The sequence below is a fragment of the Dama dama genome, chromosome 1, assembly GCF_033118175.1.
Source record: "Dama dama isolate Ldn47 chromosome 1, ASM3311817v1, whole genome shotgun sequence".
Classification (NCBI taxonomy): domain Eukaryota; kingdom Metazoa; phylum Chordata; class Mammalia; order Artiodactyla; family Cervidae; genus Dama; species Dama dama.
The window spans coordinates 3,338,810-3,410,299 of record NC_083681.1 but is presented as its reverse complement, the minus strand read 5'-3'; the positions used below and the strand labels follow the sequence as shown (position 1 = coordinate 3,410,299).

The following is a 71,490-nucleotide window of genomic DNA, read 5'->3' as shown; positions in this document are numbered from 1 at the left end:
CCTGGGTGAGCAAGTCGGAGCCCACCGAGGCTCAAAGGCGAAGGGCAGCTGCTGTCCTCCTGGGCCCCGTCTGCCGATGGCCCTGGGGGGTCAGTGACTCGTCTCTCACCCCCACGCCCCCCACTGGGCACCCGGCACCTCTGTCCTGTCCACCTCTCTGGCACAGGCGGTCTCCCCGTCACACTTGCTCACTTTGCACACCTCCTCCAGGAAGCCTCCACGGATCCTCCTGAAGTCTGGGTTGGGATCCCCGGGACTGTTGTCGCTCTGAGCGATCTGCTCCGCCATGTGCTGTCTGCTCCTGGCAAGGCTGAGTGCTGTGTGTCCGTGTGCGTGGGGCCAAGGCAAATGCTCTGAGGTCTCCCGCGTTGGACTGGAACCTCAGGTCCAGGTCGGCTCTGCCCTCAACGCTGACCCCTGCCCCGTCCCTGGGGGGATTGCAGGCAGGTTCCTCACTGCGGCTGATGCCGCCCATGGGTCCAGGCCTGCTCTACTGATGTGTCGAGATCCTGAAGCGAGTGCTCAGTGCAGCCAGACGTGCTCCCTGGCGGCTTGGCGATGTCTGCTGTGGGTGAGCCCCCCCGGACACCACCTGAAGGCTACGTCCTGGGGGCAAGGTCGGGAGGGGCTCTCACGTCTGTAAGTGTGGCACGGGGCCTGGAGCCGGGAGCTCGCCTGGTGGCTGACGGAGGCTGGAGGGGCAGGCTGGGCAGGGCAGAGGGAGGAGGGAGCCGGCTGAGGAGGGGCCGCAGGGGCTGGCCCCAAGGGTGAGGAGGGCGGGCAGCTGGCCCTGCTCCTCCCTGCGCTGGTTTTACCTGGCTCCCCACTCCTCCTCCAGCCGACGTGCTGGGATGTGGGCGGCCCCGAGTGGGCCCTGCAACGCTCGGCTCTCCTGGCAACGGTGCCCCAGCCCCAGCCATTCTGGAGCCAGAGAGCCAGCAGGTAGGATGAGAGCGCAAAACCTCCTGCCTGGGTGCCCAGCAGAGCCTGCCAGGCATGGCTCAGCTCCCAGACCCCGAGGGCCACTCAGGAGGCCTGACAGCCCTCTCAGTCTTGGGGTACCCAGTGTGGACAGTCAGCTCAGGACCAAGTGACCTCGGGCCCCAGGCGGTCGTGTCCCTTCTTAAATGCCTCGCAGCCTGACGATGACGGCCCAGCTTCTCCGCCTCCATCCTCCCTCCTCTCGCCTCCCCCCCGCCGGGTCCAGGTGCTGCTGGAGCAGCCAACTCCTTCCTCACCTCCTGCCTCCCGCACGGAGCCCTGGCCTCAGAGAGACTCAGGCTCACACCCATCCATGCCCCTTACTAGCTGCGCTGTCTGGACGAGGGTCTCCTGGCCGCCGAGCCTCTGTGAGACGAGGGTGGTGCAGCACCAAGAGAGGCGGGGAGTCTGAGATTGCTGACTGGGACCCCAGGGATGAGTTCCCTGGAGCTGGGTGGCAGAACCGGTCCTGCCTCCATCCCTGCTGGGAATCTCCAGGTCTCCAGGCGTGTGGGGCCACCTCCGCAATGCTTTGGAGTCTCAGTGAAGGACCAGATGGTGTTTTGAGCATTTTAATAAGAGCTATTTGCAGTGTTGTCGCCATAAAAAAAAATTCCTGCTAAATGAGCAAATGCATGTCGGTAGCGAGTTAAAGGCTCTTGGATGTTTTAAATATTATGTACATCGTGTTCGTGTTAACAAACCTGATTTTTATTTACACCTTCTCTGCTGCCTGGCTGGGCTGAGGGTAAGGGAAGGGAGAAAAAAAAAATCAGGCAAAACAAGCGTGGTTTGCCGTGAGAAGCGACAGCCAGACTCTGCGGATCCCCCCTTTGCAGACACGGCTGTGACGGCTGACAGATGCCAGAGCTCGGCAGGGATTTGGTACTGGGCCACCCTCACTGACCTTCACTTCCAAGCCCTGACCTGGGCAGAGAATGAGCGCTGATCCCTGGCTGAACACTGAGCTGAATCCTGGCCACACACTGAACCCTGCTCCCCGACCACAGGCTTAGCCCTGATCCTAGCCACACATTGAACACCCACTGTGATCTCAGGCTGAGTCCACATCCTGGGCACTAACTGAGCTTTGACCTTGATCATGATCTGAGCCCTGATCCCAGACATGAGTGGAACGCAGAGCGTGTTCACAGACTGAGCCCTTAGACACCAACGACCTCACTCCCTTTGCTGGTGTCTCCAGTGGAAGGCTTAAGGCTTCAGGAAGTCCCCTCCTTCTCTTTCTCCCTCCCTCAATATGTCCTCAGCGCTGCCAGGCAGGGGGCCTTGTTCCCACCTCAAAGACCTCCTCCTCTTGGGTCCGTGAATCCCACACTGAGCTCGTCACCTGCTCACCTCTGCCTTCTCCAAGCCTGCTCTCCTACCGGCCCTGCTGGTTAACGGGATGGGAATCCAGGGTGCACTGCTTGCTTCAGTCTGTCCTCATCGGTCCCTGAACCCCTGAAGAAGGGACAGTGGCTGTTGTCCATTTGTAGTTCTGGCTCCGGGCTCTGAGTCTGGAAGGCAGGAGACTTTTATCACAAGTTTTCTGAATGTATGAGCAAGCTGGTCCAGAGTCTCAAGGCTGGGTCCCTGCTCAGGTCAGCCAGGCCCATGAAGAACTAAACCCAGGAGCATTGGGGAGGCCAGCCGGGGGTCATACTGAGGGTCCTGTCCAGGCAGGCCAGAGTCTAATCTGGTGCAGGGTGGTGGGCTTGGGCCTTCCGTGGGCATTCACTGAGACCTGCTGTGAGCCGATGGGTTCTGGGTCCTGGCGACACACCGTGGACGAGAGGCTGACCCGCCTTCCAGTAGCCCAGGTCCCTGGGGGACACACGGGCAGATGCTCCTGGGTGGTGATGGGGGCTGCCAGGGTGAGGGGGCAGCTCCGACTCTTTGAAGACACAGTGATGCCACGTTGCTGCCGAGCCTGAGGGCAGGAGAGGCACTGGGGAAGCGGCCCTTGGGCATAGGGCCTCACGGGGCGAGTGCCTGAGGGAGCCCGGAGACCTGGCCCAGGCTGGTGAGCAACGGGGCCCTGTGCCACCATCTCCGGGCTTCGAGTGTGCAGTGGGCTGATAATTCACTCCACGAGCCCAGCCTGTGAGCCGGGCGCTGTTCCAGGAGGACAAACAGACAGTCTGCCTGCCCTCCTGTGGAGCTTCCACCTTAGCTCCCCAGTTCTGAAAGTGGGGGTCAGTGGAACCCTGAGAGGGGTCCCCAAGATGCTGTCAGGGGAGCCACAGGTCAAAGCCGCGTTCACGGTAACACTCAGATGCTGTTGTTTGCCTCTTCTGTGTTGGTGTTTGCACAGATGGTGTAAAAGCAGTGACAGGCAAAGTGGCTGACGCCTGGGCACGGATCGGAGCGGCAGCGCCACGTCCTGCCACTGTGACAGGCGTCTCCGGGGCCGCACACCTGAGCCCCGCCCCGCCGCAGGCAGCCAAAGCCGGCTTCCCTGAGGCTCGGGGCTCTCCTTCCAGTGCAAGCACCAGTTGTGCAAGCGCTCTGTGAGCAGCGGGAGGCACCACCGTGGTGGTCTCGGGAAGAGCCCCGGGCCTCTGTTTTGAGTTACAAGCTCGGCCAGCTGCCTTTCCCCAGGAGAACTCAGCCCCGATGGCCGTCCCCAAGTGTGGCCTCAGCAACCCGGTGTCAGCCCCAGCTCTGTGACTCTCCGAGGGCCCTCCCGGGCCTGGGTCCTGGTGACAGCAGAGGACAGACCCGCCGGGAATAGGAACAGCCCGGGGCAAGGCTGTGGCATCAGGGGCTGCGGACACAGACCCTACTCCACCCATGAAGCCCAGTGGCCCTGGGGGTCGTGACCTCCCGGGATGTGCCCTCTCATTGGGAACACTGGGTAGTTACATCCTCCGCGAGGTCTTCTCCCAAGTCCAAGTGTTTGTAAAGGGCCGGCATAGGTAGAAGTTCTAAAAATGGCCCAGTCATCACTGGGAAGAAGAATCTTCCAGCAAACGTTAGGAGATGGGCCCCAGTAGTCTATTTTCAAGAGGAGGAATCTGAGGCTCAGAGCAGGAGCTGACCTATCCGGGGGTGCCCAGGCTGGCCACCCCACTCCTTGGGGCCACACGGGCCTCTTTCCTGCCTGCTCTCTCAGACCCCCAGGGCCCTCCCAGGCCTGCACCCAACCCTGGTTTGTAGTTCAGGCCCTGCAGGACCCACTTCTCAGAGCAGCTTCCCGTCCGGAGCTGGCTTCCTGGGCTCTGTGCTGGGCACTGCCCTCTCATCCCCACATCCTGCTGACGGGGGGCCAGGTTGGATGCACGGAGGGAAAGGGGCGCTGAATGAGCGGGGGTGAGGGGTGGCAGGGGCGAGAAGAGACAGCTTCCGGGTGGCTGAGAACCTCTGTCCCATGGATGGGTGTGTGTCTTCTCTGTGCCAGGCAGGAGTAGGGGGCCAGAGGGACTGCAGGGAAACTGGGGAACCGGCAGGCCCCGGGGATCACAGTGGGGCTTAGGGGCTCTTGTGCTGCTGTTTGATTTCGGCCGGGGAGCCAGGCGTGCCAGTGCTCCTGGCAGTTCCTCACCCCTGCTCTCTGCACGCAGCGCAGCACCAGGCAAACTGGACGCAAACATGAGAGCAGGGTGATGACCAAGGGGCCGCCTGCCGGCAGCTGCCCGAGTGGCCTGGGCCCAGGCAGGGTTTCAGTTAAGGCCGAGTGGGGGCTGGAGGCTTGGACATGAGCCCAGGGGGCACAGAGAGTGCCCTTCCCTGCATGGCCGGGAAGCCTGGGAGTGCTGGGGTGGAAGCTGTGTGTCAGAGGCGGTCTCAGGAAGGTGCAGGAGTAGCCTTCCGTCAGGGAGTGGCCTGTGCAAAGGTCCTGGGGTGGGAACGATCTGGTGTGTTCTGGGAGAGGAGGCGTCTTAGGGCCGGACTGAGGAGTGGGGGTTTGGGGGAAGATCAAGGGAGGTCTTGGCCATGCTGGGGACCTAGGTTTTCCCATGAGCAGGATGGGGGCCCCAGTAACTTCGGGTGGATATTCTTAGAGGATTTTTCTGGCTTCTCGTGGGCCACAGAGCAGGGCAAAGGGAGGCGTGGAGGCAAAGAGGCCCAGGCCTGCGACAGGACGCTCCTGAGAGGGAATGACCGGGCCCCTGGAGGGCGTGGGGGAGGCAGATGCCCTAGCCAGGGTCCCTCAGGGCAGGTGCGGCACAGGCGTCGGACAGAGTCCCAGCCTCGAGCTGGGGGCCCGCCAGGTGCTTTTTTCATGGAGGCTGCAGCCCTCTCCCAGCAGCCCTGCTGGTGACTTGGCCCCGGTGGGACCCACTGGGATGGACAGACGGATGCGGCAGGATCCGTGGGCAGGCAGACGGTTGAGAGGGGGCTCACTGGGAGGCGAGGGCAGGCCTTGGGGGGGCACCGCAGGGGGCTGGGGGGGCAGCAGGGTGGAAACGCACCCACAGTCCTAGGGGAGCCCTGGATCCCAGGTTCCTCACATGCTGTCCCGTGAGAGGTCCCTCTCTCCCACTCCCAACCCCTGGGGAACCTGTGAGCCCCAGGCACCTTTGCCCTCATCAGGGGTCTGGGCCGCTCTCAGAGCTTGGTGAGCCCACCTGACCCCAGACTTGTTGGAGGGTGGGGGTCCTCCTCCTTGCCGCCCCAGGCCCAGCACGCCCAGGTTCTGCGTGGCTGTGGAGTGAGGCCGCCTGGCCGGGACATGGGCTCGAGGGCAGACTGCATGGCGTGAATTCACTGGGTTCCCAGACTGGCCTTGTCCTTGACTTTTGAGGGACCTTGAACCCTCACTGCCTTCTCTGAGTGGCCACTTGCTAGTGAAGGGCCAGAGGATTCCCTCAGCCCCTCCAGCCTCTGTCTCCTGGGATTCCAAGACCCTCCCCCCTGGCAGTGATGGGCAGGGCTGGCTTGTCCCCGGGCGTCAGAGCTGCTGGAACGTTCACTCTTGGAAAGAACACGCTGCACAGAAATAGCAGCCTGGTGCCGACGAACATATGCTGCTTCCCGGGGGGTGGCAGGGAGGGGCGAGGGCCCCTGACAGGCTCAGGCTGGAGGTTTCGCCACTCCCCAGGAGGGAGTCTGCGTCGCCAGCACCGACTGGGGATGGCAGACGGGCTTATAAGGCACCTACTGTGTGCCAGTTACTGCTGTCTGTGGTCTGCGGCTTCCCGAGGGCCTGCGGGCAGGTGGTGCTGCTGTCCTTCTTCCAGGTGAGGAGACCGAAGGGAGAGTGGCCGAGTGATGGCGAGGTCACACAGGGGAAGGGCAGAGCCGAGCTGTCGGCCTGACCTCGAGGGAGGGGGTGCTGCTGTTGGTGCGAGTGGAACAGACTCCCCACCCATACACCCACCCACCCACTTCCTCATTCATCCACACATCCGTCCACCCACCCACCCAGCCACCCACTTAACCCATCCATCCATTCACCCGTCCATCCTTCTCTCTTCCTTTCTCTTTCTTTTTTTTCAAGTCTTGTTGATTTACAGTGTTGTATTAGTTTCTGGTGTACAGAAAAGTGGTTCAGGTACATATATATATACACACACACATATTCTTTTTCATATTCTTTTCCATTATGGTTTAGTACAGGATGTTAAATATAGTTCACTGTACTATACGGTAGGACATTGTTGTTTATCTATTTTATATACAGTAATTTGTACCTGCCAATCCCCAATCCCTAATTTATCCCTCCCCCACTCCCTTTTCTCTTGGGTAATCATTGTTTCCTGTGTCTGTGAGTCTGTTTTGTAAACAAGTTCATTGTGTCATATTTTAGATTCCACATGTATGCGATATCATATGATATCTCTCTTTCTGACTTACTTCATTTACTATGATAATCTCTAGGTGCATCCATATTGTTGCATATGGCATCATTTTATTCTTTTCTAATGGCTGAGTAGTATTTCATTGCCTATATGTACCACGTCTTCTTTATCCACTCCTCTGTCCATCCATCCATCTTCCCATCCATCAGTCACTAGACTGAAGTGAAAGTGAAAGTCGCTCAGTTGTATACGACTCTTTGCAACCCCATGGACTACATAGTTCATGGAATTCTCTAGGTTTGAGTATTGGAGTGGGTAGCCTTTCCCTTCTCCAGGGGATCTTCCCAACCCAGGGATGAAACCCAGGTCTCCCGCATTGCAGGCAGATTCTTTACCAGCTGAGCCACAAGGGAAGACCAAGAATCTTGGAGTGGGTAGCCTATCCCATCTCCAGGGAATCTTCGCAACCCAGGGATCAAACCCAGGTCTCCCCCATTGCAGGCGTATTCTTTACCAACTGAGTCATCAGGGAAGCCTCAAATTGTCCTCACTCACTTGTACCCTAGGCCGTAGCAGGGAGCCCTCTGGGCCTCAGTTCCCCCTATGGTACAGAGGGGGCCCACTTGAGGCCCCCAACTCTCAGGCTGAGAGTGAAAGTCACCTCCCCAGCTCTGCCCACTGCCGGGCCCACTCAGCTCCCTAGTGTGCATCCAGACTCTCAGTCCAAGCAGCCTGCTCGTCCCCTCCTCCGGTCCTCCGGAGTCTGCCTCCATCACTCCCCATTCGGGCTCCTCCTTGGTTCTCCCAGGCCCCTCCTGTGTGATGTGGGCCCTGATCGGATGGAATGCCATGTGAGGCCGAGGCCACAGGGCTCCATAGTCAGGGATGTGACTATATCTCTGAGGTCCGAACAGGGCTGGACACCGCACCGGGCTGGGGGCACTCCTGGAATCGTCACCCTGGGGTTCCAGAGTCCTTCCTCGTGTGTGTCCCGGCTTCCACCTGCTGCAGCTCCGGTCAGCTTCCTCTTTGGAGCCTCAGGGTGGCAGTCAGGAGGGTCAGGGGAGCGTAGGGAAGGGCTCCTGGCCCAGCTGAGGGGGCTGCACGCACTCCTACAAAGCTTCTTCGCGTTGTTTCGGGCGGCTGAGCTGTTGATGGAGAAGCTGGAAGCAGCCTGGCAGGGAGTGGAGAGGCGCCCCTTGGAAGAGAGGAAGGAGCCGTTACTTGAGCACTGAGGTGGCTCTGCCGCCGTCTCCCCGGAGCAGGATGAGGAGGGACGGAGGCAGGATGCCTCTCTTGACTCTCCGTCACAGGAGGCTTGTGGTTGGACGGGGAGCTCAGAGAGGACCACCCAAACCGCCGCTCTCCCTGGGGACCCCCTGCCCCACCGGGTGAGATGGGCCATCCCCATTTGTGGGGTGAGGTGCCTTTGGGAGCCCCAGAAAGTCTCCCTCACTCAAACATCCCGAGACTGCCCTCCTAGGGCTTCCAAGTGACCTGAAAACAGCATTTCCCCTGGGAGGTCAGGAGCAGCGTGTCAGGGTGGAAGGGGTCTCGGAGCCACTGGGATCAAGCCCTGATGCCTAGGTCTCACCCTCTGTGCTCTCAACTGTGGAGAATGAGAGGGTCCCCGGGCCCCACCGGCTGACTCCAGGTGGGCCCGGAGAGGTGCCCTCTTTGTGAGCAGAGTCTGAGGGGGCCCCCCGCCCCATGCAGGTGCGGTCAGGCCAACACCCCCTGCATACCTTCTTCCTCGCCTTGTTCATCACCGACAGATGCCTTCCTGGAGGGGCAGGGCACCTGGGTGGGGTCCTCTCCACGTGACCCTCCCCATGGCGGGGTCTTGCCTAATCGATTCACCGTCCCACCCAGTGGCAGCTCAGGCCTGGACCCGGGGACCCGTCTGCTGGAGGTGGGAGGCCAGGGTGCTGACCCCCGAAGGAGCCAGCGCCACCCAGGACGCTTCTCATGCTTTGATCAGCCGACTCCATGCTGGCTGGGGAACTGAAGCGAAGCCCCCTTGAAAGGCGGATGGGTCCCTTGCCCTTTTGGAAGCCAACACGTTTGAAGGGACTTGGAATCTGATTGTTCGCCGATGGAGGCCAAGCTGCCGCACATGTAAATTTCCAATTAAAACAGAAATTAATCCTCTCCCCCAACTACCTGCTATCTCCAGCCGGATGAGCAAAAGTTTTATTCTGCTAATTAATGTTATCACCCGTTAGCTTTATTTACATAAGCAGATATAATTCACATGGCTTTGCAAAAGCTGATGGAGAAACTTAAAAAAAAATTTTTTTAAGTTAAAAAAATTAATTACCTTGATCCTCCCTCTTGCATTCTAATCACAGACTTGCAGGGTTCTTCTTTGGTGCTCCCCGAAACCCCCGGGTTGGCACCTTCTTTGATGAGTGGGAGCTTGTTCCAAACAGAGAGAGGAAAAAGTTGAAAATTGAGCAGCTTGGAGGGGAAGCCAGTACCAGTCTTCATATGAAAGGCCCGATGGATGTGATAATTATTTACGGTTTCTGGTGTTGGTTATTTTTGTTACCCAGTTAAATAGACTCCAAATACCACATTAAAATCTTGCAAAGATCCTGGCAGATTAATAAATCACAGCAACTGCTCGGCATTTGGCATGGTTTGGGGGGAAGTTTGAGTCTGTTTGGTGACTGCACCTTCAGTCGCCTCCCTGCAGGATCCACGTCTGAGGGTCCCCCGAGGGGAGGAGCAGCCAAGATGCATGGGACAGGACGTCCCGGCCCCTGGGCTGGAGATTTCGTCCCTCCAGGGCTGTGTCGAGGACCCCGCTCAACTGTCGCTTTACCCTGAGGAAACGGAGACTCAGATGGTCAAACAGGCTGCCTGTTCACTGGAGACTGGCATAAAATATTACGCGTTGTCCTAGGTGGGAGCCGTGAAGTTGGTGTGACAGTCAGTCATCAGACACTTGGAGAACTGTGCTCTGGATCAGTGGTCCGGCCTTTTTGGCCCCAGGGACTGGCTTCGTGGAGGACAACCTTTTCACGGCTGGGGTGGGGGGCGGGGTATGGTTAAGGTGGTAATGTGAGGGTGCGGAGCGATGGGGAGCGGCTGGTGAAGCTTTGCTTGCCTGCAGCTCACTTTCTGCCGTGTGGCCCGGTTCCGAACAGGCCACTGATGGATCGGTCTGCGGCCCCGGGGTTTGGGGACCCCTGCTCCATACGACCTGTGGGTGTGAACTTTTTAGTCTCAGCAGATGGAATCAAGACGAGGTCATAGCGGAGTGGGGTGACCACCGATTGATGGACTGCGTCCTCTCAGAAGAGGGAGGGCTGGAGATAGACACCGAGGAGGGTCGGCGTCCCGTGGAGACACAGAGTCTGCGGGAAGAGGCGGAGACTCAAGCCAGGACCTCATGCCAAGGAGGCTGGAAGAAGGAACGGGCCCTCCCTACCCCAGGGCTTCAGAGGTCCACCTTCTAACACCAAGTTTCCAGATTTGTGTCTCCAGCCCAGGTGGGGATGAGTTTCTGTTACATGAACTCACCCAGACTGTCCTAGGAAAGCAACACAGCTCTGCAGAGTTCCCTGTCTGGAGCGGGAGACAGACAGACAGATCGTCAATACTCCCGGAAGCATCAGGAGTCTCCTGGGGTGGGCGGAGGAGTGCAGGCTGCCTGCTCCAGCCCGGGGGTCAAGGAGGGCTTCCTGGAGGAGGGGAGGCTGGGCTGAGGCTGGGTGCTGGGTCAGCTGGGGGCTCAGGCTGGCTGTCTCTGCACAGTGCCCCAGCCCCACACCTCTGCCTCTGCCACCCTGTGACCTGGCTGCACTTCCACTGATTCCCCCCTTGGACGTCCGAGTCCACCTGGGGACCCCACCCGTGGCCCTGCCTGTGGCCCTGGCCGTGGTCCTGGGAGGCCCTCTGAGCACCCAGCCCTCTACTCCACCCTTCAGTGGCCTCCCACTCCAGCCACGGAGCTGGTGCTCCTGCTTCCTTCCCCCACCAGACCTGAAGCTCCTCGGGGCCTCACTCCACACCGTGTCCCCTGCCTGTCCCCCTCCCACAAGTGCCTGGCAAAGGTTGGAGACTCTCCAACGGGGCCCCTCTACCTGGGGGGTGCAGGAGCCCAGGGAACCCTTGGGTGCCAGCCTGGCTCTCCCTAAGTCTGAGCCCTGGGCTTTGTGGAATCCGCCTCCCCTCCAGGGCCTCACGTGCCTCAGGGCTGACGTGGCCGTGGGGAGGCCTTGGGCAGTGCTGAGCAGCTGTGGGGCCTGGGCCGTGCGCCTGTCCCCTATCCCAGGTCAGTTCAGTTCAGTTGCTCAGTCGTGTCTGACTGCGACCCCCTGGACTGCAGCACGCCAGGCCTCCCTGTCCATCATCTACTGCCTGGCGGGGGGAGGCCTGACCGTGACCATCCCCTCCCATCAGCCAGCCTGCACCTGGGATCAGACGTCACTCCGATCTGAGGCTGGGGCTTCTGAAGAGCTCCGGACAGGTGAGAAGGGACAGGGCTTCTTTCAGGGGACATGAAAGTCAGCCTAACTTTGAAGAAACCCCCTCCCCACCACCCCCACCGGTGTGGAGAGCAGCTGCCAGAGTCTGAAACAGCGTCCTGTCCCCAGAGAGATTTGGGTGTGTTTTTTTTCCCTCCTTGAATGAAGGAAAGAAATGATGCTGAGTGGAGACTAATTACGCAAATTGAGGCAGAAATTAGTCGTGAAAGGGGGAGGAAAGGAGATCAGCTAGGAAGTGCCCCTACCCCCAACCACCGCTCTGCCTTCTCCTCCGGGTCGGGCCCCGGGATGCTGTCATCAAAGTGGTTCTGGCTCTGATGGCCTGGCCCCTCCCTGCCCCCAGTGAGGGCCCCAGGGGTTCTCATCCCCCACCTAGGGTCTGCCAAAAAACAAAATTCTACAAATTTTGCCTCCTAGCCTCACAAGGGTTTCCCAGGTGTCCCTAATGGTGAAGAACTCGACTGCCAAAGCAGGAGACCTCAGAGACATGGGCTTGATCCCTGGGTGGGGAAGATCCCCAGAAGGAGGGCATGGCAACCCACTCCAGTATTCTTGCTAGAGGATCCCATGGACAGAGGAGCCTGGTGAGCTACAGTCCATGGGGTCACAAAGAGTTGGACACAACTGAAGCGACTTAGCATGCTTAGCACTAGCATCATAAAATGGTAAAAATATCTTAACGGGGCAGAGCCATAGAGTTCTTTTTCTTTCCTCTTTTAAAATTATACTATTTTATTTTTTGGACTAATTCAACCAGGAAAGACTGAATGACACCTGTGAGCAAGTGAAAGCAAATGCAGCTCACCCATCACTGTCTCCAAGAAGACCTTGTCGACACGCGGGGCGTCTGGAAATTCTCTTCTTTTTGGTGGAAGCTGTGGCAGGGATGTGGCTGTTTGCACGCTGACCCCCTATCCCATGAGGGCCTTGGTACCTCCCTGAGGGGGCTGTTCTCAGGGGCAGACCCACTGAGTTGTTTGAGGAGCCTGGAGCCCATTTCTGAGCTTCGGGAAGTGGTTCTATATATGCCTGGGTGTGGAAGGGGCAGGTCAAATGTGAGGGGCCCACTGGGTCGCCACTTCAGAGTCACAGTGGGTCACGTAGACGGCCAGAGGGATCCCCTTGAGGAAAACCAGTTAACTCTGAAGAAAACTTTTAGCCCCAAAATAATTTATGGAGATATAGTTCACAATGATATATAGTTTATGGGCTTCCCTGGTGGCTGAGCTGGTAAAGAATCCATCTGCAATATGGGAGACCCTGGTTCGATTCCTGGGTTGGGAAGATCCCCTGGAGAAGGGAAAAGCTACCCACTCCAGTATTCTGGCCTGGAGAATTCCATGGACTGTATAGTCCATGGGATTGCAAAGAGTTGGACACGACTGAGCGACTTTCACTTTCATAATTCACATACAATACAATCTGTCCACTTGCAATGTACAATTCATGGTTTTAAGTATATTCACAGGTGTGCTGTCATTTTTAGAACATTTTCATCACTTCACAAAAAACCTCAACACCGCCACCCCTCAGTCCGCACCCCATACCCTTCGCAGCCACGAGTCTGCCCTCGGCTCTGAGCGTTTCCCGTTCTGGGCGTTTCCTACAAATGGAATCACACGTGTGGTCTTTTACTGAACCTCTTGTTGTCAAGGCCCATCCACGTGGGAGCCTGGGTCAGGGCTTCATCCTTTTTTTGAGGCCAAATCACATCCTGCTGTGTGGATGGACCCGTCTTCACCAGCGCCAGGTGACGGGCCTTCGGGCCGTTGGCACCTTTGCTGCGGATGCGGCTGCCGTGGACATCTGTGTACACGTGTTTGTGTGGATGTGTGCGTTCGTTTCTCTTGGGTACACACCTCGGAGCGGCACTGCTGGTCACATGGTGACCCCACTTTACCTTTCAGGGGACTCACCAGGCTTTCCCAAAGCGGCTGCATCATTTTCCGCCCCCACCAGCTGTGTGTGAGGGTCCACTCTCACCTCCTGCCCAGCCCTTAGCATCTGTTGTTTGATTCTGGCCATCCTAAAGGGTGTCATGTGGCATCCCATTGCATGTTTAACAATTAAGCCAAACTTTCACAAACCTGCTTGAGCCCTGGGCCCCACTCTGAGGAGCCAGGGTGTAGGACACGGTGTAGCCACCCTGTCGCCCCTCGGGACATGCTGGCCTGGCACAGGGATGCTGGGGGTGGGTGTGACCTTGCGAGTTGGCACCCAGGGCTTGCATGGGGCGTTGCTTAGTGTCAAGTAAACCCTGATGCTTCTGGGGAAGGGCACACAGACCTTGGCATATACCTTGTTTCAGAAACAGGCAATAGCAAACAGCGTGTTCACTCCACCTACTTCCCTGGAGAAGGGAAGATCCTCGTGAGATGGGATCAGATGGGCCATTGGTCCCAAGTGGAGAGTTTCCCTGAAGGGCTTTCATATTACTGTATTATGGGGGTGGTTTGTGGATATTTCTTCTGCACATCAAACACTTCACAGTATACATTCACATGGAAATTGCTAGTTAAATGTAGCAGCTGTAGAGCTTCCCCGGTGGCTCAGTGGTAAAGAATCCACCTGCCAAAGCAAGAGACAGGAGTTTGATCCCTGGCCCCAGAGGATATCACATGCCATGGGGCAACTAGGCTGGCATGCCCCAGCTATTGAGCCTGTACCCTACAGCAGGGGAGCCGCAACTACTGAAGCCCGTGTGCCTGGAGGCTGTGCTCCATGACAAGAGAAGCCGCCACAAGGAGAAGCCCATGCACCACAATGAAGAGTAGCCCTCTTAGCCACAATTATAGAATGGCCTGTGCAGCAATAAAGATCCAGCACAGTCAGAAGTAAATAAAGGGGAAAAAAGTAGCAGCAATAATAATGTTTGGAGTTTTGTGTTCATCAGTGGTTTCGTTTTACAGGACACTTTTTTTTTTTTTTTGCTGAAACCATAGATTCTAAGTTGCTCTGTCAAGGTAATCGCTAGAAAAATAAGCTATTCTTAGCATATAAACTTTAGGAAATTTCTCCTACTACTCTTCTCTATTTAATGTATTATATGTTGTTTTCAAGAAACAGTCTGCCTGCAGTGCAGGAGATCCAGATTCGATTCCTGGGAGGGAAAGATCCCCTGGAGAAGGAAATGGGTACCCACTCCAGTATTCTTGCCTGAAGAATCCCATGGACAGAGGAGCCTGGCGGGCTACAGTCCATGCGGGTTGCAAGAGTTGGACACGACTGAGCAACCAACAACTATCATCATGTTGTTTTCAAACACATAAGTGGAGACATCACAAAATGAACATAACCTATGGCAAATTTGTTTCTGCACAAATCTGTGTTTTTTTCTAGCTACCAAAAAACTCAGAGACCAAGCGGGGAAAGGAATTGTTTGAATGGCAGATAGTGCATAAGACTTAGATTTGGTTACAGTATAAGTTTAGCATAATACATTATAAGGTGATGGCCTGGATGATCTTCAGAGGTTGATGAACTTCGGTGAATAAGTTAACGTTGAGGTTTTTTTTTTTTTTTTTTCTGATTTAAGGAATGTTGTTCACCATACCTCTCCTTTCCTCCTCTGTATTTTTAGATTAATACACTTACTAGGGAAGCAAAATACAGCGGGATTACATACCTGCATCCAGTAAGAAGTCTGACTCTCCTGAGACCACCACGTGCTGATGGCTGTCTGGCTAGTCCCAGATGTCCCAGCCTTCAGAGACTAGGCATCTGACGGGAGAGTGAGGAACTCAGCTGACAGCCAGAGCAGACCCTCCAGCTGTGTGGCCCTGCATGAACCGTGTCCAGCAGCTAGATCCATTCCAAATGAGGCCCGAACTCTTCTGGGTCAGAGAGGGGTGGTCCCCACGGTGCCCTGCCCTTGAGGACCCACAAAATTGTGAGCATTAGAAAACGACTGTTGTTTACATAGATTTTCATTGGTGTACAGTTGCTTTACAATCTCATGTTAGTTTCTATTGTACAGCAAAGTGAATCAGTTATATGCATACATATGTCCCCTCACTTTTGGACTGCTGTCCCACTTGGGTCTCCACAGAGCACTGAGTAGGTTTCCCTGTGCTACAAAGTCGGTTCTCATTAGTTATCCATTTTATACACAGTAGTGTGTATATATCAGCCCCAGTCTCCCAACCCATCCCACCACCTCCCCTTTCCCCTTGGCGTCCCCATATCTGTTCTCTATGTCTGTGTCTCTATTTTTGCCTTGTAAATATAGTCATCTATACCATTAGAAAATGACGATTGTTTTTAAAAAATGCTCTAGAGGAACAGAAACTAGAAGGAGAGGCACACACACAGACACACACACAAAAAATAGAGAAGGCTGAAAAGTAAAGAATAATTGTATCAGTTCTCAAACTGTGCTTGATGGTACACTTAGTCCAACTTTTTCACTTTTCCAACTTTTATTATTCATTTAGTCATTCAAGAAAAAACATATTGAGCCTGCTGCAAGCCAGGCATTATACTTTGTGCTGGGGATACCAAAAAGCTGAATAAAATAGCTCTGTCCTCAGGGGAATGGCTAGTTTAATGAGGATGTCAAGCTATTACCATACAATGGGATACAAGGCTGCTTTAGAGAAGGAACTGATTGCCCTGAAGATGCAGAGGTTTCCTAGCTTTAATAGTCAGAGAGCACTGCAGAGAAGGTTCTGCTTGAGATAAGCCTCAAAAGAATGAGTAGAGGTTTACCAGATGGCCAAGGTGGGACAGGGCAAATTCTATGACTACAAAGAACAGTGAATTCATTTTTGGGACAGTAGCTTCAGCTGCTCCTGTGGTCTCGATTTTTCCTTGTGTCTCCTGGGCAAAGCATTGATTGCATAACCAGAGAATTACTTTCAGATGAGTATTTGGTTTTATCTGCATGATAAGTATGACTGGAAAAACACAGGTCATGGGGTGTATGGCCTTACTCAACCTAGGCTTGTCAAACAAGTGCCCTACATAAGCTAAAGTTACTCAACATAGGGGACAAGGCCTTAGCCCTCCCTACCCCCTACACCCCCACCCCCAATGTAACCTGTGTTATTGGTTTGTTTGTTTTTTCCCCAAGTGTGCTGTCTATTCAAATCTGACTCTTCAGACAAGTTCCCTGGCCCCTACCTCCTTCCAGTTTGCTGTCTTAATCCCTTTTGATAGAAAAGTTCTAGAAGTATTTCAAGGTGAATGCCATGCTATGAGGATAAAAATTGATTTGTCTCCAGAAAAGGGCAATAGATTCATATGAGAAACATTTCATGTCCTAAAAATCCGTGAGCTTTGTTTCTAGGAGACAAACTTGGTGAAAAAGACATCTTCAAACTTTTCCCTACTGCCAAGTTTAATGAAACTCCTTTTTCTGCAGTGTTTCTAACATCAACTTTGTTTCAGGAGGCCGTTGTCAAAAAGGCTAGGAGAAACTGAGGCGAACATGGTGAACCACTGCAAGAAAATGGTTCTAACTTCAATAAGGCAACTTGGCCAAGGATTCCGTTTTAAGTGTATAAAATTAAATGGAAGTGCAGAGAATAAACGTCTTAAACATCCCAAGATAACACACAAGGGAAACAAGTGGAAATAGTGAAATTTGGAAATGCTGGGGGAAAAGAGCGTTGGCATGATTAAGAACAAACAACTGAAAGCATCTACTGTGAGTGTTTTTAAAAATCTCTCTGCCTTGTTCTAAGTGGATTTGGCAGTGAATTATTTCCTGGGTAAGTATAGAGGGGAGGAGCTCTCTTATGAGACCAGTTAAGTATAGACCACATACTGTTACAGTCTTTGGAGCTAGGAGCAGCTGGCATCTGCTTTAGGAAACCAGCAGCCTGAACAAGGCACTTCCAGAGGAGAACGGCTCCTCTACCTTCGCTTGGAGGTGATCAGAGGAAGCACTGGTGGGCTGAGAAAAATTTGAGATTTCCTATCATATTTAGACAAATGAAACTAGAAGTAAATAAACCATTAAATGGCAGAGGAAAGTAATGGCCCCAAGAAGGCAAAAGGAAACCCCTTGACTCTTCTAGAACTGCAGACTTTTCCTAGAACTTGTCTGAGAAAATGCTTCAATATTTGGGACAGTGACTTGTCCAGTGAGCATTCATTGCCCTGATGGTATGGTAAACTAACGACTTTTTCATTTTTTTAGAGCATCATTTCAGCTAAATTTGCATTCTCATCTCAACAGGCTCACTTGACAGAAGGAAACCTAGATGGTGTGAGAAGAGAAAGAAGGTGGGAGAATGGTTCAGAAGGAGTAGGGAAGGAAGAAAGCTGGAACAGACATGGGGTAGTTTATTACAATATGACTCCCAGTATTGTCTAATGCCCCCACTTACTCCAAAATCTGGATTATAATGTTCTGAAGTCGGGAATGAGAGAAGTCAAGTTGTTCCACATGAAATCAGGTATAATAGTAATTCTCAACTCTTTTGTTCACACATGCCACTGAGAATATGATGATAAGGGTAGACTCTACATCCAGAAAAAAATGTACCTATTACACACAAAATCCTCTTTTATAAGACCAACAAGTTGTAATACTCAGGATAGAATCCAATTACTCACAACACACACATATAATATATAATCCTGTTTACTTGACCATTGTGGACTCTTTCTTGCATCTGACCTCGTTTCATTCTACAGTTTGTCTTTCTCCATTTTTTTGTCCTTTTAACTTAAGAAAAGATCATTATAGAACTCCTTGTATAACTTTTTCAAATATGCTTGCAAAAGGCTATGAAATTTTATCATGATCATTCTTACTTTAAGTTGAAATTTCTCTAATCTTTCCTTACAGATTGTTCCTTACAAAGCGTGCTTTCAATATCTAGTTTCAATGTCTAGTTCTCCCTTCTGCATTAGTTACTCAGCTATATAATTACATTTTCTGAGCCTCCCTTGCAGCTATGTATGCCCATGGGACTAAGCTTTAAGCCAATGATATGTAAGCACTGTGCTATGTGGATTTCTGAAAAAATCTCCCTTCTACTCCTCCACCCTACCGTCTAGAATGAAGACACAATAGCTGGAGATAAATAGACATCCTGGGCCATGAGCTTGAGGGGTGATGGATAGGACTGGTTTGTGGACTCCCTTATCAGAAGATAAATTTCATGAGAACAGGGACCTTGTTTTTCTTGGTCAAAGCAACCTAAACCTGAACCTAAAAAGTGTGGCTTATAGTAAGAGCTCAGGAGCGTGCATGCTATCTCTTCAGTTGTATCCCACTCTGTGGGACCATATGGACTGTAGCCTGCCAGGCTCCTCTGTCCATGGGATTCTCCAGGCAAGAATACTGGAGCGGGTTGTCATGCCCTCCTCCAGGGGATCTTCCTGACCCAGGGATTGAACCTGCATCTCCTGCATTGGCAGGCAGGTTTTCACCTCTAGCGCACCTGGGAAGCCAAGAGTTCAGACGCTGTGCTTAATTGCTCAGTCATGCCTGACTCTGCCACTCCATGGACTATAGCTTGCCAGGCTCTTCTGTCCATGAGGATTCTCCAGGCAAGAATACTGGAATGGGTTCTTTGCCCCACCCCAGGGATCAAGCCTAGGTCTCCCACATTGCAGGCAGATTCTTTACCTTCCGAGTCATCAGGGTATTGAACAGCCATTAAATGAATAAGTTGAATTAATGAATGCATTTACTCCAGATCCATGTAAAACAGGGAATGTTCATACATCAGTTGGCATATGCAAATATCAGGTTCTATCACAGAATCAGACTCTAGCTTAATTCAAACGTCATTACTGCTCTGCTTCCCTTTTCTCTCCCAGATTTGCCACAGTCATAACAGGATAAGGTTTTTTCTCACTGCCCTCCAATGTTCTTCTAAAACAAAATATTTTCAAATCTATTAATACTTTCATAATGGTGCTTCTGAATAATTTTTCTGCTTAGCAAATTTAAAATTCTTTAATTTTCAAGGTCATGCCTATCTATTTTTGTATGTGCCTGATGTTAAATGCAGGCAGTGTTTTGAAACTTAATCTTAGGCATTGTCCCAAGTCTATAAGAATCATCCAAAATGGTAGCTAATGACATTCCTAGGACTTCAGACAATATTATTATTGTCATGGAATGTAGTCACTAGGTCCTAAGGATTTAACGAGAAGTTGTTCACTGAAACTGAACTTCCTTGAATCCTTTCCCATTCTACCATGGTTTCCCACATTTCAATATATTGCCTATTTTTGTATCCAAACCTTACTTATATCTTTTAAACAATTAAATATTAATCATCTTTGCTTCCTTGATTTTTGAGATGACCTTTCCATCCCGGTATCCTTTTAACAAAGGAGAATACTCCTTCTGGGTTTTTTTCCTTTCCTTTTGGTCTTATATGTGATGAAAGGGTTTTGTAAAAGTTCACATTTTTGGCAATTACATGTAATTCCTTAATTTTTTTAAAAACTCTTCCCCCTTGAAATTTGTTGCTATTTCTTTTTACTATTTGGAGGAACAAATGTTCCCATCATTCACTTTTGTGACATACCTGTTTTATACCCTAGCTCCTTGGTTTTTTTTTTTTTTTTTTTTTTTGGTTTTTTGCTCAAATTTATTTTCAACTTTTCTGATTTTGAGGGAAGCTATCATTTTCTTTTTATTAGGTATATCAAGCTTTTCTAATGTTTAAACTTCTTTACACATTATCCTCACTTTCCTGGAGTAGCTTTCCAAACAGAAGCCTATTATAACAGAGAAAAATAGAGGTCATCAGATGAGCTCTTCTTAAACATCTTCTCTATCAGAAATGTCTCTATTCTGACAGACCCAAAACAGGCATCTGTCACCCAGGCCCTGTTTCCTTCCTTGCTTTTCTCTCAATCCAAAGCTAATCTATGTCTGCCCTGGAGGACATCCACTTCTGCCTTCTTGAGGACCTTGCTCTGTCAATTTTCCCATCTCCTCTAACCTCAAACTCCTTTTTTCTCCATCGGCTCATACCCTTTAACATATAAATATACTCACATTTTTTTTCCATCTTAAAAAATTATTAACTGCACATTTCCTTCTAATGACTGGCACATCTCTCTTCTCAGTCAAATGTTTGGGAAGAAAATCCTTGTCTCCACTTTATCACCTCCTATTTATTTCTTTTACTCACTGCTTGCCTTCCAGTTTGCACCCATCCTCAGTTACCCATGTACCACGGTCAGTGGTATTTGTAACTTTCCTGCCCTCTGGACAACACTGGACTCTGTTTAGGGAATTACAAATTAGAGCTTCTACTGGCCAGGTACTGTTCTAGGTGCTCTGTTCCAGAAAAGAGCAGATGTGATTTCTACCCTCATGGAACTCAGCTGATCAGCCATTTCTGATTAATACACAGGTCCCTTGATTTCCACTTCTTCCTTTGGCAGGTTTACTTACATGCCATTTAAATTTCCCTATTTTTGAAGTTCCCTCTCTCCCTCCCTTCATTCCTTTCCTTATTATACATGTCTTCTCGAGGCAATTACTTCTACACCCATGGCTTCAACTACTTTGTATGTACTCCAATGACAATTTTAATATTGTTCTCATTTAACAGTTTTAGTTTACATAGGACATGTCATTTACTAAAACCATAGATTCCAATTTGCTCCATGAAAAATATTATAGTCTTAACTGTCAGCACAGCGTTAGGGGATTTCCCCAACTACATTTTAAAATTGATTTAGTATGTGTTATTTTCAAAAACATAAGATGGGATATCACAAAATGGACTTGGCCTACAGAAGTGTACATCTAACTTTCAACTGGAGAGCTCTAATTCCATGCTGTCATTAACAGAGCCCCAAATGATCTTCCTCCTCAAACCTCTTCCTCTTTCTGCACTATCTAGGAAAAAGTCACTGTGCTCTCCCTAGTTCCCTAAGTCAGAACCCTAGCAGCCATTTTTGCCTCTCTTTTCCCCCTCTTGCTCCGTATCTAGTCACCAAATGACCTCAAATCCCTTCCCACCACACCAGTCTCTGCCACTGCCTTTAGTTTAAACTCACTCCGCTCTTAGATGCATAAAAAGTCTCTTCATTGCTCTTGTTTCTTCCATCAATCCTCCTTATTGTCCAGAGTGACCTCACTAGAAACCACCTGATTGTGACTCCTTAACGTCACAACATTCAAAGGCTTTCATGTTTCGGGGGGGAAAAAAATCAAGCTCTTTACCCCAGAACCTACTTTGGGGTTAGACAGATCTAGGTTTGAATTTCAGGTTCAAGTACTTGGCAGCAGTGTGACTGACATCAGACAACTGGACTTTCTAAGCCTTTGTTTTCTCATGTGCCTGACGGAGCTCATCGAGGGCAGGGCTACTGCAGGAACACAGTGCTTAGAAAGTGGGAGGGACTAACCAATGTTGAAAGAAGGGAAAGAATTTTAAAATCCACTTCAAAAACTTGTTCTCCCTTAGAGAAAATCCTATGCCACTTCCAATCAAATTTGACTTCTACCTCTATTTTCTTATAATCCCAATAAGGTGCCTTTGCGGATCCAAACAATCGGAGACCAAATCCTGGCCATACCCCTGAGCAATCATGTGACCTTGGGAACATATCTTTACCATCACCTTCATTAAATCAAAACCGTGGTACTTCACTTTGCGACTCTTCAGTTTTGTATGAGAAAATCGTGCTTTATGCTTTATGTGACCGGTGAAAGTAGGGAAACCTGGAGACTCGGCCGTGGAAGAGAGAAACAGCGAGAAAATCGAGTTGCTGAATCCCAGCGTTTCAGAGTTGGGAGGGAGGAGTTCGGTCCCTAATTTACCGATGAGGAAGCGGAGGGGTGACGCGTCCTCGAGTCTCATTCAAGACACGGACACAGCTCTTTATTGAGGACCCGGGGGATTGCTATGGTTAAACTGAAGGCGGAAACTAACACTCTTTATAAGTCAATTTGAGAGGAGCATTTAGTTACAAAAAACTGTCAACAATTCGGGTGTAACTAAGTTCGTTGAGGAATGCATCAAATGAGTCAGCTGTCAGACCTGGTGAAACCGAGTTGCTTAACGGAACTGACTCTTTACTAACAAGCCTTCTATAGAGTCCACTGGCTCTCTAGCTTCGATTCACAAACTCCCGCAATGCTTCCCGAAGGACCGGAAAGCTCCGAGTGCCGCACGAGGAATGGAAACAGGAGTCCGGGGCGCGCCACTCGAGGGGCGGAGCAGTCGCGGGGTGGGGGCGGGGCATTGTGAGTCACGTGCCTGCTCTCTGAGGCGGGCGCTGGGAGGAAACTCTGTGTGTGATTGGTCCGCGGTAACCAGGTGACCGAAGGACGCGTTCCGGTTGGCAAGGGCCAGCCAGGCGAGCGGCTTTCAGTCGGGAGGCGGCGGCGGAAGGAGGAGGAGCTCCGGCCGCGCTCTCTCCCGGCAGTGGCTGTGCGTCTCAGCGCTCGTCGGGTCCCCACCCCTTTTAAATAAGCCGGGCTGGTCGCCGCCTTCACTGACTAGTTGACTCCGGGGAGGCGGCGGCGGCGAGATGGCGGGGTTGCCGCCGGGCCCGGAGCCCTGCCCCGGGCCCGGCGGCGGGGCGGACAGGAGAGAGGCAGGCGAGGCCGCGTCTCCATGTGCGGCGCAGCCCCGGCATAGCCCGGTGCCCGCCGGTGCCCGCCGCGCCATTGTTGGGGGAGGGGGCGGTCTCTGAGCTTGGCGGAGTCCGGGGCCGAGCGGAGGCGACGGCGGCGAGGAGCGGAGGCGCCCCATGGGGAACACGCTGACCTGTTGCCTGTCCCCCAATGCCAGCCCCAAGTTGGGCCGGCGCGCGGGGCCGGCGGAGCCAGACTACGAGTCTGAGGTCTACGAGGCGGCGGCCGGAGACGCGGTGGCCGTAGCACCGGCACCGGCGCCGGCTGCCGTGGAACCCACCGAGCTGGATTTCCGAGCGGGTGAAGGCCACCACCTGCAGCACATCAGCGACCGGGAGATGCCCGAAGGTAAGGAAGCGGCCGGCGCCGTCTGCTCTCGGGCTTACCTCTGGCCTCCGCCGACCCCCAGGTCCCCCGGGAGGAAGCCGCCGCCTAGGGCTCCTTCCTGCCTGGAGTTGGCTCTCTCGGGGCTGGGCACCAAGGACGGAGGCTGGCCCTGCCTGGCGTCCCCACCCCTTATTCTTTGTCCGTCGCGTCCAGCCAGTCTTTCTCCCTCTTCTCTACCCGAACGCCCAATTCTTCCCCATTCCCTTTTCGCAACCCGACCCAAGACCCTCAAGTCTGTGGCTCCTGTTCGTGATTCTATTTAACGTCTCGTGGGACTTTGTAAATACTTTCTGATGTATTCTCTCTTTTCTCAATGAAAACTTAAATACTCCCATCTTCGGCGATATCCATCCCATCTTCCTATCCTTACCTATTCAAATGGTACCTAAGAGAAGGAACGAGGTAAGGATCTAGATACACTTCCACTCGTTAGGATAGTTGATACTCGGGACAATTAAGACAGATTTTAGGGTTTGTTATTTAAAATCAAAACTGATATCGACAGAGTTAGTGTGGCGTTAAGTAATATTCTGTCTAGAGTTGTCCTGATTGAAGCGACCTTATTCTAACTATAATCTGAAAACGATAAGAAAGAAAAAGGTTGGAGGATGTCTTAAAATAACTGAACGGTGTGAAACGTTACTGCAACGGCTGCAGGGAATAGTTTTGTTGTTGTTGTTGTGTTTACCCAAAGACGATCCCACGGAGCTCTGATTAAGATTCCCACTTTGACACAAAAATGTCTTCAGCTCCCCAGCTTTAACCAACTTCACTTGCATGTTGCCTCTTCTAAGGGAGGATTGGGGGTGGTTCCTGAGACTGTTGGTCAAAAGTTTCAAAGGAGAAAAAAGAAATTCAGACTTTACTTTGTAATACAAAGATTTGGCAGTTAAGATGGCAGATCCTGCAGGAAAAGTTGTCTCCATGGCTACCTCTCCTTCCAACCCCCTCCTGCCAGTGGAATCCTATTCAACTTTTATAATGTTCAGGTAAAATTCTGAAGAGGAAGTGGCTGGGGGTGGGGGTGGGTTGTCATGGAGAAGAGGAGAGAGAGGAGAGGAAATGTTTGATTTTTTTTTTTCCTCTAGAATTTTGAAACTGGACGGCTCTAGGTTTTAAAAAAAAAAAAAGATTCTGGATAACACTGTGGCTCATTAATAAAGACTGTGTTCTTTAAAGTAGAAAACATTGTGCCGTGAAGATGTTAAAGCCCCACTGGCCCACTTGTTTCATTTAAATGCCAGAGAGTATTTCTTTATTTCATAGAGGAAATGTCTTATAGCTCTTCTATTTAAATTTTATTTGGGTTTACTTAATTTCTTTCAAAGTTAGAATAGGTAAGCCTGTGAACTCACCCATGTGATGGACATGGCTTTGTAAGTAGAAAGTACTCCCTTTTCAGAATAGTCAGATACTGTGAAAGAACAAATTATGTAAATTAATTGTAGCTTTAAAAACAAAGCTTGTGCATACCTGTGAAAACTGTTCAGCTTGTTGCTATAAGGTAAGCCTCTAAGTGATTTTAAAAAACAGTAGTAGGCTAGTGTAGGGAGACCAAAGTTGGACTTCTGTATGATTCTTTTACGATTTACAACGTATTTTCGGGTGTATTTCACCTGACCCTTCCATCTATAAATAAGGCCTGTAAATATTCTCCCTGTGATGCCAATGAAGAAGCCAAGACTTAGAGCTCTGAAATAACTGTGTAACATAGCTACTGAACAGAAGAGACAGACTTGAGAGTGGTAGATACACCAAATTCAGTTGTTGGGTGCTTAAAAAAAAGTTTGGAATGCACTTTTTATCTTATAGTTTATCCATAAGATAGGCCTAACTCAACTTCAGTTTGGTTATTTCCATTTGAGTTTATTGTTCACAACTCAGAAGCAACACATACCTCTCCATTCTGTGTCTGTACATTTATTACAATGGATAGGAATAAAAGAAGTCGTGAAATAGCCTCAATTTACCAGTCAGGTAAACATGTTGGTATATTTTAAAGAGTTTGTTCTGCTGACTCGAATTGAAGCCGAGAATGCCCTGGACAGAGGGACATTAGGAGAAACTGGTAAGCGGGCAGGTAAGGTACGAAGCATTTAGTGAGGGGGAGTGCTGAGTCGGGAACTAGAAAAAGAGAGTTCATGAGCACAGAATTTACCTTTTTATGTTTGACATGATTGTTAAAATTTTACTTAATTTTGTCTCTCTTTTTTGGCATTCAATAAAGTGATGAGAGAAACCTCAATTTCAGCATTTGCCTATTATTAAGTTTCCATAGATACGAGGTCAGAACACGAATGTAAAGTGCAAGCACATCGGAAGTTTGCTCTTAATGTTTTTATTTCAGACAATTTTATATCAGTTTCCCTGGAAACTGAGAAATACCTGCATTGATATAAAACATGTTGGCTTTTCAAAACCAAACATAAATGATGCTGTGTGTTTTTCTTCAGAAACCTTTGAGAAGAACATGATTTCTTCAAGCTGTTTCAGTTAACTCCTAAGAACCTAGAATAAATATCAGATAGACTCAAAAGAATTTTGTCGCTATCTTGCCTTTAACAGTGTATCTAATGTAGCTGATGTTAGTGTCAATAATAGAAAATAAGATGCTAAGGTCCTATTATCTGATTTTATTATTATGCATCAGCTTTTCAAACAGCCTTCATATTCTCCTCTTAGGAACTTTGCTCATTCTCTGGTGCAAGCTGCTCTCTCAAGTGATTCCTTCCTTCCATCCTCCAAGGAGTGGGTAGGGAAGGAATTGACAACGTAATGGGGGAAAACCTCTGAGCAACAGGTTTTTCCTCCTTTCAGTAGCTATTATAAACACTTTTTTTTTTTTTTTTACTTTTTTGATAACAGTAAACATTTGAGGTAAAAGATTTGCAAAATACTAAAAAGTCATTCACTCATACTCAGAATATCCAGAATTTTCATTAATATTTTGGTGTTGGTTCTTCCTGAACCTTTTGTATACGAATAAACAGAATGTTGTGTTTATTGTATGAGATTGTTCTTTGTGTGCCACGTTGTAGCTTTCTCTTGTAAAGTGAAGACGGGAAGCTCCTGGAACCGTGCTGACACCTGAAGCGTGCCCCAGGATGTATTTCCACGCAGCTGCATATAGCTGTGCAGTCTGCTTTTTACCACCTGTTTAATGGTTGGAGCATCATTCATTTACCCACCCTTTATGGTTGTCTTTTATAATCTCTTCATATTGCTTTAATCTGGGCACAGACATAAAAAGTGATGTATCGTACTTCCCTGTAGAATTCTGGTCTTGTGGCTTTGTCTTATGACTTAATTAAATTCATAGGGTGAGTCATTTTGTAGTTAAGGTATTTTAACATTAAATGTTCTTTCCCCAAATTAAAGTTACCATTGATTTTTCACTGAACAGTAGATTTCCTCTCTTAGGTTTTTGTGGGTTTTGGTAACCTGTCGGTGTCTTTGAGTCTGAGTAACTAAACTACCACTCGAAGAGATCTGAAATTAATGCTGGTCTTGGGTGACAGACACATCAAAGGACAGCATTAGAAGAAATCTTAGATGATGAAGGAAAATTGGGAGAAGCATAAATGATTTGGCGTACACTGAAATGGATGATTATTGGGCACGATTTAGGGGCAGGACAAACAGAGGTTATACTGACAAAACCCAAACCCTAACTCTGGTCTTTACTTCCTAGAGGTACCTGGGGCCTGTTGACACAGGAATAATGTCAAGTAGCGAGACACTGAGAAGAAAGAAAATGATGGTCATGGACTGAGAAGGGGGCAGTGTTACTGGGGGTGGTCTCCTTAAGTGACAGTGAGCATCCTAGGAGTGAGGGGGAGCCGTGTGAGGTCCTCAGAAGGAAATATGCTCGGTGTAGGCAGAGGACAGAAAGAGGGTGGCTGCAGCTGAGTGAAAGAATGCCAGGAGGAATATCAAGGGGTTAAGGCCTTGTGTCTAGTAGACCTTGACAAGAAAAAATACGGATTTTAGTCTAATTGTAATGGGAAACTATTGAAAGGTTATATGCAAGGGAATGGTGATAATTCTTAAAGAAGGGGAAGGAGACGTGGGGAGAGGGGAGGGAGATCAGACGAGCTACTCTAACGTGGGCAGGGGTAGAATGAAGCAGGGAGACAAGCTAAGAGGCTGGTGTAGTCACTCAGCTGAGAGCCAACAGTGGTTTGAACAAAAAAGCAACATTAATAAGGGCCTAAAATAGGCTGACTTGAAGAAACTGAGTGAATCTAAAAGTAGGCTAACAACAATATGAATGGGATAAGTCACAGAAAAAGAAATGCAGATGGCTTTTAAGCATATCCTCACACATAAGGGAAATGAAAATACAACTACTGTAGCTTGTGTTGGGAGAAAATTCAGAAACTTGGCACTGCATTCTTTGGTGATACTGAAGAAAGTTACATTCATATATTGCTGGTAAAAATGGGAAATTGGTCAACCCTTGAAGGGGAAGTTTGCACAGTCTCACTTAATCCAGAGATCCTACTAAAGGAATTTATTCTGAAGGTATAGGCTGCATATGTTGCATTATCTTCAGTAGCAAAATACTGGAAATAATTCAGATGTCCAGTAAGGGACTGGTAAACTAGCACATCCAGACACTGAAGAATTAGGGAGCTGTGAAGGAGCTCTCTCCACTGTTAATGACTTCATCTCCAGGGGATGTTAACCTGAAAAAAAATGGGGAGAAAATATACACTAATCTCCATGACAGAAGCAGGAGAAATGATATGTATTTGCTTATTAAAGAAGAAAAAGGAAGAACACTAGGAGAAATGCTTGCCCTTGGGTACTCTTATCCTCTTTCCTTTAGTGGGTGGCCTGACTCAATGACATATGAGTTTGCACAAACAGAATCATGTAGGACTGGGAAGCCTGGCGTGCTGCAGTCCATGGAGTTGCAAAGTCAGACACAACTTAGTGACTGAACAACAACAAAGCACTATTTATTTAAGATGTTATTTGGCTGAGGGTGATAAGTGGACATCAACTTTCCTACGAAATGCTAAATGTTCACTTTTGGCTTTTGAGTTAATTTGTGAAAGCTGTGATGTGTCATTTATTATGCTTTATATAGTATATCCCCTCATGGATTGCAGCCTTGTCATGGTGAAGGGGCTTGTGTAACTCAGTGAAGCTATAGTGTATGGATTGCTCTTGAATTTCATTTGATTCTTATCATGTTCTGAGTTAGGCAGTGTAGGGATTCTTCTCTGAGGTATAGAATTGTCCAAGGTTTTACTCATTTTTAAAACCTTGATCAGGACTGTAAATTCCATATACATGACATAGGGATAAAATTTATTGATGGCATTTTGTGCTCTGCTTTGAAATACTACCTTTTTTCTCGCCCCTTTTAGAAAAATTGTTTATTTTTAGGGTATAAAGTAATAAAACTTGAAGAGTTAAAACAGTAACAATGTATGATGTGAAATGAAATCACCGTAGCTTGCAACCCAGAAAGGTTCTTAAAAGTCCAAGAAGCCCGAGCTAAGTACTCTTTAGAAATACATAAAGCCAGGTATACTTACCTGTCTATCATCTCTTGGTCATCATCATTACAGCATTTGATTGAGGATTAAGGTAAGGCAGGACTGAGAACCAAGTTAGAGGCAAGTTGAGAAGCAGTTTGGAAGCCAGGTTGGTCAGAAACTGGGGAAGCAGGTCAGTTGAGGGGGTTGCAGGAGCATGCTGTGTGCCCTCCGGTGAGACAGCCCAGGTCAGCATCTGCTGGCAAGAACCGCTTGGTTAGGGTGTAAAGTGTGGACTCAGATGAAATCACCGGATGACTGTAAGCCATGAAATGTATTATTAGCCATAAAACTAATATACTGTACTACTAGGGGTGATAGGGCAGTTCAGTAAATGGAGTAAACCTTTAAGTAAACTGGAGCCCAGAAGTTGGCCCAGAAAATGCTGACAGTCCTGTTTAATTGCAATATATGAAGTGAAGAAGAACTAAAGGGCCTCTTGATGAAGGTGAAAGTGAAAGAGGAGAGTGAAAAAGTTGGCTTAAAGCTCAACATTCAGAAAACTAAGATCATTGCATACAGTCCCATCACTTCATGGCAAATAGATGTGGAAACAGTGGCTGACTTTATTTTTCTGGGCTCCAAAATCACTGCGGATGGTGATTGCAGCCATGAAATTAAAAGATGCTTGCTCCTTAGAAGAAAAGTTATGACCAACCTAGACAGCATACTAAAAAGCAGGGACATTACTTTGCCAACAAAGGTCCATCTAGTCAAGGCCATGGTTTTTCAGTGGTCATGTATGGATGTGAGAGTTGGACTATACAGAAAGCTGAGTGCCAAAGAATTGATGCTTTTGAACTGTGGTGTTGGAGAAGACTCCTGAGAGTCCCTTGAACTGCAAGGAGATCCAACCAGTCCATCCTAAAGGAGATGAGTCCTGGGTGTTCATTGGAAGGACTGATGTTGAAGGTGAACCTCCAATACTCTGGCCACCTGATGCAGAGAGCTGACTCATTTGAAAAGACCCTGATGCTGGGAAAGATTGAGGGCAGGCAGAGAAGGGGACGACAGAGGATGAGATGGTTGGATGGAATCACCGGCACAATGGACATGGGTTTGGGTGGACTCCGGGAGTTGGTGATGGACAGGGAGGCCTGGCATGCTGCGATTCATGGGGTCGCAAAGAGTCGGACTCGACTGAACTGAACTGAACTGAAGTCAGTATGTTGGCATTAGTCTCCTCCTGTCAGATGATTTCTTGGTCACTACCCTCTCTCTGATATTTTGACAGGGAAAAATCATTTATTGACAGTTTGACAGCATAATTTTAACACTTTTAGGCTTCAGTAATGCATCTTGTTTGTCCTAAGTTGCCTTTATTTTCATATTTTTAACATCTGCAATTGAGATGAATCTCACGATTGATAGAATGTTAGGTTGGAGGAAAAGTAATGTTCAGTGACCTGGTATTTTACGGGTTTCCTCCTGGGAGTGTTTATATTAAGACCCGAACTTAAATTTTTTTAGTCATCCTTTTTCCCCATAAGTCTATCATGCTGTCAAATAAGTTGCAATTTAAATTGGTAATATAAAAGTGATGGGTCTTAAAATATAACTTTAATGATAACCCCTAATCATAAGCTCAAGAATATTTCTCCTGGGTTAAAACATTCTTAAAGATTGCTAGAGAAGTAATTTTAGGAAGAATTCACATATAAAATGCACAGTAATTTCTCAAAATACCTCTAACATTACTGTGTGTGCTTGTAGGAGAGGGGATGAGGGGAAGTGTGGGTGGTAATGCTTTGCTTCAGAGTTGACAGTCTTACCTTTGTGACAGTGAAGAGTACGGTAGGTTTTTTTCATCGTCTCCTTAGACTCTTGGCAAAACAGTTAATGGAGTGTGCAGAAATATTGTGTGTATGTATGAGTTTACTGTCTAATGGCTTACCTGTCAAGTCTATTATAAAATAGTGATGTAATTTTCACTGGCAAAAAGTGCAAGTTGTATAGAAAATTGTTATATAGGCTGTAAACAGAAGATTAATATTTTCTGAAAACCTCATGCAAATTGACAGCAGTAAGGCCCTGGTATGTTTAGTATGTATGAATGATAGGCAGCTCACCAAAGTGGAAATGATGCTGATAATTATGGGAAAGTAGTAAAAACTGTGTAATCGAAAGAAATACAGATTAGATCTACAGTGCTGTTCCTTATTTATATTAGTAGGACTTCCCCCCTCCCCGCCTTTCAACTGTACAGAGCAGGGGTCGGAACTAAAACTGTCATGATTGGTAGTATTATACATTAATGTGGCCCCACCTTCTTCAGGAAGCAGTTTAGCACTGTACCTTGAGCCATGAAAATGATCTAACCTTTTGGCTTAGACATCCCACTTTTGAAGATCTTTGCTAAGGAGATAAAACCATTATTTATTTAAAAAGCTGTATAACAATAGATGAAAAGTTTCCTCATCAAAGAATAGAATGTTGTAAGTACCTAAACCCCAGCAATAGGGGATTGGCTAAGTCCAGCACAGGAATAACGCTTGATGGGCTGTTGTGTATTCATTAAACAGTAAATATGCAACAATCAGATGCAGAAGGGTTGTTAGTAACAAGAAGACATAAATTATACACTAATTAGAGCTTTTTCTAATGTATAAGGAAAACAACTAAAAGTAAGGGTTGTAAGTCTGTGGGTTAATTTTTAAATAGGGTCATTTTGTCTCATGCAAATTTTTGTTCATGACATTTGTTAAAGGAATGAGCAAGTGACTTTTACCTTTCCCCTCCTTCATTGTGATCATCAGTACTGCTGGTTAACCAGGTCTCTTTCAGTTGCAAGTTTGAGAAAATGTCTCAGAATAGCTTAAATTAAAAATTATATATATTGACTTTTATATAACTGGAGTTGAATGAGTAAATTAAGCAGTACTTGACCCAGGAGTTCAATGACCTCACAGCCTATCTCAGTTCTGCTGTCCTCTATTGATCTCTCCTGAAAAGCCTTTCCCCTCATGATGGCAAGAGGAGTGTCCAGCAGCCCCAGACTAGCTAAGGGTCCTAGGGCACCCCTCTGCCTTCTTCTGCTTCTTGGGAAGTTCCAGGAAAGCTGTGATCTATCAGTCAGTTCTGGGTCATGTGCCCACCCTTGAAACCTCTAGGGTAGGGTAGGGGGAGTGCCAGCTCTTTTCTGATCACTTGGGCAAGTTTACTTTTTTCCTGCGTGTTGTCATTTCTTTTATCCCAGCCTTCTTGCTTTCTGTATATAGATCCGTAGTAGCACATCATAGCGTACCTGGAACACACCCTGGGTGTGTGTGTGTGTGTGTGTGTGTGTGTGTGTGTGTGTGTGTTTGGCAGGGGTGTGTGTGTGTGTGTGTGTGTGTGTGTGTGTGTATGTTAAAGCTTGATTCTCTTTGATCCTGACACTTATTTTTCCTGGACTTCCATTGACTTGTTAAATTTTACCATTCCATAAACCCTGATGAAAAATATGGCTACTTTGCAAGCATTTCTGCTTATTTTTTAGATTCCAGTGTAGTCTGTTTACTTTCTGGTACAGGTAAGTAGTCATGAATCCTTTCAGAAGCCTTAGGTCGAAAGTCTGTGCCTGTCAACTTTGTATATAACTGAAATAATTTATTTTCCCAATGTCCCACTTTTCAAATATGTAGGGGGGAAAAAACTTGAAAATAATTTTATGGGTCTTTTACATAAAACTTTTGAGTAGAATATTTTCTCCAAAAACAGCTTAATAAACTCCAAATGCAGTGAAGGAATTTTCACGAAGAACAAAGCAGTCGGTTTAGCTATGTAAATTTCTAGTGCTGGCAGTAACAATTAAATTCCCATTAAACCAGGAAGTCCCAAATTACTGTTCATGCAAAATTCTTTCTTTGGGGAAGAAAAGGCTTCTAGGTAGATAACATTTGTGAAATGCTGGGTCAGACAGAATTCACTATGGGACTGGTTAGTTTTTATTTATTTTTTCATTTATTTTTATTAGTTGGAGGCTAATTACTTTACAATATTGTAGTAGTTTTTGCCATATGGGATGGGGAACCCATGGTTAGTTTTTAATGTATCAATGTATATTCTTTTGATTCTCAGCGATAATGTGTAAATGACGTTGACCACCAAAGTCCCCTTTAAAAATAGGCCAATTATTATGTGGTTTGGGAAATGCTGCCTTAACTGTTGCTCTTTAAAAATCTTGGTCCAGTTTCTTAAAAGATTGTTTAATTGGTTTGAGGTGGACTTCACTAAGTAACTGCCCACAGGGCTTTTACGTTTGTTTTAAACAACAACCTTACTGTCCAGCATGGCAGCTTGTGCTTGCTTGATATTTCTGCCTAAATAGAAGACTGTCCCACCTTGGTGCAAGGTGAACTGCCAGCAGACCCACCTTTTTTATGTAGGTATGGGCAAAATTTTTTTCAAGCAGCCCTTTGATGTGCTCCAGGAAGTACTGTTACTGAAGCCCTCTATTAATCATGCAGCATGAAAGGAAGAAGTGAGAGTTTAAGCTTTGGAAATAGAGGGCAAAGTTAAAACTCACTATCCTGGAAGTGTTCCTATGGATCAGAACATTGAACTCTTATGTAATCCTCTTAAATCTGCCATGATGAATAGCCCCTAGATAAACGGCAGCCAACCAAATGACTTCGTTTGTTGAGTGTAGTTGGAATTAGCCATTAGATTGTCTGAAGAACGTTTGCCAAAAGCAGCTCATTTGGTTATAGCATATTTGATTGATTGAGCTGGTATCTGATAGTAATTGACTACAGCATAACTTGCTTCTTGAGACTTCCTGAAATGTGCTAGTAATATCAGCTTAAAGAGAGGTGACTGAATTTTTAATCAATACGTAGGAGGGGAATCACATACATGATTCGCCTAAAAGTGGCATAGATTAGGTGCAAGTTAAAAAAAACCTAAGACATAGCCCTGGTTTTATTCCACATATATGGAGAATTTCTACAATTTTTCTGTTTCCCAATAGAATTTTTGTATTGTTGCCTTTACTACAGTTTCCTTCTTGTCATTACTAAACGCTCTTCTTAAGACTATTAAACTTGATTAAAATCAGCATGTAGCTGTTTTAAAAGTCATGTCTTTTTCTACTCAACTAAATTGTCACACCTTTTTCTCTTTTTCCTGTGCAGACTTAGCTTTGGAATCAAACCCTTCTGACCACCCAAGGGCAAGCACAATTTTCCTGAGCAAATCTCAAACGGATGGTAAGACAGTGTTTTCCCCCCGCTGAGAAAAAGATTGAAAACTGTTTTTGTTTTGTGTATTATAGGAAGATACAGAAAAGCACTTAGAATGGTTTAAATATTTTTTTTTCATATGTGATAATATTTTAATATGTGATGTTTTATTTTAATATGTGATGATACATTTTTCATTTAGGTGTCACTGTTTTAATGAGGAGAAACACCTAGACCATCTGTTTATACACTTTGCTATTTCTTTATCAGCAGTCAGCTTGCCACATGATTTAGTTGTGGTCTGTTTTTCCATGCTACTTTGTCCTTTTCCTTTCGCTCCAAGAGCACATGAGTTAAAGATGAATGATACGGTTTAGGTCACAGTTAGGTTTTCATAATCAGTTGTTATGTATGGGAGTCGAGGCTTATGATTTCGGCACCATTTTGCACAGTGCTCAACCGGGTGAACCTCTCTCACATCCACATTCATATGAATTTTTAAGTTCTTTTAAAAGTTCTTATAAGAACTTTTAGCTCTTCAAAGTTCTTTCATCCTGATGCAGTGCTGGGTCAGGGTAATCAGACCAATGTGCCTGCCATATGGGATTTTCCAGAAGGTTATCCTCAGTATGGGAAACCTTGTGTAAATTTCTAGTGTCCTGCTTGTTTTAAGATGAGAATCAGAAGTTTTTGCACTCCTGCTTGTCTTGCCTGCTTGTCTTCCTTAATATATGTTAAATCCTAGTTTATTTGCTAAAAAGCCATATATGATCAGGTTTTCCGGTTGTTTATGAGAGCAGGAATACCAGAAGTGAAAGTTCTATAATATTTGAAGTAATGCAGCACAGTAAAAAATAGAGGGTTCTTTTCCTCTTTTATTTTCATTAGATTACTGGTTTTTATCAAAGGGTCTGTCTCAGGAACAGCCAGACGGAAGAGGGCCCAGGCATGGGGGCAGGGCCCAGAGTGTACCACAGTTCTCCAACCTGGGAGCTCCTGGGGTTTCTAGTTTGCATTTTCTTAAAGTGTGTGTACTTTGCCTTGAGGCAATTATTTTTAGTTAGGATTACTGTATTTCTCAGTCTTTTCCAGACTCATGAGCTGCTCACACTGTAGAGAGACGGTGGAGAGAGTAAAAGAAACACTATCCCATGCCCTTGTCTCTCCTCAGTCTAAAGGAATTCGTGCTTGTGATGCCATGGGAAAGTGTATGGCCTAAGACCCTCTTTGAGCTTATATTCTTCTGGCCTTTGTTGGAGCAAAACAGTTCTATGTGCTGTCGATGTATGTTCAGTGAGGTCAGCACGTATGTTAAAATTTATAGATTACTTTCCAGTGTGTAAAGAACCTGTATTTTTTAAGTTGGGTGTTTGAGTAGGTGACCAGTAAGTGGTTTAGGATGCTTCCAGAGACACGGGTGCTTGACCAGAAACTGGAACTTAGAGTTGTCATCTGTTAATCCTGGTGACTAAAGTACATGTAGAACTAGAAAATACTACATACTGTGCAGCTGGTAAATTTTTTTATCAGCTAAATATCTCACCTGGCCTAATTTGCTTTGTCCTTTTCTTTTGTAAATGGAGAGTCTTTGATTTGTACCTAATACAGAGTATCTGTTAGTATTAGTCAAATAGTAAAACTAAGTTTTTAGATATTATTTATAGGATTCATTTTGCTGGGTGGTTTAAATTATATATTTTGTTGGAAATTATTTTAAAAAACCGAATGAAATTTTAACTCTTTGTGTATATTGGTAATCCATCAGATAATTAGTGACTTATTTTTCTATGGTAGTTTTATCAGAATTCATCAGTTAGTTTTTTTTTATTCTTAGTGCGAGAAAAGAGGAAGAGCAACCATTTAAACCATGTAAGTAAATAGTTGAAAAGTTAAGAAATCAATAGTTTGATTAATTAAAAGCATGTCTGCCATGATTCCTAGAAAGTATGATGGATCCAATACTGTTAGCATTAACCTCTTATTTATAAAATTTCTGAATCTCTAGTTCCTAATTATCAAGTATATTCAGAAAGGTTTTTGACTTAGTAGTACCCTTTTCTTTTTTTAAGGGTCCTGACATTTAAGTTAAATTTCAATAATATGATTATAGCATAAAGATCTACCTTAAATTCTTTTGCCTTAAATTTTTTATCTTAGTTTTTAACCAAAGTAATAAAAGTGTAATAGGTAATTTAATTTTTAGCACCGTCCATTGACTTCTTGGCACAACAGGTGAAAGCTTAACTTCCTCGTCCACCGTGATTTTATTTCCCTCCTTCTGTTCCCTTTACATGCATCAGTTTTTATTAAATCGGAATCCCTGTTTACATTATTATGACTAAGCAAGTGTTGTTCCTTGCTGAGCCATGTAGTTCTCTGTGCCACCTCCTTACGCACCTTTCATTCTTCTTCTTCAATGTTAATGAAATCTGAGCACTTCCACACTTCTCAGGATAATCCAGTTCTGCTTTTTCTAGCAAACATGATCTCACACAGCCCAACATAGTTGAGTAGCTCCCTGGCCAGTCTCCCTGTTTTCACATTCTTCATTTTTTTTCTGTGGAATTAATTTCCTGACTATATTCACTTGCCTGTTTTCTAACAGCTATTTTTTCCCCCAAATGTTGTAACATTTGTCACATGCCTATCAAAAATATTTACCATCCACAAAACCACATCTGTTCTATTTCTTCTTGGAGACACTCTTCGCCAACCTTTTGTCTTCCTACCCCCTACATACTAATGATTCCTGGACTGGCTCTGTGCCTGTTTTCCTGGGATATCTGTGTGAAGTCACCTGGGATCTCACATCACTGCTCTCTCCTGTTGGATCCCCTGTGTCCTAGATTCTGTTTCCCTCTGTCCTGTTTTACTGGAGCACATTTTCCTGGAAAAAGGCACATGAGCAAAAATTTTATAAAGACCTAGCCTCTGTGAAACTCCTTCTATTTGATAAAGTGTAGAATTCTAGGTTGAAACTAATTTTTGCAGTTTTAGAGGCATTTCCTTCTTGCCTTCTCATTTACAGTGTTGCTCTTAAATCTATTGAATTTGATACATTGTATATTACCAAGTTAGTCTTTTCTCCATTCCTTCCTCCTGTGGAACCTTGTAGTACCCTCTGTCTTTGTGGGGTTTTGAAATTTCATAACATGGTTTGGTTTTGTCACGCTATTGGGGCATTTAAACATGCAGAACATCTTTTCTTCTGGTGAATTTTTTTGTGTGCTGCTTTGGTATTTTCTATTTTTTTCTTTTGGATTCCTGTTAGATGTTGAAAATTTTAGAGCAATATTTCTGCACAGATTTTTTTCCCCTTCTGTTTTCCATTTTGTCTTCTTGTCCTACTTCATGGAGGTTTCCTTGACTCTGCTCTAATCCTTCTATTGAATATATTGTTTTGTCTACCTTATTTTTTAGAGTTCTCTTCCATCCTTTCATTCTTTTTTTCACTGATGCAATTTCTCATCTTTCTGTAGATGTTGAAGATTTTTTTTTAAGTTTTTATTTGCTCCTGGATTTTTATCATTCCCATCAGTTCCTTCTCCCTGCTTTGATCTGTGACTTCTTGGAGGTTTCCCTCAAACATGTGATGGTCCCTCGCTGTCTGTTAAGATCTAACTGGAAGCATCACTTTGCTAACTGATAGACCTCACTGCACGGATTTGGCGACCACGTCTCTGAATTTTGAACCTGCCTTGGGTTCTGTAAGACAGATTGGTTTTGTTGTTCCTGGCCCAGTCACTCTGTAGTTCCAAGGTTGTGCTTCCTCTGTTATGCCATGTCAGTTACTACTCCTTTATCTCATTTTTTCATCTTTCAAACATCAAAAATCATCTGCAGTTTATCCTGTCTTGGGTACAGCTTTTTTGAAAAAATACTTTTAATTCTAATGAGATGATATTTCTGAAAGAAGGTGGGAAAAGAAGTAGACTTGTGGTTGGTCCACTCAAAGTTGGATTTATACTTTGAATGTAAATTCTAAGTTTAAAAGTTTTAATTCAGTGTAGTTAATGATACTGATTCAGACAATACTTTCTATTATACCTACAATTAAAATACTGTACATTTCTACTAAGGCCTTGATTAAGAATCCTGTTCAAACTACTCATCCTGCCACATTGTCCATTAATGTGCGGATGGAGTAGTTTACACTAATGCACTTCTTGTTGTTTTGTTGCTAAGTCAGACATGACTCTTTTGCAACCCCAGGGACTGTATCCCACCAGGCTCCCCTGTTCATGGACTTTTCCAGGCAAGAATACTGGAGTGGGTTGCTATTTCCTTCTTCAGGGGATCTTCCTGATTGAGGGATCAAACCTGCGTCTCCTGCATTGGCAGGTGGATTCTTCACCCACTGAGCCACCAGGGAAGCCCCACGCTAATGCATAGAATATTACAAAATTTTAAGTTAAAGTCTTAATAATTATTAATAAACACATCTAAAGCTTGTGGAAAGGGGAAGAAAAAAGTGAATTTCAGCTTAATTTTTTTGATGGGTTAAACTCAGAGGCAGTAGGCAGGATGGGAAGATTCACTTGGGTGGAGGCAGAATTTCAACAGGTGCTTGACTTTTAATGATAAGTTTTGGGGGGGATTGTTACTTATTAGTCTTCCAGTATGATGGTTTTCTAGTCTTTGCCATTAAACCTGAAGTCTACTAAGTAAGCCTTTTCCCTTCTTGTAAAGATTGTAGATGTCCATCTGTTCTGTCCTTAGCTCTGAATGAAGGTAAATACTCTTCTTCATTGAACATTAAACTATCAGTGAGTGGGTTCTGCTGTTTGATTTTTGTATTTGCATTTTATATCATTAATCTTTGTCAGTGTAGTTTATTGAGGTTTGGAGCCAGTGATGATAAGGCTTTAATCATAAAGGACAGTTACCTTAAATTTTAAAGTGAGATGAGGGGAAAGTAACCTGTTGGCAGCTAATACATCCAGGCTTTGCTCAGAGGCTTTAATTCTGCCATCCTTTAGTGAATAGTAGATGCCAAAAGTTTGAATCGCTTCAGGAGTAGGCCTGGAGAAGTGTTCACTATTTCTTTGGTAGGATCTAGCCAGTAGTCTGTAGGTTACTGATAGACTAAATGAGCACCCATAGTCTGTAGGGCTACGTCTGATTAAACTTCTTAAACGTTTCAGCACTAATATTTCCAAAGATAAACAGATATAATTCATAATAAAGAAAAAGTTTTAATAGAGAGAAACGGGATAAATGTTACCCCAAGCGAAAGCTCTACAAACTAGTCTATATTTTGGTGCATTTTCTTACTATTTTTATTCCCCTCATAGGTAGATTTTATAGTCAGAACTGACTTTTACTGTGTGTAATGTGTCATACTCTTAATAGTGGTGACCTTTTAAAAGATAACTTCATTTAGAATATAACTATTTGAATGAACATTTTTCATGCTGTGTCTCTTTTGAGATTCTAAAATTACACATTAACCAGATGGCTTAAGGAATATATGAGTTTCAGTTTAAATCATTTCTAGCTTGAAGGAGAAATTCTTCCAAATAGTACTTTTCAGGTATGTTATGTGTAGAACTTTTTGTTAATAAGGAGTAAGTGGCCTTGCCATAAAATACCTGAAACAAGCAAAATGGTGGCTTATACACCCATTTGGATAGTTCTTATTATTGGCTACTGGCAATGTTTATTTAAATGCCCTGTATTTTAAAAAAACATTGACTAGATTTTCTCCTTGTTTCACCTTTGATGCGTTTGTGGAGGACACTGATAGAGTGTGACAGCGTGGTGAAAACTACTTTATTTTAATAGAAGGAAGGAAGGCTCATCTGAATTAGTAAACAAAAACCAACAAAACCAAGTGTTAAAACTGTGTTCTGTGGTATTAAAGAATGCTATTACTCAGAGCTACTGACAGTGACTGGGATTTGATTATTGGCCTTTACTTAAAGGAAGAGAATTGTCCTCACATAGTTCAGGCTGTTTTAGTATTTGACTATGGCTGTGTTTTGGGCTCTTCACAAATAAATGGATACTTCTAAAGTGTTTTAAAGATAGCTTATTCTCTAGAGGGTCTGACAAAGCTCTTTGTCACCTACCCAGCACCACTGCAGATAGTTTGAATGTGTATCATTAGCATGATTTACCTTCCAGTTGTAATTGATCTTAAATAATTGGTCAAATGCTTCTTGATTCCTAATTTGTCCCAGATTCTGTTCTCAGCAGCTGGAGGAGGAGCAGTAAGAATCTGTCACCTGGAGGAGCTTGTTTGCTTACTTAGGAGGGGGATACCAGGCAAGCAGTTGAGACCATGTAACAGGTGGTGAAACAGAGGTGTAAGTGTGCAGAAAGGTAGAAGTTTGGTGGTGTGGCTGCTGGCTGAGGTTTGCTGGAGGTCGATGGGGTCAAGCTTGCTGGGACAAGGAGGAGGAAGAAGCCACTGCAGGCAGAGAGCAGCATGCGCAAGGCAGCAGAGTGCCATGATGAGTGGCAGATAACATGTAGAGTAGAATTAATAAAACTGTGAGATGAGTGGAAAGTATTCTCTGAGGCTCTCCCTTGTGTAATATAATGGCAGTCTTACTTAACCGTGAAATTCTCAGAGCTGCTCTGTCTGTTTCTTGGCTGTGAGAGAATCTTAAAGCTATACCCTTTCATCCTCCAGATAAGGAAACTGAGGCTCAAAGAGATCTATGGCCTTCAGGTCACTAGTGATAGAGCAGCCCTGGCATGCCCAGCCTCTGATTCAAAAACGCTTGTTTCCTCACACTGTCTCCCAAACTAATACATTTATGATTGGCATTCATTTACTGCAATGAAATGCTCTCACATCGATATTATATAAAGCATTGCATTTTATTGTAGTAAATGAATAGAAATAGAATAGAATAGAATCCGCTGCATTTCATTGCTTAAGGAAGAAACACTGAAGTCTTACTAAAAGCTTTCTCATTACTATAAAGGCAATTTATAATAGGTGCTTTCCAGGTTCATTTGTGGGTCCTTTTTCAAGAGCAGCAGTTTATACCACATTTCTCAGATCTTGCCTGTGGAAGTTAGAGTACAGAGGTTTCCCATGGAGCTGCACGTGATGCCACACTCAGCAGTTCATGGAGTATAAGGAAAATCTTAATGCTTTATCGTCTGACATTTTAACCAAGGAAAAAACACACTTTTATAGGTTTAACTTACTGTGGCATTTTCTTCTATCTCCCTTCCCCTTCAGGTACCTTCAGGGCAGCTTACTAAAAAGTATAGCTTATGCCCAACCATATTTCTAGATGACAGCACAGTCAGCCAGCCTAATCTTAGAACCACAATAAAATGGTGAGTACAACTAGGTTGCCAAGGCTGAGTGGCAGACCCCCTTCATGCTGAAAGCATCCTCGCCATACATAATTTCATTCGTTTGGTTTGTCCTTTTCAGTGATCAGGTTAAGAAACTGGTGTCAACTCTATGTTGGTTTCAAGGACCTCTCAATATGAGTCTTCAGTTTCCATGTTAATCACAGAGTACATGATAGAAGGGAAAGTCAGTTAGCAAGTGAGAAATCCCAGGAAAAATGTAAACCTCATTTGATTCATTTCTATTGTTAAGACAATGTTGAACATAATGAGAAACAGAGGTACCTGTTTATTGTATGTTTCTAGAAAAAAATTATTTCTTTATGAGTTGGGAGAGTCCTACAACTATGTATACTAGTTTGGAAGCTACCATTAGAAGAAGGAACAGCTTGTCCCCTACTGGCACCGAAGTGAATCTGCAGTTAAATTTAACCGGACTTGGTCAGATTTATCCCACCGTGCATTTTTTTCCTGCAATATTTCTGTAGGAAATTTTACTTCTCCTTCCTCTCCCCCAAAGAGGGGGAAAATATATCAAAACCGTTTTAAGGGGCATACTCTCAAACTTAATTTCTCCATAGATGAAATTTGTTCAACTGAGATTTTAACTTAATAGACACATTTAATTTTTGTTTTTGTTTTTTTTTTAATTTTTGTTTATATATGTGTATCTCTAACACACTGTATCAATCAAAGCAGAGAACAAAAAAAGAGATGAAGTTTCAGAAACAAGGCTGTGGCCAGGCTTATACTTAAGAAGATATGAACAGTGTTAGGATGACGAAAACTATTCCTCAACTTTTGGAAGCCCCTCATAGTCCACAATTGGAGATGCACAGTTCAAAACGCCCTAATCATGGGAATGTTCAAGTTTATTTAAGAGAGAGAATTAAAAACCAAACAGGATGCAGACCTTCCTACCTCCCTTGGGGTTGTCCATGGAACATTAACTAATGTCTTCTTAGCATATGAATGTTGACTTTTCAGAACAGTTTGGGAAATGCTACTTGAAAATATTAGTATCCTTATCATTAATTTTACTTTTCTGTCTTAAAAATATAATTAGCTTATAAATTTAATTTAATTTTTAATGTGCAAGGCTTTTTATTTTTTAGCTATTTAAATGATCAGTAACTTCTAACTTTAATTAAAAACAACCAGTTCACAATCATAATAATGTAACTTTCTTATAATATTAGTTTCGGTCAAATCGTATTTAAACAAAAACTGAGCCCCACTGCTCTTTAAAGTCCTGAGTTTTGGCACTTCTCTCGTAATCACTGAATGTTTTTATTTAGCCAAGACTCTAAATCTGTGGGTTAAAAACTACTCTCACTGTGGCTAGACTCACAGCTTCTTTTGAATTCAAAAGAGCCTGATGTTCCAGTATATAATTCAGAAGTAGTTTTAAAGATCAACCTTGCTCAGACAAGTAGGTTTCATGCTTTTTATTCTCAACCTAGTCTTAGTGTTTGGAAATACAGTAAATTTATTTCTCATTAAGTTTTAAAAATGACCATTCACATTCATTATTGATGAAATAAAGGTTTACTGAGAAAATTAATAGGGCAAATTGGCTTTTAGGAATGATTTTGAAAAATACGATGGGATTAGTTTTCATTTGGGGTAGGTGAGCCTTATTAGAATCACTTATGCAACTGTTTCAAGATGTATGTCTCTGAACACATACATGAATTCCACCTTTCCTCCCTGCCCTCAAGACACAGTCTGTGGGTCTATCTGCCTCTCTGTCCCTGTGTGTCTTTCTCTCACACACACACCCCTTTTGACAAGCTGAGGAATGATGTGTGAGGCATGATTTCATAGACAAAAGCATCCTGAGAGATTCTGATCTTAACCCTGACTCATTCATTCCTAGACTTGGCTGCACGTTGCAGTCCCCTGGGGAGCTTTAAATACAATCCTGTTGCCCAGGTCGTACCTAATGCAGTTAAATCAGAACATTTTGAAGCAGAAGCCAGGCAGTGTTTAAAGCGTCCCGGGTAATCCAGTGTGCAGCTGACCTTGGGAACCACTCTCTGCTTTGAGGGTAGGAGAAAGAGAACTACTTCTGATAATTGGTGGGACCTTGAGTAAGTCAATTTTAAGCCTTGATTCTCTTATTTGTAAAATGCGTTAAGTATCATATTAGGTTCAGTTGCCCTTTTTATCATGTAACTTTTAATTCTGTGACTTTAAAATCAGTTTGAAGAAACTTTGAAGCACTATAGAAGTATCCATCTTTGATGCTAGCAGTGTTACAGGCCTTTCTGCAAATGCTAAGATTCTACAGAGGAGTTACAAAATTCAGATTTGCCTTCTCTCCATTATTTTGAGTTTCATTTTAGATACTGAGAACAAAGGGAAGCAAATAACTTAACCAGAGAACCCCTTAATTGCCTAATACACAGCATCTGTGAATAACTTAGGGCTATAGTAATGTAAAAACTATCTGAGGACTTGTACCTGTTGGTTAGTTAATACTTTATTTAAAATAATGTGGAAATACCTGTCATTAATAGTGTACTGTGCTGTATTGTGCTGCCTTATTAGCAGTGCTTATTTCAGGATAACTAGGCCTATCATCAATTTTGTGACTATAAAATTTTGCTATTAAGTTTTCTAATAATTATGTGTGAAAGTGATTTTAAATCCATTTTACTTGATATGGAGCACTTGTATTACTTACTTTTAGAGAAATAATGGAAAATAGATGTGTTAGGGGGAATACCGAACGGAATCAACTGAAATGCAGTGCCTAACAAAAAGCCACACACACAAAATCTGTATGGCTTAAATTTAACCATGTGGATAGATGATGTAACTTGTATGGGATGAAAGATTCTGTGCATAGAAGGACAAATGACCGGGGAAATATATAATAATTTATATATTATAATAATCAACCCAAACATGTCTTCTAAGAGCACATCTATATTTTGGGTCTCCTAATTTTGCTAAAAGCCAAAGAACCTAAGACATGGGGGATACCACCTATGGGTACTGCTCTGAATTAGGGGGTGTGGGGGCCACCGGGCATCTGGATGGTCTTACCTCTCTGCCAACCCTTTAAAATGTCTTCAGGCCTAATGTGATAAAAACCAATTATTACAATATTTTTTTTTCCTCCACAGTGTGATCTTAGCAATATATTACCACATAAAGAACAGGTGAGCTCTTTTAAAACCTGTCTTGTTATTCCAGCTAATTAATTTACACAGTATCAAGTTTAGTGTTAATAACAATAGACAGTATTAGAGTAAGCTTTTACTGTTAGAGTGCTTTCATTACAGTATTGAAGTGAATCATTTGTTTTTATCTTGGGACTGTTAATTCATTAAGTTTTATGTGGTTTATATGGATATTTACTGTATTAGAAATTGAAATTTAAAATTTAAAAAATTAAATCCACTGTATGTTAAAACAGGCTTTCCTTAGCACTGCTGAAGTTTTGAGCTGGATGAGGCTTTGCTGTGGGGTGCCACCCTGTGTGTCGCAGAGTATTTAGCAGCACCCCGGCCTCTGCTCTGTAGGTGCAAGTAAGGTGTTCTGCTTCTCTCCACATTAGGACAGGAAAACTGTCTCCTGAGGGATGAGATCACCATCTGACTGGGGACCCCAGTGTTTAACATAAGTCATTTTTTTAATGAAAAATAACCATTTTCCACAACAAAATAGTGGAGAGGATAGTATCTCATTAATAGGAAGACAGTTGATTCTCATGTCAACATTGTCTTCAGTCATTTGCTTTGAAGAAGCAATATGAAGATCCAGCTACATGCAGACATATAGTTGGGAAAAGGAGAATTTTTAAAGCCTTGAGATAATTGGACATATTCTTTGATACTGTCCCCAAAATCCACATGTGCCAGTTTATTAAATTAGTTAAGATGGAGTTCCAAGTCATTATCAGTGAACTTGAGGTAGATACTATGTTAAATTAATGCCCATTGATCTGTCATGCATACTGAGTGGATCTTTTTATCTGTACATGATTTTATAATATTATACATTGTCATTTGCAAAGTATTGGTTCACATGTCTTCAGACAGTGTCAAAAACTCACTCTTGTTAGTATCACTACCAGTCTTATCGGGAAAGTCTTTAAGTATTGACAAATCAAGCTCACCATAAATAACACACTGGAAGGTACACATTTTCCAAAAATCCTAGTATTTTTAGCTTGATGGTTTGAATTTTATCATTGGCAACAAATAGTTTAGAGTTTTCTTTGAAGTGACAGGCTCACTTTGTTCATTTTTGAAAAAATGACTGTCAATTGGTGTTTGATGAAAAAAGTGGTTTAAATATGATGTTCTATGGGAAAAAGTGACTTGGTTCCCGGTGAGTTACAAGTGCTCTTCCTTAGCACAGCCATATTTCAGTACATACAAGTGCTTAATGCATACTTTCCGCTTACTCAGAATATGAGGAAGAAGAGTAAAGGTTTAAGAACACTTAATTTTTACTCTTTCATCATGGATGTTCTTAAGTGAAGCAGATTTTTTACATTCATTTGGCCAGGAATAAGTGAATGACTTCTAATTTAGTTTCATACCACTGCCTTGATTCACACTCAGAAATGAGCAATTTTACCCACTTTTGCTTTTATACAATCATAGTTAAGTGTCAAACAGGGTAGAGGCAGGTGATGTCTTGGTATTCTTATAAAAAACGTTTTGACCTCTTGGACTTACAGGATTTCTGAAGAGGGGCCAGGGGAGATTCCCAGAGGCCTATAGACCACATTTGCAGAAATACTGTTTAAATGGGCACAGTGTAGTGGTGTGGTGGAATTGAAAAGAAGAAGCCTGGTCTCTCTTAAAAGACAATTAAAAATTTTAACTCAAACTATTTAAAAGAGACAAGAAGAAATAAACAATAAGAATATAATATGAAGAACAAAAGGGGGTGGAGACAAGAAAAAATCATGAATCTCATATTTACATTCATTGAAGTTAGAAGACTTTATTGCCCACTACTACCACTTTATAAAATGTTCTTGTATATTCCATTGTGAGGTTAGTGAAGTGGAAATGTATTGGTCTACGAACATTGCCTGTTAGAAGGGGTCTGTGTGGGTAAAGGCAGCTCTAGCTGGTTGTAGAAGAGATTTCATGCAACTTGGTGTGCTGAGTATAAAATAGGTCAGAAAACCTTTCTAAGGGCAGAATCCAGGAGAATATGTAAAACTGTTTGCTTTATTAAGGTTAAGCTTCCTCTACTCCTCTCTCTACTTTTAGCAGATGTTTTACTAAGCTAGTAACTCCTGAATTAATTTTTAAAATACACATTCTTATTTTATAGAGATGCCAATAGGTCCTTGGACATTTTTGATGAGAGATCACATCCACTCACAGTAAGTGTCACTTTTATTGAAGGTGTATTTTTCTCTTATTACAGTTGTGTTTATTTCATGCTGATTTGCTTTGAAATTAATTACTAGAAGAAAATTATTGCCTCCAGCTCAAAGCCAAGATTGTCTTCCTTTAAGTCTTCTTCCCCCACCCCATATTATGTCAAGTAATTTTACCAAAAACATGTTGTGTCAGGGGTGTGACTGATAAGAACCAAGTTACGCTTTGTATGACGAATGAGCAGGTAAGTAAACATACCCAAGTAACAGAAAATGTAGGTTTTTAAAGGATGATTTTCCATAGCATCACACAATACAAACATTTCCTAACACATATGTAAGACCTCTAAGGAGAAAATTTAAAAACTGTTTAAATTTTAAACTATTAAAATGACAGGGTTTAAAAACTCACTTCTTCAGGTGCTCAGTAGACACATGTGACTGGTGACCGCTGTGTAAGAGAGCACACTCTTAGAGCCTCTGGTTACAGGACACTGGAAAGGTGTTTTCATAGTTGACTGCAGAGAAGTATGATGATGTACAGTGATCAGTAAGACTTTGAGCCTAAAAATAGTTTGCATTTGGTTAGAATTCTTTGGGGAAGAAGGTGAAAATACATTTTCTGAGGTTGTGCTTGCATTTTTCTTTAATGAATGGTAGTGAGTATTGAATCACTATGGTACTTTAGGATCCAATTGTTTATATTTAAAAGACTACAAGATATGTCACCTAGTCAAAATTATTTTAAGTAGCACGTGGGCCCACGTGTGAAGATTGCTATCTTGAGGGTACTTTTAAGTATTTTTCTTCAGTGGATACTTAACATTGTGTTTTTTTCTTCTTTCAGCGAGAAAGGGTTCCAGAGGAGTACTTAAAGCATGATCCTGAACACAAATTCATTTACAGATTTGTTCATACTCTTTTCAGTGCCGCCCAGCTGACTGATGAATGTGCAATAGTGACTTTGGTAATATATTTTTCTCTTAATAGAAGCATCTCTAGAAATTTTTTTCTTGTACAGAAGGTATGGGCCTGTTTTTCAAATGAAAGTAGGTTCCTGAAATGATCATCAGAACTTTATTAAAGAGAAATGTATCAAAAAGAATTAAAACATACAGATTTGAGCTTTAGGAATCATCATGATTTAAAATGTTGCCATTGCTTTTCTCATCACAAAACAGTTGATGTTAAAGGCAGCAGGAGAGACTTCTGGTTTCTCCTTCCACACCTCAGGATGCATGCACACACAGTGCACACAGGTACACACCGGCAAAGTGTGCTGGGTGGTAGGATGGAGGCGATCACTGAACTTCCTGGCCCACGGCAGGTGTAGATTCAGTGTGTTTCTGAGTCTCAGGCTGTGTTGCCTAGGCAGTTGTGATGTGTGTCTTGATTGAGACCGACTGCCTTCACCTCCCTGACCTTGGACGACAGTGTTAACCATCTCTTCTGTCCCCTGGTGCCAGCGTGTGAAGGTACCCAGGACTGGGGTGTCAGCAGTGCTTGGACAGGCTTTACTCAGGTTAGCCTGCCGAGCTCCAGCTATGTGAGGACCTTTCTGTCATCCATACTGAATTCCTATGGTAAGATTTTATCATTTGAATAATACATCATATTCAGCTGAGAGGTAGTTGGGATTGCCTAACTCCTCCCTATAGCAAACCTATAGGGGAAAGTCAGCTGCATGGTCTGAAGGGAGGGCCTACGTCCACCGCTGCCTGCGCCCCTGCAGGCAGAGTGTAGGAGAGGAGGCTTCCCCTCAGTGGGCCCCGGGTCAGACGCAGGCCTTTTCTTGGAGCTGCAAGCCAGTTACAGTGCTCAGTTAGCATGTGCTTGAGAGACGCAGGAGTGGCGCTGGCACGTGGAGAGCTGGGAAATGCAGGCAGGAGAGAGTATATGGGTTGGAAGAGGGGCATTTCTCTGTAGACAAGTTGAGCCGGTTGGACCTGTGAGACAGCAGAGTGACAGTGTCTAGCAGTCATTTGACTGTATGGGATTGGAGCCTGAAGCTGAGAGAGAGGCAGGGAATTACGTGTAGCTGTTCAAATGCAGAGAAAGTACGTTAAATAAAAGTTGAGGAGAAGATAGATCTGTGGGGACTGTCAGCACTTACAGGACACATCCCCAGAGGAGTGGCCGGAGTGGTAGGAAACCCAGGAGAGAATCAGAAGAGCTGCCAGGAGAGCTTGAAGAAGGAGAGCATGGTGCATGTGCTGAGTGCTTCCAAGGAGCTCCTTAGGGCATAAATAGGCACCAAATGCCTGCCCGTGTCACGGTTCTCAGTGCTGGGCATAGAGGAGAGTTCTTGCCTTTCTGAGGTAAGTATAGCAGACATAAGGGTTTTGTTTTTCTCTAGTTTTTATGGAGTATGGTTCATTTACAGTGTGTGTAAGTATCGGGTGTACCACAGAGTGTAAGACTTTTTAAAATGAGTATTTTTAAAAAGATGACTGTTTGAAGTAGTAGTGAAAGCTAGAAAAGAGAAAGCAAAGTAAAGGGATGGAGAGATTAGAGGGGCTTCCCTGGTGGCTCAGACAGGAAGCAGTCTGCCTGCAGTGCAGGAGACTTGGGTTCCATCCCTGGTTTGGGAAGATCCCCTGGAGAAGGGAGTGGCAACCCACTGCAGTATTCTTGCCTGGAGAATTCCCCATGGACAGAGGAGCCAGACGGGTCCATGGGGTCACAGAGTCAGACACGACTGAGCGACTTAACGCATGCACGCTAGAAAGACCAGAAGAGCCTCTTTACAGAGGTGAGATCTGAACCAGGACCTGGCTGGACTGAGGAAGATGAGGGGCCTGATAGCACAGGCGGGGGGCAGAGCACGAGGCGCAGACAGGAGCGGGTTCTGTGCTGAGGGATCAGCAACGCGCCGCTGTGATCAGAGTAGGGAATGAGGGAAGGCACAGGCGATGAGGGCACAGAAGGACGATGGCATCTCACACAGGGCCTCGTAGCTAGCAGGCCACAGAAGTGACCTGTTTGATGGGAGAGCCCTGGCAGATGTTGAGCAGGCCCGTGAAGCGCACTTAATCTGAGAGGTTCTCCTGGCTGCTCTGGGGAGAACGGACTGTGGTTGGCGGTCAGTGGAAGCAGAGAAGTTAGGAGGCAATGGCAGTGATAGAAGCCAGAAGTGACGGACAGAAGAGCAGAGCCGGCAGGTGACCAGTGAAAGTGGAGATAAGAATTCCCAACAGATGGTAGTGAGATAACTCAAGTGGAGGTCTTTGGTCCCGGCAGCCAGGCGTGTGGCAGTGTCTCTCAGCTCTGAGGGCAGGCCTGGGGAGTGGGGCGCTGTGATGAAGAGTGCTGGCTGTTTGTCATGAAGGCAGCAGTGACCATGCCTCAGTAGTTTCAGGGGGACAGTGGCGGCCAGGGGCAGACTAAATGGGCTAAGGAGAGGATATTGGGGGTCATGAGGAGACAGTGAATGGAGATGTGAAAAATCGGGGTATGAACAAAAAGCTCTTTTTGTGCATGAATCTTCCCTAAAAAGGCACTAAATGGAAAGCACAGCTGCTTTGTGCTGCCTGTCCTGCTGTGCCACGCAGCAGCCCCTGGGAGGCTCTCTTGACCACCAGTTATTATCTTCAAGTTCACCCTCTGAAGAGAAGATAAAGAAATGCTCAGTCTTACCAGAGTTTAACATACTCAAGCTTTATGTAAAATTGCCACGTACCCCCCACCAGTATGGTAGGTACGTTGCACACGGTAGGCACTCAAGCATTTACTGAACGGTTGAATCGATGCTGGGCTATACATGCTGCCTTTTACAAGTGGGAAGGTAATAACACAATGCCTGTCTTTAGAATGCTGAGATGTCCTTTCATTCCTGCGACCAAAACTGGGTTGGAAATTCACATGGGCAGAGTGGAAATACCAGACTGACAGAAATGTTTGCGTTACAACTGTGACCCGGCCTTTGGCCTTGGCTGGCCGAGCAAAAGTCTCTGTAGAACCAAAGAATAAAAGACATGTTAAAAACAGATGAAACCTATCATTCCTAACAATTCTCTCACGGCCCTTAAACTGAACTAAAATCAAAGGTCAGTCCTCTACTTTTGCAGGTTTACTTAGAAAGGCTTTTAACTTATGCTGAGATCGACATTTGCCCCACCAACTGGAAAAGAATTGTTTGGGGAGCCGTTCTTCTTGCCTCCAAGGTTTGGGACGATCAGGCTGTTTGGAATGTGGACTACTCCCAGATCCTAAAGGACATTACAGTTGAGGACATGTGAGTTTGTAAGGTTACGGTGAACTGTCTAACCATTTTCCAATACCTTATTTGCTCCCATAAAGTTTACAGCTTAAGAAATGTTACATTTTAAGAAAGGTTACATTGCGCAGAGAGCTGAATTAGGTATAAATATAAAATTAGACTTCTTTCTGTCTAGCTGTAGTATAACCATTTGTATTTCCCATCATTAATTAGTTAAATCTTGGTGTGTTACTGTTGTAATATTCTGCTTGATAAACTGAAATTACTTTTCTGGTGGTTTTTGCCATTTTACAAGCTCACTACCAGAACAACATGATGCAGTAAATAACTTCACGTCTTTCTTAAAGCTGTCTACCAGGTCCAGTCTGTTTTTAAGAGACACATGTCTGGCCTTGGAAGTTAAGTGGTCACTGCTGAGGTCTTAGCACCTCCAGACTACTGAGGTTATAACTTCAACTTGAGTCACACATTGTATGTTTGTTTTTGCAGGTCTTTTCTTTTGTAATCTGAGGTTGTCTCTAAGGTTCTGTTGTTACGGAAACCATGATGTACAGATGACCAAATAGAAAGGTTTCAGATCTCTGTGTTCTGTCTCCTCCACTGTCAGGAGTGTTCCCCATGTTTAGAAGTAGGTCTGCTGAGTTAGGAAACTCCTTTGTCTCAGATAGCCCAGGAAGTGTCAGTGGGGCCTCACCCGGGGCACTCAGCAATCACAGCGGTACTTGGTGGGGCCTCGAGTTAACTTGGCGGGTTCCTCACAGATGGCATGCTCCCATGGGCGTGAAACATCAGGCTTGCTGTCTGGCTGCAGGGAAGGGCCCCGAGGGTGGGAGGCAGCAGGAACCAGAGAGGTATTTGCAGCAGACTCTATAAGTGCTCACTTGACAGGAAAAATGTCCTTGTGGGTGGCAATTAGGGAAACGTAAAGGGGCACCTCTTTATTATAGTGAACAGCAGAGGATGATCAAGGTCATGGCAGGCAGTGGCAAGAGTTTGTTTTTGTTACCTTTGCCCCTGACTCTTAATTCAGATTTACCAAAGTGCATATTTACAACTGAAGCAAAGAAGCTTGTGACTAAGAGAAGGGACCAGTGATTGTTGGTAGCTGTCAAAGTGGCTTTTGGTGAAAATGTCCACTTTGATGATAAAAAGTGTCATGGTGATATTGCTGGTAGCCACCTTAGTGTTACGGCAGATAATTCGAGATAAGTAGAAGTACTTTTGGAATTTGTAGAAACTAAGGTGACATTGAGCACCACTATCATCCATCTTTAAACTAGTTCCTTGAAGGAAGGAAAATGTGTAATCATAAACACCAGGTCTGCCATGATGGCAGCTGAAATTTTCTCAGAACCTGCAGCTAAGCTAACGGGGGCTCTGGGTCCAGTTACAGCATCAGAGAACATGCAGGGAAGTGTGTGGATGTTCATAGATGTGAGCCCAATAACACTGATGGCAGTGTCTAGCTACAGGAAGAAGCTAATTGTAAACAGCACTTTTCTGTGTACAACAGAATCACCAGGAGCTATGTTCGTAATAGGTTGCTTTTGTTTATGATCTTTGGAAACTGGAAAGCATTACAGCCAAGTGTTCAAGTCACATTGTCTTATCCCCCTGCTGTTGGCTGCTATTTGTAATGGTCTCATTTTGAGTCTAAATTGAAAAATTGGCATCTATCAGCTTTTCCTTAAAAGTTTTCTAACATCCATGTATCTTGTTTGAATATATTGAGCAGCTGCTATTCAGAAAATTTGCTGCGCCTATAAATGGCATGCTCTTCAGTCATCTAGTCATTAAAAAAAAAGAAAACAATGCAGAAGCGTATTCTGTAGTCCTAATGCTTTTTTCTTCAGTAAGTAAAGCTCTGTTAATAGACATGTTAATCCTATGAAGTACTGTATTTCCACACAATTAAAATGTATTAGTGGAAGAGAATATAAAAGGGATAGTGAAGTGCATTTATTCCCGTAGTAAATTAAGTCCTGATTAGCTGATTATCAAAACATTATCTGATTTACATTTCTATAGACTTATGGCCATATGAACAGGAAATTAATTTTGGAGGTAGGTTCAGTTAGGTTTAAAGTTCAGCAAATGAGAAACCTCATTTCTGCTCACATTCTGCTCTCCACGCAGGAGAACATCAAACATTTGATGACTTACCAATGGATAAAATATTAACACTTTAAAACCAGGAAACAAATATTTTGAAAAATAAGTCACTTTCATTTGTCTGGGTATTTATCATTTTTATATAATTAACTCTTTAAAGTGATTGCTGTGAACGTGGTAAGACTTACTCTGATTTTATTTACTTAAACATTAGACAAGCTAATGACTGTGTATGGTCCCACAGGAAAGACCTGCTTCCAGGACCCTACTTTCCCACTTCATTGAATTCGCCCCCTGCGAGCCTATGCACCTTCTGTCCTAGTCAGGGCCGGCGGACGGAGCACAGGGGGAACTGCTCCATCGGGGTCGTTGCTCAGGTGCATTTAGTCTAGCCAAGACGTCTCCCCTTAATCCTACTGCCTCCCATAGCTTAAAAAGTGTATCCCATCCTGTCCCAGGAACACCTTCTGGTCCTACTGGGATTAAGAGGAACAGAAACTTGCATTCTGCCCTTTGCCACAGTCCCCTGCACTGGAGCAGGGGGAGGGGATTCCCTTTCGCATGGAGTGTAGCTTATTTATTTATTTATCTGAGATGAATCCTTGTTGCCTCAAGAGTCTTCTCCCCTCAGAGATAATAGCAGTGGCTCTCCATGGCCCCATTTGTTGCCGTGGTGATGTGCCTACTCCTTTTGTTGGCGTGTCTCTACTTCAGTAAGCCCCTTGCTGTTATCTGTGAAAATGTCTGCAAGTTCTCCAGAGCTAATAAACAGCATACATCATTCCTTTCATCTGATGACTATAGCGGGGCCTTGTGAGTGAGCGTGGAGCATGAATGCACAGCTGCACTAATGGAACTCTGAAGAATGAGCCCCCGAGTCAGCAGCATGGGTGCATAAGAGGGCCGTAACCTCCCTCCCTTGTCCCAAACTCCAAGTGCCAGGACGCAGGAAGAACCACAAAGAGCTGTACCTTGTTTGAACATGAGTGTATTAATCCAGCTGGGGAGCCATTATTTGTTTCCAAACTGTATTTAGAGCTGTTGTGGCACAGAATGGGGTTTCTGAAGATAGCCCAGTTGACTAAAATTGTCCTATGTTGGTTTTGTCTTCTCCTCCCCCAGGAATGAGATGGAAAGGCACTTTCTGGAGCTCCTTCAGTTTAATATTAATGTTTCCGCCAGTGTTTATGCCAAATACTACTTTGACCTTTGCTCCTTAGCAGATGACAACAACCTGAGTTTTCTAATTGCTCCTCTTAGCAAAGAAAGAGCACAGAGCCTAGAGGTAAGACTGGGGATTCACTAACTGGGTTTTCTGTCATCCACCAAAGCCAGCATCTGTGGCTGACTTACACTACTCAGTGACTAACAGTTTGAAGAGCTTATTAACCCATTGGCATCTTATTCCCTGTGTCTTTTATGGGTTGGACAGAGATATCACATTTTTTTAAAAAAAATTACAGATATCTCTTATGTAACCATAATTCAGAATATTTTAAATCAGATTTAATTGTTCTTAATGGTTTTCCATTTGAACCTCCACACTTACATATAACCATACAGGAATAATTTCTTATAATTGTATCCCTAATCATATGTACATTGATAATTACTTACCACTCTTAACTGCCTGAGCTTGTAGTGTGTGTTTGTGTGTATCACAGTTCAGCCCCATGAGTTTATTAGACCAGAAGCATCAGGGGCTAACCTGTGAGACCTATACTTGGAAATTATAATGTGGGTTCAGAAACTGGATGTAGAAAGTAGGTGGGTTTTTAATGGAAGTGGTAACATACATGGGATGAAGTAATTTGTAGTAGTGATTTGAAGAGTAATTTGAAGTAGTTTGTGGTTTCTGGTGGGTATACAGCAAAATTTACAACTGAAATGAATACATATAAAGTTGACACTTTTTCTGGTACCTTGGTACTTTAGAAATAAGACATTTTTCTACAATAATTTGCATGCATGTGAAATAGCACCTTGTAGTGCTTCATCACTAGACCTTTCTTGCCTTCAACACACACCTACCCTCATTAAAATGTTTGTAGTGTGTAGTAAATAATGAAGACTGAATAGAAGTTGAATAGCTGGGTAAACACTGATTTTGCTCAGCTGTGTTCATTATGCTTAAGGACCTAGTATGTAGGTAACATCATATTGCTGTTAGATGGGGCCTATTTTGGGAACCCAGTTTTTAAATATGTTCCTCCCTGCCCCAGCAATCTCATCATAGCCCTTGAAGAATATTATCTTAGGAAATCAGCAGTGTAGATATGAGCTATCCAAAGTAGCAGCAACTGTCAACCTAAATGAATGCAGATGTGTGGCTTATCAATGCTGCTTTCTTTAAGGTTGGAACTTTTTTCCCCCAATTATACTTATGTTCTATCTGATTGACTTTCTTAGGCCATCTCCAGACTGTGTGAAGACAAATACAAAGACTTGGGCAGAGTTGCTGTGAGAAGGTCTTTCAGCGCTGATAATTTCATTGGTATTCAGCGCTCCAATGCCATCCTCTCATGAACAGAGAGAGGTGAGGGGTTGTAACATCATGAACCCCTCGCAACAAGGACTGGAGAAATACCACCTCTCCTGCTCAGAAACCAGCAAAGTTAGTATTTTCACCTAGAAGAAAGACACTGAATTCAAGAGACTTGCAGACAGCAAAGGTTATGGTCATAGGAAAAAACTGGACCTTGTCAAGGCAACACACTCTTCTGTCCTTTTTAATGTAAACAGAGTTACAAAAACCACTCCAAAGCTAAAAGCTCCCAACCCACCCACAGATATTTGCTTACTGTGTAGGCCGATAACTGTGAACTATGTGAGGTTTTTTTAATAGTTTAAATTTTTAGACTTTAAAGACACTAACTGTATAACTTTTACTTTTTCCTATTTTTCTCGCCCATATTGCTGCATATTCCTTTAGAATCAATGCAGTATTGCCGTTCAAACACGGGACTCCTGACGACTCATAAAGCCACTTAGGAACAGACTGTTGTAGCACTGTTAGGTTTGAAGGATTCTTCCTCCCTATTTCATTGAAGCTGCTAGTCATTTTTGGCAATCAGTTTAAACCAAAAAGCTGCTGAATAACACTTGTCATTCAGTTTTTTTGCAAGCACTACTTATTAGCATATTAGCATGTTTGGGATCACAAGCAGAGAAAGTATGTTGTTACCTACTTCTATTGAGTCCGAGCTGCGTTTCTTGTTAACGCTAATGGTGCTTCTCATTTTCTGATGATTTTCCTCTTTGTTAAATACTTGTATTAAAGGATATTTTCATAATTCCAGCCAACCTGTTAGTCCAGGAATAAGCAGATAGTGAAATAGAGGGTGTCCCAGAAGTCTTGGTGCAATTTTAAGCTTTAATACAGTGTGCTTGGACACTCCAGGACACTGCCGCAGAAGTATAAATGCTACAGACGCAAAATGTCACTTGAAAGTTTACTTGAATTTCTTCTAAACTCATTTAGTTTTGTAAATCTTAGATGTTAAGCTTTTAATTTGAATGTTTTGTTTCAGTCCCTCTTGAAGATGGCAAACAATAGGCTGAAACAAAAGGTTAAAATTAAGAGCTTAATGTTTAAAATTTACAAAACTAAATGAGTTTAGGAGAAATTCAAGTAAACTCTCAGGTGATGTAAGTTTGTAGCATTTATATTTCTACAAGTATCAAAGCTTCAAATTGCACAAAGACTTCAGGAGGATATCTTGTATCTTTATAGACCTGGCCTCCTCTTTTTAAAATAGTCCTTTGCCTGGCTGGGCTGTTGATCTGCTTGAACACGGAAGTTTCTTTTTTCTAGGTTTGGTAAAGGAATAATGAACAATAGCATTAGTTCTCGGTAATAAACTGAAAGGAACTGGACCCTAGTAGTAGTGACAGGAAAGTAAGGGACATGAAACAGCTTTTCTGTTCTGCGTGTTAACCTGGCTGTAGGTGTGTCACTTCAAGTTGTTACTTGAGGAAAGATAAATCTTAGGAACCCTTACCTCAGGCTTTTTAAAACACAGGGTACCACTTAGCCACCAGGAAGCCCATTAAAAGACAGGGAGGTCCAGTAATCAGTCTTTTAGGAAATTGGTAATGATGTCACCTAAACTTAAAACATTAAAAAAAAAAAAAAGTGTTCTCAACTATGTAAAATCTTTCTCCTACCTTCTCAAACATAATCCTAGGAATTTTGCCTGTAAACAAAGCATTTCTGGGCTAGAAATACTTTCTCTCTTTATAGCAAGGCTTCACATTATATTGAGTGCCACAGGTTCCATCATTTTTAAAGGACAGAGACATAAATGATAAATAATGGATATAAAATATTACAGTCTACCACCTCAAAAAATATTGTTTATGGAGCTTGGAGATTCAAGTATCGATTGCAGTTTTATTTTGAAAAGAATGCTACAACTTGTGTGGTTTTGCTTCCTCATGTTATATGAAAAGAAAAGCTAATAAACTCTATTTTAATTAAAATACGTGGCTGTTGTGCATCTTCTCACTGCTCACATAACATCACGGCTCTGCTTAGCGCAAATGTTCTCAGTCCACTCTGATAGGCAGGCCTGAAAGCATTTTCCAACTACCCATTCAAAAGTTTCTTTGACCGTTGCCTTTAGTTAAGAGGCATTTGTTTCTTCGGCTTATGTTCTTTTCAACCAGAAGATAATTTAGTACACTTAAAATCACTGGCTGTGGTGCTCAGTGGCATAGTGCATTAGATGGCACTTTGGAATTGTGTGTTATTGTACCAACCGGGGAAAAAAGCACACTGGAAGATAAAAGGTAAAACACAGAAAGGAGTTACAGAAATACTGTTGAATCAGAACATGAGTTACTTGAGGATTTCAAGCCACTGAACAGGAAAGAAGATGGAATAAGAGGAGGTAGAACTGTGTTGTTATAAAGAGGGTGATGTTAAACAAGCCATGTGATGTACCAGGTCACCATCAGGTTTCTCTAAGACCCTGGTCACTGCACTTGCGCAATATTCCATCACTCCTGGTAGTGCTGTTGTGTCTTCATCCACCTTAATTCACTACCTAAGGTCAGATCTTTTAACTTTGTTCTTGGTAAGTTGTTGATTAGGAGAAATAATCTGAATTAGTGCAGAAGGAGAGAAAAACTATGACAAATCACTAAGATAGTTTGTACCATGTAATAATATGCCAGTTACTAAGCAGAAATGCTGTCACATCTTGAGTGGTCAAAGGTGAAAAAAAAGGGGGGGTAGGAACACTGCTTGGACACGACTGTAGTTTAAAGACAAGTTAGAATCACTAAAAATTGCTCTTTCAGTGTTAATTCTAGAGACAATTACAGCCATTTTGATAAATGGAAAACTTAAAGGTTCTCATAAGTACTATAGGGCATGAAAACTAGTTCCTAGTAGGGGCAATAGGGTAGTGTTGAGATTTTATACTTAGGAAGAGTTTATTCCCTAAAGTACTAAGACTATAAAAGAATACCTCAACTCAAATTTATTTTCATTTTTAGTTTTTGGAATATACCGACGGTGCAATTTTAACTGGAATACTGTGAACTGAACTTTATAAGGACAAGACAAAGGTTTCAAATCTATGTTTGAACCAAATGAAATTGTCATTTTTCTACATTAAATTCACGTTGTTCACCCTAAGACAACTTAGGGCCCAGTGTTTCTGAGAAGTTTTTTCCATTCTGTATCAGATTCTATCATGACCCTATTCTATCACATCTAAAGTACCCTGTATGCCCATTATTGAAATTCAACATTACTAAATCCTGGTTTTATAACAACTCATGTTTCATTTGTTAGTTTTCCCATTTTATAAGATACACCATTACTTGATTTTTTAAAAGTGCTGATGAAGTCAGTATTTACTGGAAAATCATTCACTCTATATTTCAGGTTATGCAATGTTTTGGGAAGTGTTTCCATACAGCATGTAGGTTACCTGAACTCTTTGATCACACAAGCCTTCTAACCACGTGTAGAGTGACTAGGACTGTTCCTCGCCCAGAAGCTGTGGTCTGTGAGTTCAGAGCTACTAGGTAAAGCACCTGATGGCTGGCAGAGCCTCTCTCAGGCAAGCGCTAGTTTCTGTGCAGAATCTGTTGATTATCCCTAGCATCTACCAAGGATTAGATCACCTAAGATCTCAACTGTTGGCCACTTACCACCCTGGCCGGCCTGACACTGCCAGCAAAAATAAAATCCAGGAGCCCTTCAGCAAAGTCTGGTCCCTTGTACACAGGTGCAGTCTGGTTTCTGAGGCAATTTAGTCTATTTTAAATGGGTTTGGCAGATGAGAGAACAATTTACTTAATGTGAAACAAATTTTAAGAATACCAGTTTGTGGTTTAGGGAACTCTAGGATGCAGAAAGAACTAGGAAAGTGAAATAGAAATTAAGAGGAATCCAGAGTCAAATGAAAAGTGGTTAACATTCTTTAAAAAAGGCCCAGGTAAATGTGAAGGGAGCTAGTAATTTGAATATTAGAAAAATTCAACGACAGCCTCAGAACCTAAGGTACTCAAGAATGTGTCCATATCTACTCAGATTGTTCTCCTAACTTTTTCTTAAAACATCTATTCCTTCATCCTAGCATTCTCATTTCCAACCTTTACTTCTGGCTTCCCAGACGGTGGCCCTGTATTTCCTCCCTGTGGGAACTGACTTCCAAGGGCAAAGGTTGAGTGTTTGGTCACCTCCCACTGGCCTCTCTCAAGAGGATCATCTCAGCTTCACCCTCTGACTTTCTGCTAGTGCCAAATGTGGCAGTGCTTGATGCTGGTTACTACTGTGATCCACTTCCAAAGCCTTAGCAGGTTCCAGGAAGTACAGGATTTATATGGCTCACAGGCAAACTGGTCCCTGTGATCCCCTTTAATCAACTACTTGGGCCCTCCTCAAGGTGCTTGTTCCCTATCTGCTGCACTCAGTCCCCTGACCTGCCCACAATTCTAGACGTATCACCTCAGGCTAAGCAGCAACCCCATGTTCCAGACTCCACAACTTGTTTCACCTGGCGTTAGGAACAGATGCCTCACTCTTAAGGTAATCCCTCTCATCCAACGGAGGCAATTCCATCCCAAGGCTTAAAATCAAACTGCTATATCCACCCCCATCCCCTCCAGAGCCTCATCAGTTTATTGCCTTCTGCTTCAAAGTTGCATTCATCTTCCCAACATGAGGATAGGGCAGTTTGACCTTGCTTGGTCCTTTACGTGTCCCAGTATTTCACAAGATGTGGTCCCTAGACCATCTGCCTCTCATGGGCTGAAAACCTGTAAGAAATGAGTGGAATCCTGGAACAGATAAAGAAACATTAGTAGAAAATCTGGTGAGATCCAAATGAAGTCTGGAGTTAATAGTAATATGATAATCTTGACTTCAGTTTAACAAAAGTGCTATAATAATATGTTAATATTAGGGAAAGATGTATATATTTTTGCAACTTCTGTGTAAACCTAAAATAATTCTAAAAGTTGAAACAAGCAAACAAAACAAAAAGAACCATTTCCTGGACCCTAGACTAAAGGAATCTCAGTTCCTGGAGCAAAGCCAGGAAATCTACATTTCTAATAGGAACCCCCAATGATTCTTACACAGACACAAACTTGAAAACTAGTCTTTCAATTCTCTCCCATCCCATGCCTGAATGGCTGCTTCCTCCTCATTTTATTGATACTTACCTTAACCTGGTTTAATCCTTCAGATCCTCTCAACTCTAAAATATAAATACTATCATTATCGCCCTTTCACAGATGAGAAAGTACTAAGATGAGAGTACTAAAAGGTCAAACAATTTGTCTAGGGTCAAGCAGCCCATGATTGATGGAGCTGGAGTTTGAGTCCCTAGTCAGTCTAGCCCCCAAATCTCTGCGTAGAACAATCACACTGCCTCTCCCTCTGTTGGACGTGACCAGTTAAAGAGCTCTGCAACTAAGCACTAAAAATGCATTATGACCTGTTTCTCTAGCCACCCAAGTCTAACAGGCCCCTTTTCTACTGGTGGGGAATAAGCAATGTCTTAGAAAGCATCAGGAAGATGTGTCAACTATGGAGACCTGTATGGGGAAGGCACAGTGGCTCTTCTACCAGGATCCAGCTCAACTGCTGTATTTTCTATTCTCTCAAATGCCCTAATGTGTACCAATCTAACAATGCTCATCTTACTTTGACACTACATTCTCTCAGGTTTGCTAAGCATCTGTCCATATTGTCAGGGAAGTGGCAACTTTAAATCAACTTACAATAGGTCCTCTGTATCCACAGGTTCTGATCAGTGGATTCAATCACCATGGGTTGGAAATACTTGGGGAAAAAATTTAAGAAAGTTCAGAAAAACAAAACTTTAATTTGCTGCCTACCACCAACCATTTGCATTATACTTAAAACAACTCCTTACTGAGGATTTGTATTAGACATTAGAAGTCTAATGTCTAGTCTAAAGAAATCTAGACATGATTTAAAGTATATGGGAGGATGCAGGGGGAAGACGGAAGGACTGTGTGTAGGTTATATGGAAATATTGCACCATTTTACATAAAGGACTTGAGCATCTGTGGATTTTGGTATTTGCAGGAGGGAATGTTCCTGGAACCAGTTCTCCACAAATATAGAGGGAGAATATATATCTCCTTATCTGGACTCCTTGACTGGTGTTTAGACCTTAATGAAAGTGAAGGTGTTAGTTGCTCAGTCATGTCCAACTCTTTGTGACCCCATGGACTATAGCCCACCAGGCTCCTCTGTCCATGGAATTCTCCAGACAAGAATACTGGAGTAGGTTGCCATTTCCTTCTCCAGGGGATCTTCCAGACCCAGGGATTGAACCCAGGTCTCCAGCATTGCAGGAACATAATTTACCGTCTGAGCCACCTGGGAGGCCTTCATACCAAGTTGTAAATTGAATGATCAAGTTTGGGGAGTTCATGACTGCCAAGCAGACACACAGAACAGCACCGCTTCCATCCAAATTGCTTCAGCAGTCTAGACAGAGCTGACGAAACAACACAATGTCAGGCAGTGCCTCTGTTCTTGTGTATTTCCCTTCTTCCAGTGAATCATAAAACAATCACAGGATTGGCAGGAGAAACCTAAGAAGTATATTCAAGTAAAACATGTTTTCATTAGTTCTGCTTCTGTGATTGGAGTTTGCTTAATTTCATTATCAATAAAAAGGTTGCCACTCATATCTGAAAAATCTGATAATTAAGTTAGAATCCACATAGTGCCTTCAGCCAGCACATGCTCATTCATGTCCAACTCTGTGAGATGCTGTGAACTGTAGCCCACCAGGCTCCTCTGTCCTTGGAATTTTTCAGGCAAGAATACTGGAGTGGTTTGCCATTTCCTACTCCAGGGAATCGCTTAGAAAGCAGTATGTCTCTTTGTAAAAAGCATGAGGAGAAAAATACTTGTGTAGCATCTTTTTACTTACTTTACTATTGCTTTAATGCACTTTAAAATTTATCTATATTAATTGGGAACAAAGAAACAAAAACAGGCATTTCTTTGTTTTTCATAAATACTCTCCATATTTGATAAAAATCTCAAACCATTATTTTAGCTTCCCACAAATATAATACATACAGATTTTTTATCTGAAATAGTGTCAGCAAATTAAGTACCTTGAAACTAACATAACCACATACAACTGCTGTTCTACTGACTTCCAGGAACAAAACAAAAAACTTTTTATCAAGATGCTCTGGATTTCCTTTTGTTAGTGTTAAGAGATTCAATATTATAATCATCTACCAGTAACAATTTATAGATTTGAGTTGATTGTCTACAAATAAAATACCACTGGCATTGCTTTATGAGTTCTGGATTTGACATGACATCGACAATACCTCATGGGACAGGCAATACACATATGTGGAAATCAGAAAAAGTAGTGAATGCCTTGGGCTCAAACTACTGACTCAGTATGTGCCTCATTTGGCTCAGTAATAAATTCACCTGCACCAAACCCGTATCAAAAGTCACTAAATCTCCCATGTATAAAAATTATTTATATACACCCACAACACATACATACTATGCATACAGTTTTTAAGAACATGAAGTAATATTGTCTTCAAATGATGTACCACAGACATTATCCTGGCTGAAATAAATCCTGTAATTGTCATCAAGCTGCTAGAAGCTTTTGAGAGTTCTGAGTCGGGTTACTTAGTTACTTTCATCCTGCCTACCCTTCACCCTGCTTTCATGTCCTGGTAGCTTTTTCTTTCAGAACCACCCTCCTCAACCCAGGCAGATTTCTTTCCCAGAATCACTTGACTGGACTTTGGAGGCAAGAAAGGGCACGCAGAGGGAGCAGGCAATTCTCAGCCACTGTACCTCACACCTGCCTAGATTTGGGATGTTCTCTGTCCTGTTGGCCCCATTTGGTGTTAGAAAGCAGTGATTCAAAGCTTTGTCCCTCCTACCCTCCTTGGTCTTTCTGTAGAGCACAAAAGTGAAAGAAGCCTCTTTAGCAGGGGTGGCAGTTCATTAAAATATACAACTACGTCTCCTAGCTCTGGGGTTCCCATTCTGTACTTGAGACTGCAGGTCACAGATGCTGTTACTAAGGTTTGGTGTGGGATCCATGAGGTTTTCTCCTGGCAGCCGGTGTCAGGATTAGTGCAGCCCTAGCCCAGGAGGAAAGGGCCTAATGAATACCAACTTGGAAACAGGGCTGCTGGCACATTATTTAAGCCTGTACATGCGCACAGTGACACACAACACACACATGGGCCCGTCGTTGGAAGTGTTATAGCCACGCTTTCCGGGAAACAGACTCACTCAGAAGGACAATGCAGATAGTGGAGTGCAGTTTATTACGCCGGCGGGTCCAAGGCAGAGTCTCCTCTTAGCCAAGGACCCCGTCCAGCATTTGTGAAAATCTTTTATACCCCATGTGTACGTGTCCAGACCCAACACCTACCCCATGTGTACGTGTCTAAACCCACCCCCTACCCCATGTGTACGTGTCCAAACAGTCAATAATCAATAAGCCTGCAGTTACATTCCAAATAGTTAATAACCGATAAGCCTGTGCTTACATTCTGATAGATAGTGTCCGGAGGCAGGGGTGATTAGTGTCTGTTTTCTCTTAGGCAATGAGTAGCCTGGATGTGATCTTCAAGATTCCCCTGTCTAGAGGGGGTCTTATCCTTCCATTGTCGTCCCCACAGGCACTAAGCAGAGAGTTCAGAGTCCGCTGGAGAGGCAGCCGAGCACGGCCAGCACGGACAGGCCTGAGATGGAGTCCAGGCCCTATGAATTCCTTCTTCAGAAGCGACGGCAAGAAAGTATGACAAAGGTTTGCAAGGATAAACCAATAAGGCACGAAGAGAACTTTCTTCCAGTCAATTTAGACAGCTTCAGAATGTGAGGTTAATAATACATAGTAAAAAGACTTCCTAAGGCTCTTGTCAGCTGATTCACTGATAGGTCGCATATTAGTTCCTTCTAAATCTTCACCCTCCTGTCTATGCTGAGAGACATTGCTTAAAATTGAACCACGAAAGGGACAGCACAAAAGCTGTGTAGGAGACTAAACTGGGCCTTAAATCCTCACTAAAATCAGAGCTAGCTGTAAAGAAGCTGCTAAACTACCTCACAACCTTTCATTTTATAATTGCTTTCATGAGTATGGATGGTCTGCCTAATGAAAATAAAAATCAGGAGAGAACTGAGTATGAGATGGAAACGGGGTGAGCATAAATAGATGGGTTTCTCTGCCTGGGTAGGGGGAGGGGTGGTTGATGCAAGACTTCAGGAAGCAGTGGGCTTAATCTTTGAGGGAAGGGAGAGCAGGGGTGAGAGAGAGAGAGATAGACTGAAAACAGGCAACGCTAACAACTGGGATGAACCTAAAAAACCTCCAGTGCATTACCTCTATTACTGCTCTTTGCCTTAGTATCCTTTCTCTTAACTGTCTTAAATTGTTTTTAAAGTAAATTGGTTGTTCTTTTTAGGTTTGGTATGTTGCCGAAATAAAAAAATAATTGTTTTAAAAGTAAGAATTAAATCACTTCAACCACATCCTCTCACAACTTTTAGATAAATTCTGCATCATCTTTACACTCTTCCACAAAAAAAAAAAAAAAAAAGGAAAAGGAACAACCCAAACTAGACACAATGACAGAAGGCAGCAGAATAATCTATGTAATTTCTGGGAAGAGGTCAAGGTGATCAGAAAAGGTCCTCATTTGAAAAACAGGAGAGGAACTGGCCCTCAGGCAGGGGATCTATTTCAAGGTTCTAAGCAGCTGCAGAAAAAGCAGACGAATTAGATGTGCAGAAAGTTCTGTAGCTCGGTGTACCAGGTTTTGTCAAATATACTGAAATTTAATTTTGATTTAGATGAGTGTTTAAGAGCAGTGCATTTTTATAAACATGAACAGCCTTTGAAAGTTCATGAAAACTATTAACATCATGCTTCTTTCCATCAGCATAGTGCTTAAATCCATTGTCGAAAATACACACTTGTTTACTTAATATCCATAAAGTAAAAGCTGACCTGGGCTTAAATCTTACTTTTCCAACTTTGGTATAAATGAAGTGCAAATCGTTATACTTGTCATTTTTCTAGAGAGGCCTTCCCAAATTTTAATTGCATTTGCCATTTTAGCTTCTTAAATCTAGTCCCCAGTATTTTACCGGAAAATGCACTGTCACTCCCTTCCCCAACTATAGCCTCACACTCTTCTTGAATGAATGGTTAAACAGATTAGAAAAGCAAACAGCATTTTTAATAGTAAAGTGTGTGTGTGTGTAGTGTGTGTACGTGTGTATTCAACAATACGCAGGCTTTCATATAAGAATGAGGGAATGATTCAACAGATTAGAAAAGCAAACAGAATTCTCTAACAGTAAAGTGTGTGAGGGTGTGCTCACCAATATACAGGCTTTCTCAGAAGAGGAGGAAAAGAAAAATATATTGAGGTGGGGTGGGGAAAACGGCTTTCCTTTTGCTACACTGATTCACGTTTCAAAAGCTTAAGCAAGTGTGTTATGGGTCTCATTTGTTGTCAGAGGCTGCAGAGAGCAGTGTCTCGCTGCTTTTGAAATATTTGGCTGTAATCTAGTCCAATGTCCAGGGACAGTCATTTTCCCTCATTGCTGCCAATGTTTGTTCACAGGTAGCCAGCCTACCTTTCAAGCACCTCATTCAAGGATGGGTGTGGTTTCTAATCACAGCTCTCCAGGAGAGGAGGAATAAGAAAAGCAAAAGGACTGTTTAACATGATAAAGGAGGTGGGATGGGGGAGGAGCAGATAAGAGAAGTGTTGAAAATTTACTTAATTACAGGAGGTATATCCAGTTTAGTCCTTAAATGTAAAAAGGAGACCCCTTCAGCTCTATCACTAAGTACTTTCAGAAGAAGGAAGTGGGCTCATTTTTACCAAAATATAACACAAGTTTTTTGTTTGTTTTTTTTAAGTAAGATCACTAGAGTCTATTAAGAACCACCCACTCCTCCAGCACAAAGCTGCCATCTTAACAGTCTGGAATTGAAGTTCAACCAATCGCCATCCCTTAGGTTAGCACTATTCCAAACATTTATTCTGGACACTTACAGTGCTACCTCTAAGTCATTCAAGCAAAGCTGGCACTGTTAAGAATGAGGATGATTACAAGGACTACAGAAAAGAAACTCAAGCTTGCTAAACAAAGCTAGGACGCACACAGAAACTCTCAACACTTCCTAACCTTGTCACTTTCTGGAGGCGTAAACCCATTATGCTCCCCCTCCTCAGTATGACTTAGGGTGTCCCCAAAGTTAGGGAAAGGGCCAAGCAGCTCATCTTAAAGCATCTGGGACACTTGAAGCAGTGGAAGGAGAAGTAAGCTGGAGAAGCCCACGGGAAACTTCCCGCTCACAGCAACCTAAACTTTCACTGTTCACATTATTTTTAAAGACACAAGTATAGGAAATACATTTTCCCAATTGAGACCACACAGCTCACAGAACCCTGAACCAAGTGGACCTTCATTATAATGCCAACCTCAGGAGTGTAACCGCCCCCCCAAAGCAAAGGTAAGTTTTGTTGCCAAAATGCAACAAAGTTAAAAATTAAGAAAACGACATATAAATTAAAAACATGGTTCCCGTCAACGAGGCAGGAAGACAGAGCAGACGTCAGCTGAGCCCCTCTGAGAAGTCCTGGGACAGGTGCCCCCCTGGAAACAGCCCCTTCCCCTCCGCTCCAAGTTGCCCCAGGAGGGGGCATCAGCACCATTAAGGTAAGACGGAAGTGACCTTGGCAAAGCTACCAAAGGAAAACAACCTAGCTCCCTCAACTCCCGCCGGCTCCTGGTCCCTTGGCCGCCTCCTCCTACACGTGCGTGCGACAGGGACACCTGCTTGTGGTAGGCGGCGGGGCCGGGGGGCCGGGGGGCCGGTCCTGCCCGTGAGCGCGGCGCTTGCCTCGGCGTAGTCCCCCGCGGCCGTGGTCCCGCACGTGTCGTGGCGGTCACCGGCGTGATCGGTGGCTCGCGCGCTGCTGTCCTCACGGGTGTTGCGAGTGGAGGGGGCTGAGCTGGGGGTGACGGTCCTCGCCTCCGGGCAGGGTAGGGAGTGGCAGGCTCTCTGGTCTTCTCCTTGACTCCTGGTTCTCCTGCTGCTGAATGGTCTCCCAAAGCCAGTCGGGAATAAGCGTGGACACTTCAGGGCTGGCGGGAGGCATGTGTTCTTGGCTGCTGAGGTCGGAGGAAACGGCCGGCCTCACAATGATGGTGCGGGCCCCCACCTTGGGTTCGTTCGTGTCACTGCCACTGCTAGTAAGCCAGCCCTGGATCTGGTCCCTTCACCAGCCCAGCATCATCCCCACTGTCACCCCAGGGTGCTCTTCACAGATTCTATATCTGTATCATCTCCATCTATTCTACATCTACATCTATATGAACTACATCTATTCTATGTCTCTATTATTTCCATCTATTCTATATCTATATCAACTACACTTACTCTACTGTTAGCACACATTCCTGTGCATGCACACTGGGGTCAAACAAACTGAAACATCAGAGTTTGAAGCAGAGAAAGGTTTATTGCAGGGCTATGCAAGGAGACAGGTGGCTCACACCCTAAAAGCCCAAACTCCCTTAAGAGTTTAGCAAAGCACTTTTAAAAGCCAGGTGAGGGGGGAGGAGTGAGCTGGTATACAATTCTCTGATTTGGGGAGGGAACAGGGTGGTGTCACATTCTCAATCCTTAGGCTCCAGGAGGCCTGAGGCTGTGTGCTTTTAGTTGTCAAGTAATCAGTGTCTTCTATTCTGTTGAGCCAAGAAATTAAAACATGTTTACTCCTTAGAAGGAAAGTTATGACCAACCTAAATAGCATATTAAAAAGCAGAGACATTACTTTGCCAACAAAGGTCCATCTAGGCAAGGCTATGATTTTACCAGTGGTCATGTATGGATGTGAGAATTGGACTGTGAAGAAAGCTGAGTGCTGAAAAATTGCTTTTGAACTGTGGTGCTGGAGAAGACTCTTGAGAGTCCCTTGGACTGTAAGGAGATTGAACCAGTCCATCCTAAAGGAAATCAGTCCTGGGTGTTCATTGGAAGGACTGATGCTGAAGCTGAAACTCCAATACTTTGGCCACCTCATGCGAAGAGTTGACTCATTGGAAAAGACCCTGATCCTGGGAGGGATCGGGGGCAGGAAGAGAAGGGGATGACAGAAGATGAGATGGCTGGATGGCATCACCGACTCAACGGGCATGAGTTTGAGTAAACTCCGGGAGTCGATGATAGACAGGGAGGCCTGGCGTGTTGCGATTCATGGAGTCACAAAGAGTCAGACACGACTGAGCGACTGAACTGAACTGCACTGAATCTGTGGAGGGATTTTCACATCTGCAAAACAACTCGGGAAATGTGCATCAAATCTAGGTACTTTAGAGAGAAGCATACGGCATCGAGGAAGGCTTGTCTGAAAAAGCCCCCTAGAATCCTACTCAGTTGCACTATATCTATACCATCTATTAATAAGTCTATTCTACATCTATATCATCTATGTCATGGTCTGTGTGCGGGTTGGAAAATGATTTCCAGACATGAGACAGAATGAGAGGGAAATAAAGTTTATTAGAGTGGAAGAGGCTGTTAGAACAGCTGGCCAGCCCAAGAGAGAAGGGATGTTGAAAAGGGGTCCTTAGCTCACTTTTATACCCAGGGTACAATGAGTGTGATAGGGGTCTTGCGGGTCACTTGCTGATTGGACTACGCACATATATGGTGTGGGAGGAAGAGTAAGGCAAATACCTTCTCACTATTGGGTAGGAGGGAGACAGGTTATACTTCTCAGGAGAACCTGAAATCCATTAATAGTTACAATGTGGGGGGAAGGAAGGACAATACGGGTCTGGTTTTCTGTTCCTGAATTCCAGGACCCTCCTTGGTTTCATCTGCTCATTCGTCCTTGGGTCACCACATTCCTCCCTCTCTTTACTTTTAGGACCAAATTTTTGGCCCCTGTTGATACTCTGCTCACATCTAACTATCTACCTATTTTCCTTCTCAAGCATTTGGGAACCCAGTCTCAAAGGAAAAGGGGCGATGACCACTCTGGTTTCTTCAGGCTGTAGGGACATACTGGGGCTCTGGGTTTCAGTTCCCTTTGCCTGCTCTCTGTCAGGGTGCATTTATGGACGGAGATGAGAGTCCATGGAATAATAAAGTGGCTTGTTTCAGCATTGTCTAGGTGTTGGTCGGGAATATTCTTGTCAAACTATCACTCGGAGATTTTTTGTTTTCTAGAAGAAATCAGCTTAATGAGAAATTTAAAGATATATGGCCTAAAGACTAATAGAAGTAGAAAAGATTCTGAGGAGCTAGCCAGGAGAACCAGGACTAGACTTTGGTTTGTGACATTAGTGTTTTTCCAGGTAAGAGAAGATGCAAGAATTTGGGCTCATAGAAACCTTTACCTGAAAGCATCTGACCCTCTGAAGGCCAGTTCTTCTGGGTTTTTCCCAGAGCACAGAGTGCCTTATTTCTGATCTCCACCCTGAATTTCTTCCAAGGGGTGTTGAAGGTCAACAGCTTGCAATGGTCATGATGTAATCTTTGTAGAGATAGCTGGCAAGCACCAATTTCCAGTCAGCAGGATCCCTTCATAGTCACATATTTGACCATGTTTGGGGGGCATTTCATGGCCATTGTGTCCCACGGTGCTGGGAAGGCTCATTTCCAGGTCTCGGGAAGATCCCATTGAGAGGCCACTCGTTGTGCTGTTGCTGGACCAGACCTTGAGAGTAGCAAAAGTCTCTGGACCATACCTGTCTTACTAGCCTCTTGGTCCAGGAAAGTATTCCCTCTTGTTGCTTCTTCCCAATTCTAGAGTTCCATTATTACAATCATTGATCTCATATGGAACTGCATATCAGCATTTTATCACAGGCTCAGGCACACATTTAGTAACATAAGAAACAGTTCTGAAACAAGTGACACAGAAAATAATATAGCTAGCAGGTATTAGTAAGGTCATAAGCAAGAATTTTGGAGAAGGAAATGGCAACCCACTCCAGTATTCTTGCCTAGAAAATCCCATGGACGGAGAAGCCTGGTAGGCTACAGTCCATGGGGTCATAGAGTCAGACACGACTGAGCGACTTCACTTTAAGCAAGAATTTAAGTCAAGAACTTTCATTGGGTATAGCCCAGTATACCCCAGGTCATCTGACTTAGTTAAATGACTATAGCCATGTGTTAATCTCCTGGTGTACATCACGGAGCCTCTGACCTTTATCCAAAGATTAGTCGTTGAGATAAGCTTTAGAAACAAACTTAGAATGTCCTTTCTAATAACTTAATTAATTAAACCTTTTAGCAATATAACATAACAACAAGGAACTATCTCAGAAATGAATAGTACTAAACCAGGCCTTAATTAGCAAAACTAGAACTTAATATTAAGTGAAATATAATTTTTTGTCATTGTGAGGACATTAACCCTGTAGCCAGGGAAGGCTTTAACTCATCAAATAAAAATGAGGTTTTTCAGGGAGCAAGGAAAGCCAAGCGGCCACCTTGGATTTCCCACAGCCCTGACTCTTTGATTTACAGCTATTGTTCACCTATTTTTAATTCCCCGATTTAGGAGTAGACTGTTGCCATGTTTTAAGGACATCAGGATAGCAAAGGTCTAACAGTGAGGACTTATTTTTTGTAGAAGCAGAATGAGCTTTGCCTGTATGTACCATAATCTTAAATAATACTTATTTACTTTATCAAAGTAACAAAAGATTTTAAAAACAAATATAAATCACTTAAAGGCAAAGAAATTCATAATCCATTAACAAAAGTTGCATTCTAAGAAAACTTTGTTCTCTTAACAAAGAGAGTAGAATAAATTCCAGTCTGTTACCAGTTTACCAGATAAGAAACAAACAAAATTTGTTTATTGGTTAATCTTAGATAAGTCTTTTCCATAAATCTTGAAGTAGCAGTATTCTTGCAGTCATCAGAGTGAAACCATGGAAGGCATGTTTAAAATCTGATTAAATTGCAATTGACAAAATAGCCTGGTCATTGCTGTGAGATGTAACACTTCAATATGATAACTAGCATTATAGTTAACCACATTTTCTCAGGGT

At 44.1% G+C, this 71,490-nt stretch overlaps 1 protein-coding gene and 1 long non-coding RNA gene across 4 annotated transcripts; both read left to right on the top strand.

The window, feature by feature from the left end:
* The first annotated feature begins 17,466 nt into the window (after positions 1-17,466).
* Positions 17,467-21,800, top strand: LOC133042802 (uncharacterized). The gene is made up of 2 exons (XR_009689589.1): positions 17,467-17,622; positions 21,682-21,800. It is a non-coding gene; the product is annotated as an uncharacterized LOC133042802 (long non-coding RNA).
* Positions 21,801-22,728: 928 nt separating this feature from the next.
* On the top strand, positions 22,729-57,051 carry LOC133056919 (cyclin-Y-like protein 1). Of its 3 annotated transcripts, XM_061142797.1 has the most exons (10): positions 22,729-23,138; positions 33,841-33,915; positions 35,723-35,757; positions 41,087-41,187; positions 44,340-44,375; positions 46,513-46,564; positions 47,409-47,528; positions 50,629-50,795; positions 54,015-54,177; positions 55,302-57,051. In XM_061142797.1, the coding sequence occupies exons 1-10, from the start codon at positions 22,907-22,909 to the stop codon at positions 55,416-55,418; spliced, it is 1,098 nt and encodes a 365-aa protein (XP_060998780.1). In that variant the 5' UTR covers positions 22,729-22,906; the 3' UTR covers positions 55,419-57,051. The 3 variants fall into 3 exon arrangements, with proteins under 3 accessions (XP_060998780.1, XP_060998798.1, XP_060998790.1); XM_061142815.1 differs by lacking the exons at positions 41,087-41,187; positions 46,513-46,564 and having other exon boundaries at positions 22,730-23,138; XM_061142807.1 differs by lacking the exons at positions 22,729-23,138; positions 35,723-35,757 and having other exon boundaries at positions 33,865-33,915.
* Positions 57,052-71,490: the final 14,439 nt, after the last annotated feature.

What these genes read in the sequence shown, in the direction of transcription:
- LOC133056919 (XM_061142797.1), top strand. Translation starts at nt 22,907, where the DNA reads ATGGGGAACACGCTGACCTGTTGCCTGTCCCCCAATGCCAGCCCCAAG. An exon ending in TATTACCACATAAAGAACAG is followed by an intron (nt 44,376 to 46,512) that starts GTGAGCTCTTTT and finishes CTTATTTTATAG; the next exon opens with AGATGCCAATAGGTCCTTGG. An exon ending in AGAGATCACATCCACTCACA is followed by an intron (nt 46,565 to 47,408) that starts GTAAGTGTCACT and finishes TTCTTCTTTCAG; the next exon opens with CGAGAAAGGGTTCCAGAGGA.